This window comes from Salvelinus alpinus, chromosome 6 (assembly GCF_045679555.1).
Source record: "Salvelinus alpinus chromosome 6, SLU_Salpinus.1, whole genome shotgun sequence".
Classification (NCBI taxonomy): Eukaryota; Metazoa; Chordata; class Actinopteri; order Salmoniformes; family Salmonidae; genus Salvelinus; species Salvelinus alpinus.
In genome coordinates this window covers 57,633,327-57,694,468 of record NC_092091.1, presented here as the reverse complement: position 1 = coordinate 57,694,468, position 61,142 = coordinate 57,633,327, and the positions used below count along the sequence as shown (strand labels likewise).

At 42.5% G+C, this 61,142-nt stretch overlaps 5 protein-coding genes across 5 annotated transcripts; all 5 read right to left on the bottom strand.

Moving 5' to 3' along the window:
- Positions 1–681: 681 nt before the first annotated feature.
- On the bottom strand, positions 682–12,754 carry LOC139579721 (probable cyclin-dependent serine/threonine-protein kinase DDB_G0292550). Its single transcript, XM_071408551.1, has 25 exons — positions 12,735–12,754; positions 12,413–12,574; positions 12,116–12,193; positions 11,663–11,782; positions 11,042–11,140; positions 10,604–10,771; positions 10,235–10,333; positions 9,209–9,376; positions 8,825–8,971; positions 8,204–8,491; positions 7,952–8,050; positions 7,520–7,618; positions 6,899–7,186; positions 6,647–6,745; positions 6,215–6,355; positions 5,390–5,677; positions 5,138–5,236; positions 4,706–4,804; positions 4,085–4,372; positions 3,833–3,931; positions 3,401–3,541; positions 2,645–2,743; positions 1,664–1,783; positions 1,433–1,516; positions 682–853 (listed from the first exon to the last, which is right to left on the bottom strand). The coding sequence occupies exons 1-25, from the start codon at positions 12,752–12,754 to the stop codon at positions 682–684; spliced, it is 3,564 nt and encodes a 1,187-aa protein (XP_071264652.1).
- Positions 12,755–13,173: 419 nt separating this feature from the next.
- Positions 13,174–17,874, bottom strand: LOC139579720 (asparagine-rich protein-like). The gene is made up of 7 exons (XM_071408550.1): positions 17,834–17,874; positions 17,324–17,674; positions 16,523–16,621; positions 15,896–16,432; positions 15,005–15,661; positions 13,754–14,104; positions 13,174–13,651 (listed from the first exon to the last, which is right to left on the bottom strand). Exons 1-7 carry the CDS (start codon positions 17,872–17,874, stop codon positions 13,174–13,176), a joined length of 2,514 nt encoding a protein of 837 aa, XP_071264651.1.
- Positions 17,875–19,746: 1,872 nt separating this feature from the next.
- LOC139579719 (putative uncharacterized protein DDB_G0282133) lies at positions 19,747–22,117 on the bottom strand. Its single transcript, XM_071408549.1, has 4 exons — positions 22,110–22,117; positions 21,578–22,057; positions 20,327–20,677; positions 19,747–20,224 (listed from the first exon to the last, which is right to left on the bottom strand). The coding sequence occupies exons 1-4, from the start codon at positions 22,115–22,117 to the stop codon at positions 19,747–19,749; spliced, it is 1,317 nt and encodes a 438-aa protein (XP_071264650.1).
- Positions 22,118–22,386: 269 nt separating this feature from the next.
- Positions 22,387–24,450, bottom strand: LOC139579718 (GATA zinc finger domain-containing protein 14-like). The gene is made up of 4 exons (XM_071408548.1): positions 24,410–24,450; positions 23,900–24,250; positions 23,099–23,197; positions 22,387–23,008 (listed from the first exon to the last, which is right to left on the bottom strand). The coding sequence occupies exons 1-4, from the start codon at positions 24,448–24,450 to the stop codon at positions 22,387–22,389; spliced, it is 1,113 nt and encodes a 370-aa protein (XP_071264649.1).
- An 834-nt stretch (positions 24,451–25,284) lies between these two features.
- Positions 25,285–29,307, bottom strand: LOC139579717 (GATA zinc finger domain-containing protein 14-like). Its single transcript, XM_071408546.1, has 3 exons — positions 29,174–29,307; positions 28,765–29,067; positions 25,285–26,257 (listed from the first exon to the last, which is right to left on the bottom strand). The coding sequence occupies exons 1-3, from the start codon at positions 29,305–29,307 to the stop codon at positions 25,285–25,287; spliced, it is 1,410 nt and encodes a 469-aa protein (XP_071264647.1).
- Positions 29,308–61,142: the final 31,835 nt, after the last annotated feature.

Sequence of the window (61,142 nt, the reverse complement as noted above, 5' to 3'; positions counted from 1 at the left end):
AGATTCATCCTTACCAGCTTCGATACTGCCAGGAATAACATTTAAGAAAACGGTGGACGTGTTGATCGATGTCTTGAGCGATTCCACTATATCTGTAACGTTAGGGACCACTGACTGATTTGTGAAGAACACGTTGGTTGTCACACCCACAGACCCAGACCTAAAAATCAAAGAAGTAGAATGTATGTGAAACGGGATAAAAGTTATTATTATTGGTTGTAGTAGTATTAGTATTATTAAATAATGGTAAACGTAAATAACACATTTGTTCTAGCTGCAAGTAAGTTGTAGAAATATGGACCAAAATGAAAACTTAACATACCAGAAACTGATGATGATGATTCTGAGGAAGGTTACAGGATATACATTTTTGTATCCTCGAGTCAACTGTAGAAAGATATCAGAGGGCATAATGAGTATTTTAAGGACAGAAAAATGCGTACTAGATACTAATAACTCAAGCAAGATATTTTTTGTAAATGTCCATTTCAATATTTCTATTAATGATCAACTTTTACCTCAGTTGTGACATTTAAAGCCAAAGTAATGTAATCCAAGGAACTTGAATTTTCGTAGGCTTCGATAAACGTACGGTACATCCGGAACTTTAGAATAAGTACACCTTCATTTGACGTTGGAGGGTTTGTGGATGCGGTGGTTGGGGAAACAGTTGTTGTTGTCTTAGCAGCTGTAGTTGACATTGGTGTAGCTGTGGTAGTTACAGCAGCTGTGGTTGTTGTGGCTGAAACATGGGTCGTTGTGTGGTGGGTGTTGGTGGTCTTTGCGGCAACTGTGGTTGTCGATGGTGAAGCTGTGTGTGTATTGGGAGCTGCTGTGGTTGATGTTGGCACTGCTGTGGTTGTTTTGGGAGCAGTTGTAGTTGTTCTAGGGGTGGCTGTTGTCATAGCAGCAGCTGGGGATGATGTTCGTGCAAATGTTGTGGTTGTGGGAGCACTTGCGGTTGTTGTGGGTGCACCTGTTATTGTAGTTGGAGCAGATGTGCTTGTGGTGGTTAGGACGTTGGTTGTTGTTGCTGCATCTTTTGTTGTTGTTGTGGGAGCAGCTGTGGTTGTTGTGGAAGAAGCTGTGGTTGTTGTTGGTGCAACTGTGGTTGTTGTTTCCTCAGCTGTCCTTGTTGAAGCCTCCACAGTAGATGTTATTGGAGTTGTTGTGGTTGGTGCAGATGTGGTTGTAGTGGGAGCAGCTGTATTTGTTGTGGGTGAGGTTTTGGGTCTTGTTGCTGTATCTATGGTTGTTGTTGTTGTATCAGCAGCTGTGGTTGTTGTGTGCGAAGTTTTGGTTGTTGTTGCTGTAGCTGCAGCTGTTGTTGTTGCATCAGCAGCTGTGGTTGATGTAGGAGCAGCTGTGGTTGTTGTGGAAGATGATGTGGTTGTTGCTGGTGCAATTGTGGATTTTGTGTCCTCAGCTGTACTTGTTGAAGCGTCTGCTGTAGATGTTATTGGAGTTGCTATGGTTGTGCTTGGTGCAGATGTGATTGTAGTTGGAGCAGATGTGGCTGTGGTGGGCAGGACATTGGTTATTGTTGCTGCATCTTTTGTTGTTGTAGCAACACCAGATGTTGCTGTGGGAGCAGCTGTGGTTGTTGTGGAAGAAGCTGTGGTTGTAGTTGGTGCAACTGTGGTTGTTGTTTCCTCAGCTGTACTTGTTGAATCCTCCACTGTAGATGTTATTGAAGTTGATGTGGTTGGGGTTGGTGCAGATGTGGTTGTTGTGGGAGCAGCTGTGTTTGTAGTGGGAGCAGCTGTGTTTGTAGTTGGAGCAGCTGTGGTTGTTGTGGGCGAGGTTTTGGGTGTTGTTGCTGTAGCTGTTGTTGTTGTTTCAGCAGCTGTGGTTGTTGTTGGTGCAGATGTGGTTGTGGAATAAATTTCAGTTGATGGATCTGCTGTTGTTGTGGGAGCACTTGCGGTTGTTGTGGGTGAATCTGTTATTGTAGTTAGAGCAGATGTGCTTGTGGTGGTTAGGACGTTGGTGTTTGTTGCTGCATCTTTTGTTGTTGTAGGAACACCAGTTGTTGTTGTGGTAGCAGCTGTGGTTGTTGTGGAAGAAGCTGACATTGTTGTTGGTGCAACTGTGTTTGTTGTTTCCTCAGCTGTACTTGTTGAAGCCTCCGCAATAGATGTTATTGGAGTTGCTGTGGTTGTGGTTGGTGCAGATGTGGTTGTAGTGGGAGCAGCTGTATTTAATGTGGGTGAGGTTTTGGGTCTTGTTGCTGTAGCTGTTGTTGTTGTTGTATCAGCAGCTGTGGTTGATGTGGGCGAGGATTTGGGTGCTGTTGCTGTAGCTGTTGTCTTTGTATCAGCAACTGTGGTTGTTGTGGGAGCAGCTGTGGTTGTTGTGGAAGAAGCTGTGGTTGTTGTTGGTGCAACTGTGGTTGTTGCTTCCTCAGCTGTACTTGTTGAAGCCTCCGCAGTAGATGTTATTGGAGTTGCTGTGGTTGTGGTTGGTGCAAATGTGGTTGTAGTGGGAGCAGCTGTATTTGTTGTGGGCGAGGTTTTGGGTCTTGTTGCTGTAGCAGTTGTTGTTGTATCAGCAGCTGTGGTTGTTGTGGGAGCAACTGTGGTTGTTGTGGAAGAAGCTTTGGTTGTTGTTGGTGCAACTGTGGTTGTTGTTTCCTCAGCTGTACTTGTTGAAGTCTCCGCTGTAGATGTTATTGGAGTTGCTGTGGTTGTGGTTGGTGCAGATGTGGTTGTTGTGGGAGCAGCTGTGTTTGTCGTGGGAGCAGCTGTGGTTGTTGTGAGCGAGGTTTTGGGTGTTATTGCTGTAGCTGTTGTTGTTGTTTCAACAGATGTGGTTGTTGTGGGTGCAGATGTGGTTGTGGAATAAACTTCAGTTGATGGATCTGCGGTTGTTGTGGGAGCACTTGCGGTTGTTGTGGGTGAATCTGTTATTGAAGTTGGAGCAGATGTGCTTGTGGTGGTTAGGACGTTGGTTGTTGTTGCTGCATATTTTGTTGTTGTTGCAACACCAGTTGTTGTTGTGGGAGAAGCTGTGGTTGTTGTGGGTGAATCTGTTATTGAAGTTGGAGCAGATGTGCTTGTGGTGGTTAGGACGTTGGTTGTTGTTGCTGCATCTTTTGTTGTTGTTGCAACACCAGTTGTTGTTGTGGGAGAAGCTGTGGTTGTTGTGGAAGAAGCTGTGGTTGTTGTTGGTGCAACTGTGGTTGTTGTTTCCTCAGCTGTACTTGTTGAAGTCTCCGCTGTAGATGTTATTGGAGTTGTTGTGGTTGGTGCAGATGTGGTGTTAGTGGGAGCAGCTGTATTTGTTGTGGGCGAGGTTTTGGGTGCTGTTGCTGTTGTTGTTGTATCAGCAGCTGTGGTTGTTGTGGGAGCAGCTGTGGTTGTTGTTGGTGCAACTGTGGTTGTTGTTTCCTCAGCTGTACTTGTTGAAGTCTCCAATGTAGATGTTATTGGAGTTGCTGTGGTTGTGGTTGGTGCAGATGTGGTTGTTGTGGGAGCAGCTGTGTTTGTAGTGGGAGCAGCTGTGGTTGTTGTGGGCGAGGTTTTGGGTGTTGTTGCTGTAGCTGTTGTTGTTGTTTCAGCAGATGTGGTTGTTGTGGGTGCAGATGTGGTTGTGGAATAAACTTCAGTTGATGGATCTGCTGTTGTTGTGGGAGCACTTGCGTTTGTTGTGGGTGAATCTGTTATTGAAGTTGGAGCAGATGTGCTTGTTGTGGTTAGGACGTTGGTTGTTGTTGCTGCATCTTTTGTTGTTGTAGCAACACCAGTTGTTGTTGTGGGAGAAGCTGTGGTTGTTGTGGAAGAAGCTGTGGTTGTTGTTGGTGCAACTGTGGTTGTTGTTTCCTCAGCTGTACTTGTTGAAGTCTCCGCTGTAGATGTTATTGGAGTTGCTGTGGTTGTGGTTGGTGCAGATGTGGTTGTAGTGGGAGCAGCTGTTTTTGTAGTGGGAGCAGCTGTGGTTGTTGTGGGCGAGGTTTTGGGTGTTGTTGCTGTAGCTGTTGTTGTTGTATCAGCAGCTGTGGTTGTTGTGGGAGCAGCTGTGGTTGTTGTGGAAGAAGCTGTGGTTGTTGTTGGTGCAACTGTGGTTGTTGTTTCCTCAGCTGTACTTGTTGAAGTCTCCGCGGTAGATGTTATTGGAGTTGCTGTGGTTGTGGTTGGTGCAGATGTGGTTGTTGTGGGAGCAGCTGTATTTGTAGTGGGAGCAGCTGTGTTTGTTGTGGGAGCAGCTGTGGTTGTTGTGGAAGAAGCTGTGGTTGTTGTTGGTGCAACTGTGGTTGTTGTTTCCGCAGCTGTACTTGTTGAAGTCTCCGCTGTAGATGTTATTGGAGTTGCTGTGGTTGTGGTTGGTGCAGATGTGGTTGTTGTGGGAGCAGCTGTGTTTGTAGTGGGAGCAGCTGTGGTTGTTGTGGGCGAGGTTTTGGGTGTTGTTGCTGTAGCTGTTGTTGTTGTTTCAGCAGCTGTGGTTGTTGTTGGTGCAGATGTGGTTGTGGAATAAACTTCAGTTGATGGATCTGCTGTTGTTGTGGGAGCACTTGCGGTTGTTGTGGGTGAATCTGTTATTGAAGTTGGAGCCGATGTGCTTGTGGTGGTTAGGACGTTGGTTGTTGTTGCTGCATCGTTTGTTGTTATAGCAACACCAGTTGTTGTTGTGGGAGAAGCTAAGGTTGTTGTGGAAGAAGCTGTGGTTGTTGTTGGTGCAACTGTGGTTGTTGTTTCCTCAGCTGTACTTGTTGAAGTCTCTGCTGTAGATGTTATTGGAGTTGCTGTGGTTGTGGTTGGTGCAGATGTGGTTGTTGTGGGAGCAGCTGTGTTTGTAGTGGGAGCAGCTGTGGTTGTTGTGGGCGAGGTTTTGGGTGTTGTTGCTGTAGCTATTGTTGTTTTTTCAGCAGCTGTGGTTGTTGTGGGTGCAGATGTGGTTGTGGAATAAACTTCAGTTGATGGATCTGCTGTTGTTGTGGGAGCACTTGCGTTTGTTGTGGGTGAATCTGTTATTGAAGTTGGAGCAGATGTGCTTGTTGTGGTTAGGACGTTGGTTGTTGTTGCTGCATCTTTTGTTGTTGTAGCAACACCAGTTGTTGTTGTGGGAGAAGCTGTGGTTGTTGTGGAAGAAGCTGTGGTTGTTGTTGGTGCAACTGTGGTTGTTGTTTCCTCAGCTGTACTTGTTGAAGTCTCCGCTGTAGATGTTATTGGAGTTGCTGTGGTTGTGGTTGGTGCAGATGTGGTTGTAGTGGGAGCAGCTGTTTTTGTAGTGGGAGCAGCTGTGGTTGTTGTGGGCGAGGTTTTGGGTGTTGTTGCTGTAGCTGTTGTTGTTGTATCAGCAGCTGTGGTTGTTGTGGGAGCAGCTGTGGTTGTTGTGGAAGAAGCTGTGGTTGTTGTTGGTGCAACTGTGGTTGTTGTTTCCTCAGCTGTACTTGTTGAAGTCTCCGCGGTAGATGTTATTGGAGTTGCTGTGGTTGTGGTTGGTGCAGATGTGGTTGTTGTGGGAGCAGCTGTATTTGTAGTGGGAGCAGCTGTGTTTGTTGTGGGAGCAGCTGTGGTTGTTGTGGAAGAAGCTGTGGTTGTTGTTGGTGCAACTGTGGTTGTTGTTTCCGCAGCTGTACTTGTTGAAGTCTCCGCTGTAGATGTTATTGGAGTTGCTGTGGTTGTGGTTGGTGCAGATGTGGTTGTTGTGGGAGCAGCTGTGTTTGTAGTGGGAGCAGCTGTGGTTGTTGTGGGCGAGGTTTTGGGTGTTGTTGCTGTAGCTGTTGTTGTTGTTTCAGCAGCTGTGGTTGTTGTTGGTGCAGATGTGGTTGTGGAATAAACTTCAGTTGATGGATCTGCTGTTGTTGTGGGAGCACTTGCGGTTGTTGTGGGTGAATCTGTTATTGAAGTTGGAGCAGATGTGCTTGTGGTGGTTAGGACGTTGGTTGTTGTTGCTGCATCGTTTGTTGTTATAGCAACACCAGTTGTTGTTGTGGGAGAAGCTAAGGTTGTTGTGGAAGAAGCTGTGGTTGTTGTTGGTGCAACTGTGGTTGTTGTTTCCTCAGCTGTACTTGTTGAAGTCTCTGCTGTAGATGTTATTGGAGTTGCTGTGGTTGTGGTTGGTGCAGATGTGGTGTTAGTGGGAGCAGCTGTATTTGTTGTGGGCGAGGTTTTGGGTGCTGTTGCTGTTGTTGTTGTATCAGCAGCTGTGGTTGTTGTGGGAGCAGCTGTGGTTGTTGTTGGTGCAACTGTGGTTGTTGTTTCCTCAGCTGTACTTGTTGAAGTCTCCAATGTAGATGTTATTGGAGTTGCTGTGGTTGTGGTTGGTGCAGATGTGGTTGTTGTGGGAGCAGCTGTGTTTGTAGTGGGAGCAGCTGTGGTTGTTGTGGGCGAGGTTTTGGGTGTTGTTGCTGTAGCTGTTGTTGTTGTTTCAGCAGATGTGGTTGTTGTGGGTGCAGATGTGGTTGTGGAATAAACTTCAGTTGATGGATCTGCTGTTGTTGTGGGAGCACTTGCGTTTGTTGTGGGTGAATCTGTTATTGAAGTTGGAGCAGATGTGCTTGTTGTGGTTAGGACGTTGGTTGTTGTTGCTGCATCTTTTGTTGTTGTAGCAACACCAGTTGTTGTTGTGGGAGAAGCTGTGGTTGTTGTGGAAGAAGCTGTGGTTGTTGTTGGTGCAACTGTGGTTGTTGTTTCCTCAGCTGTACTTGTTGAAGTCTCCGCTGTAGATGTTATTGGAGTTGCTGTGGTTGTGGTTGGTGCAGATGTGGTTGTAGTGGGAGCAGCTGTTTTTGTAGTGGGAGCAGCTGTGGTTGTTGTGGGCGAGGTTTTGGGTGTTGTTGCTGTAGCTGTTGTTGTTGTATCAGCAGCTGTGGTTGTTGTGGGAGCAGCTGTGGTTGTTGTGGAAGAAGCTGTGGTTGTTGTTGGTGCAACTGTGGTTGTTGTTTCCTCAGCTGTACTTGTTGAAGTCTCCGCGGTAGATGTTATTGGAGTTGCTGTGGTTGTGGTTGGTGCAGATGTGGTTGTTGTGGGAGCAGCTGTATTTGTAGTGGGAGCAGCTGTGTTTGTTGTGGGAGCAGCTGTGGTTGTTGTGGAAGAAGCTGTGGTTGTTGTTGGTGCAACTGTGGTTGTTGTTTCCGCAGCTGTACTTGTTGAAGTCTCCGCTGTAGATGTTATTGGAGTTGCTGTGGTTGTGGTTGGTGCAGATGTGGTTGTTGTGGGAGCAGCTGTGTTTGTAGTGGGAGCAGCTGTGGTTGTTGTGGGCGAGGTTTTGGGTGTTGTTGCTGTAGCTGTTGTTGTTGTTTCAGCAGCTGTGGTTGTTGTTGGTGCAGATGTGGTTGTGGAATAAACTTCAGTTGATGGATCTGCTGTTGTTGTGGGAGCACTTGCGGTTGTTGTGGGTGAATCTGTTATTGAAGTTGGAGCCGATGTGCTTCTGGTGGTTAGGACGTTGGTTGTTGTTGCTGCATCGTTTGTTGTTATAGCAACACCAGTTGTTGTTGTGGGAGAAGCTAAGGTTGTTGTGGAAGAAGCTGTGGTTGTTGTTGGTGCAACTGTGGTTGTTGTTTCCTCAGCTGTACTTGTTGAAGTCTCTGCTGTAGATGTTATTGGAGTTGCTGTGGTTGTGGTTGGTGCAGATGTGGTTGTTGTGGGAGCAGCTGTGTTTGTAGTGGGAGCAGCTGTGGTTGTTGTGGGCGAGGTTTTGGGTGTTGTTGCTGTAGCTATTGTTGTTTTTTCAGCAGCTGTGGTTGTTGTGGGTGCAGATGTGGTTGTGGAATAAACTTCAGTTGATGGATCTGCTGTTGTTGTGGGAGCACTTGCGTTTGTTGTGGGTGAATCTGTTATTGAAGTTGGAGCAGATGTGCTTGTTGTGGTTAGGACGTTGGTTGTTGTTGCTGCATCTTTTGTTGTTGTAGCAACACCAGTTGTTGTTGTGGGAGAAGCTGTGGTTGTTGTGGAAGAAGCTGTGGTTGTTGTTGGTGCAACTGTGGTTGTTGTTTCCTCAGCTGTACTTGTTGAAGTCTCCGCTGTAGATGTTATTGGAGTTGCTGTGGTTGTGGTTGGTGCAGATGTGGTTGTAGTGGGAGCAGCTGTTTTTGTAGTGGGAGCAGCTGTGGTTGTTGTGGGCGAGGTTTTGGGTGTTGTTGCTGTAGCTGTTGTTGTTGTATCAGCAGCTGTGGTTGTTGTGGGAGCAGCTGTGGTTGTTGTGGAAGAAGCTGTGGTTGTTGTTGGTGCAACTGTGGTTGTTGTTTCCTCAGCTGTACTTGTTGAAGTCTCCGCGGTAGATGTTATTGGAGTTGCTGTGGTTGTGGTTGGTGCAGATGTGGTTGTTGTGGGAGCAGCTGTATTTGTAGTGGGAGCAGCTGTGTTTGTTGTGGGAGCAGCTGTGGTTGTTGTGGAAGAAGCTGTGGTTGTTGTTGGTGCAACTGTGGTTGTTGTTTCCGCAGCTGTACTTGTTGAAGTCTCCGCTGTAGATGTTATTGGAGTTGCTGTGGTTGTGGTTGGTGCAGATGTGGTTGTTGTGGGAGCAGCTGTGTTTGTAGTGGGAGCAGCTGTGGTTGTTGTGGGCGAGGTTTTGGGTGTTGTTGCTGTAGCTGTTGTTGTTGTTTCAGCAGCTGTGGTTGTTGTTGGTGCAGATGTGGTTGTGGAATAAACTTCAGTTGATGGATCTGCTGTTGTTGTGGGAGCACTTGCGGTTGTTGTGGGTGAATCTGTTATTGAAGTTGGAGCAGATGTGCTTGTGGTGGTTAGGACGTTGGTTGTTGTTGCTGCATCGTTTGTTGTTATAGCAACACCAGTTGTTGTTGTGGGAGAAGCTAAGGTTGTTGTGGAAGAAGCTGTGGTTGTTGTTGGTGCAACTGTGGTTGTTGTTTCCTCAGCTGTACTTGTTGAAGTCTCTGCTGTAGATGTTATTGGAGTTGCTGTGGTTGTGGTTGGTGCAGATGTGGTTGTTGTGGGAGCAGCTGTGTTTGTAGTGGGAGCAGCTGTGGTTGTTGTGGGCGAGGTTTTGGGTGCTGTTGCTGTAGCTGTAGCTGTTGCCGTTGTATCAGCAGCTGTGGTTGTTGAGGGAGCAGCTGTGGTTGTTGTGGACGCAGCTGTGGTTGTTGTGGAAGCAGCTGTGGTTGTTGTGGAAGAGGTTTTGGGTGTTGTTGCTGTAGCTGTTGTTGTTGTATCAGCAGCTGTGGTTGTTGTGGGAGCAGCTGTGGTTGTTGTGGAAGAAGCTGTGGTTGTTGTTGGTGCAACTGTGGTTGTTGTTTCCTCAGCTGTACTTGTTGAAGTCTCCGCGGTAGATGTTATTGGAGTTGCTGTGGTTGTGGTTGGTGCAGATGTGGTTGTTGTGGGAGCAGCTGTGTTTGTAGTGGGAGCAGCTGTGTTTGTAGTGGGAGCAGCTGTGGTTGTTGTGGGCGAGGTTTTGGGTGCTGTTGCTGTAGCTGTAGCTGTTGTCGTTGTATCAGCAGCTGTGGTTGTTGTTGGCGAGGTTTTGGGTGTTGTTGCTGTAGCTGTGGTTGTTGTGGAAGCAGCTGTGGTTGTTGTGGAAGATGATGTGGTTGTTGCTGTTGCAATTGTGGATTTTGTGTCCTCAGCTGTACTTGTTGAAGCGTCTGCTGTAGATGTTATTGGAGTTGCTATGGTTGTGCTTGGTGCAGATGTGATTGTAGTTGGAGCAGCTGTGGTTGTTGTGGGCGAGGTTTTGGGTGTTGTTGCTTTAGCTGTTGTTGTTGTTTCAGCAGCTGTGGTTGTTGTTGGTGCAGATGTGGTTGTGGAATAAACTTCAGTTGATGGATCTGCTGTTGTTGTGGGAGCACTTGCGGTTGTTGTGGGTGAATCTATTATTGTAGTTGGAGCAAATGTGCTTGTGGTGGTTAGGACGTTGGTTGTTGCTGCATCTTTTGTTGATGTAGCAACACCAGTTGTTGTTTTGGGAGCAGCTGTGGTTGTTGTGGAAGAAGCTGTGGTTGTAGTTGGTGCAACTGTGGTTGTTGTTTCCTCAGCTGTACTTGTTGAAGCCTCAGCTGTAGATGTTATTGGAGTTGCTGTGGTTGTGGTTGGTGCAGATGTGGTTGTTGTGGGAGCAGCTGTATTTGTTGTGGGTGAGGTTTTGGGTCTTGTTGCTGTGGCTGTTGTTGTTGTTGTATCAGCAGCTGTGGTTGATGTGGGCGAGGTTTTGGGTGCTGTTGCTGCAGCTGTTGTTGTTGTATCAGCAGCTGTGGTTGTTTTGGGAGCAGCTGTGGTTGTTGTGGAAGAAGCTGTGGGTATTGTTGGTGCAACTGTGGTTGTTGTTTCCTCAGCTGTACTTGTTGATGTCTCCGCTGTAGATGTTATTGGAGTTGCTGTGGTTGTGGTCAGTGTAGATGTGGTTGTTGTGGGAGCAGCTGTGTTTGTAGTGGGAGCAGCTGTAGTTGTTGTGGGTGCAGATGTGGTTGTGGAATAAACTTCAGTTGATGGATCTGCTGTTGTTGTGGGAGCATTTGCGGTTGATGTGGGTGAATCTGTTATTGTAGTTGGAGCAGATATGCTTGTGGTGGTTAGGACGTTGGTTGTTGTTGTTGCATCTTTTGTTGTTGTAGCAACACCAGTTGTTGTTGTGGGAGCAGCTGTGGTTGTTGTGGAAGAAGCTCTGGTTGTTGTTGGTGCAACTGTGGTTGTTGTTTCCTCAGCTGTACTTGTTGAAGTCTCCGCGGTAGATGTTATTGGAGTTGCTGTGGTTGTGGTTGGTGCAGATGTGGTTGTTGTGGGAGCAGCTGTGTTTGTAGTGGGAGCAGCTGTGGTTGTTGTGGGTGAGGTTTTGGGTGTTGTTGCTGTAGCTGTAGCTGTTGTTGTTGTATAAGCAGCTGTGGTTGTTGTGGGTGCAGATGTGGTTGTGGAATAAACTTCAGTTGATGGATCTGCTGTTGTTGTGGGAGCACTTGCGGTTGTTGTCGGTGAATCTGTTATTGAAGTTGGAGAAGATGTGCTTGTGGTGGTTAGGTCGTTGGTTGTTGTTGCTGCATCTTTTGTTGTTGTAGCAACACCAGTTGTTGTTGTGGGAGCAGCTGTGGTTGTTGTGGAAGAAGCTGTGGTTGTTGTTGGTGCAACTGTGGTTGTTGTTTCCTCAGCTGTACTTGTTGAAGTCTCCGCTGTAGATGTTATTGGAGTTGCTGTGGTTGTGGTTGGTGCAGATGTGGTTTTTGTGGGAGCAGCTGTGTTTGTAGTTGGAGCAGCTGTGGTTGTTGTGGGCAAGGTTTTGGGTGTTGTTGCTGTAGCTGTTGTTGTTGTTTCAGCAGCTGTGGTTGTTGTGGGTGCAGATGTGGTTGTGGAATAAACTTCAGTTGATGGATCTGCTGTTGTTGTGGGAGCACTTGCGGTTGTTGTGGGTGAATCTGTTATTGTAGTTGGAGCAGATGTGCTTGTGGTGGTTAGGATGTTGGTTGTTGTTGCTGCATCTTTTGTCGTTGTAGCAACACCAGTTGTTGTTGTGGGAGCAGCTGTGGTTGTTGTGGAATAAGCTGTGGTTGTTGTTGGTGCAACTGTGGTTGTTGTTTCCTCAGCTGTCCTTGTTGAAGTCTCCACTGTAGATGTTATTGGAGTTGCTGTGGTTGGGGTTGGTGCAGATGTGGTTGTTCTGGGAGCAGCTGTGTTTGTAGTGGGAGCAGATGTGGTTGTTGTGGGAGCAGCTGTGGTTGTTGTGGAAGAACCTGTGGTGGTTGTTGGTGCAACTGTGGTTGTTGTTTCCTCAGCTGTACTTGTTGAAGTCTCCGCTGTAGATGTTATTGGAGTTGCTGTGGTTGTGGTTGCTGCAGATGTGGTTGTTGTGGGAGCAGCTGTGTTTGTAGTGGGAGCAGCTGTGTTTGTAGTTGGAGCAGCTGTGGTTGTTGTGGGCGAGGTTTTGGGTGTTGTTGCTGTAGCTGTTGTTGTTGTTTCAGCAGCTGTGGTTGTTGTGGGTGCAGATGTGGTTGTGGAATAAACTTCAGTTGATGGATCTGCTGTTGTTGTGGGAGCACTTGCGGTTGTTGTGGGTGAATCTGTTTTTGAAGTTGGAGCAGATGTGCTTGTGGTGGTTAGGACGTTGGTTGTTGTTGCTGGATCTTTTGTTGTTGTAGCAACACCAGTTGTTGTTGTGGGAGCAGCTGTGGTTGTTGTGGAAGAAGCTGTGGTTGTTGTTGGTGCAACTTTGTTTGTTGTTTCCTCAGCTGTACTTGTTGAAGTCTCCGCTGTAGATGTTATTGGAGTTGCTGTGGTTGTGGTTGGTGCAGATGTGGTTGTAGTGGGAGCAGCTGTATTTGTTTTGGGTGAGGTTTTGGGTCTTGTTGCTGTAGCTGTTGTTGTTGTTGTATCAGCAGCTGTGGTTGATGTGGGCGAGGTTTTGGGTGCTGTTGCTGTAGCTGTTGTTGTTGTATCAGCAGCTGTGGTTGTTGTGGGAGCAGCTGTGGTTGTTGTGGAAGAAGCTGTGGTTATTGTTGGTGCAACTGTGGTTGTTGTTTCATCAGCTGTACTTGTTGAAGTCTCCGCTGTAGATGTTATTGGAGTTGCTGTGGTTGTGGTTAGTGTAGATGTGGTTGTTGTGGGAGCAGCTGTGTTTGTAGTGGGAGCAGCTGTAGTTGTTGTGGGTGCAGCTGTGGTTGTTGTGGGCGAGGTTTTGGGTGTTGTTGCTGTAGCTGTTGTTGTTGTTTCAGCAGATGTGGTTGTTGTGGGTGCAGATGTGGTTGTGAAATAAACTTCAGTTGATGGATCTGCTGTTGTTGTGGGAGCATTTGCGGTTGTTGTGGGTGAATCTGTTATTGTAGTTGGAGCAGATGTGCTTGTGGTGGTTAGGACGTTGGTTGTTGTTGTTGCATCTTTTGTTGTTGTAGCAACACCAGTTGTTGTTGTGGGAGCAGCTGTGGTTGTTGTGGACGAAGCTGTGGTTGTTGTTGGTGAAACTGTGGTTGTTGTTTCCTCAGCTGTACTTGTTGAAGTCTCCGCTGTAGATGTTATTGGAGTTGCTGTGGTTGTGGTTGGTGTAGATGTGGTTGTTGTGGGCACAGCTGTGTTTGTAGTGGGAGCAGCTGTGGTTGTGGGTGAGGTTTTGGGTGTTGTTGCTGTAGCTGTTGTTGTTGTTTCAGCAGCTGTGGTTGTTGTGGGTGCATCTGTGGTGGTTGTAGCTACAGCTGTACTTGTCGTAGCTGCTGCTGTAGATGTCATTAATTTTGATGTGGTTGTTTTGGGGAAAGCTGTGCTTGTAGTAATTGAAGCTATTATGGTTGTGGGAGCTGCTCTAGTCGTGGGAGCAGATGTGGTTTTTGTGGGTGAATCTGTGATTGTTGTTGGATATGCTGTGGTTGTTGTGGGAAGGGCTTCGGATGTTGTAGCAGGAGCTGGGGTTGTTGTGGGCAGGGGTTCGGTTGTTGTTCGAAGGGCTTTGGTTGTTGTAGCAGGTGCTCTGGTTGTTGTTGGAGCAGCTGTGGTTGTGGGAGCAATTGTAGTTGTTATGGGTGAATCTGTGATTGTAGTTGGAGCAGATGTAGTTGTGGTGGGCAGGACGTTGGTTGTGGTTGCTGCAGCTTTTGTTGTTGTAGCAACAGCAGTTGTTGTTGTGGGAGCAGCTGTGGTTGTTGTTGACGAAGCTGTGGTTGTTGTTGGTGCAGCTATGTTTGTAGTGGGAGCAGCTGTTGTGGGAGCAGCTGTGATTGTAGTTGGAGCAGATGTGGTTGTGGTGGGCAGGACGTTGGTTGTGGTTGCTGCAGCTTTTGTTGCTGTAGCAACACCAGATGTTGTTGTGCGAGCAGCTGTGGTTGTTGTGGAAGATGCTGTGGTTGTTATTGGTGCAACTGTGGTTGTTGTTTCCTCAGCTGTACTTGTTGAAGCCTCCGCTGTAGATGTTTTTGGAGTTGCTTTGGTTGTGGTTGGTGCAGATGTGGTTGTTGTGGGAGCATCTGGGGTTGTTATGGGGACAACTGTGGTTGTTGGAGCTGTGGCTATGGTTTTCCGATCTACGGCTGTGGTTGTCATGGATGCAGATGTGGTTGATTCGATTGCAGCTGTGATTGTTGTAGCCACAGTTGTACTTTTCAGAGCCACAGCTGTAGATGTCATTGGTGTGGCTGTGGTTGTTGTTGGAACATCTGTTGTTGTTTCGGGAGCAGCTGTGGTTATTGTTGGCATGGCTGTGGTTCTTGTAGCAGCAGCTGTGGTTGTTGTAGGGGATGCTGTGGTAATTGTGGGAGCAGCTGTCATTGTGTTGGTAGTCGTAGTAGCAGTCGTGTTATTCTGGAGTTCTGTATAAAATAATATTTGATTACGACCATTAAAATGCTCTACAAAATCAGAAAAACGTGCTGAACAAAATTTGTTTGGCAACCCAATACCAAAGTCCGGGGACAACTCGGAAAACTACTCTACCCCCCATAATGTGTTTGAATTGTATTACGTGTTGTGTTTAGATGAATCCTTACCAGCTTTGATACTGTCAATAATAACATCTAAGAAGACTGTGAACGTGCCGATGGAAATCTTGAGGGAGAGCTCTACGTGTGTAACGTTAGGGACCAAAGACTGGCTAGTGAAGATCAAGATAGCTGTCACACCCACAGAACCAGACCTAAATATCAAAGAACAGAATTGATGTGAAATGCAATAAAAGTTATTACTGTTGTTAGTAGTAGTATTAATAATATTAGTGTTGTTAAAGAATTTTTTACATGTGACTAATAAACTTTGTCTACCTGCAAATAAGTACGTTGTAGAAATGTGGACCAAATAGAAAACTGAACATACCAGAAACTGATGATGTTGCATCTGAGGAAGATATCAGGATATATTCTTTTGAATCCTTGATTCAACTGTAGAAAAATATCAGTGCACACAATAAGCATTAAACGGACAAGAAAAATAGTAAATATAACTCACAAACAAGTTTTGTTATAAATGTCCATTTAAATATTCGTGCTTATGTCAATTATCAACATTTACCTCAGTTGTCAGATTTGAAGCCAAATTCAGGTACTCATTGGACTGTGGACTTTTGTAGGCTTCCAAAAATGTACTATTCAGCCGGAAATGCAGAATAAGTACACCTTCATTTGCTGTTGGAGGGTCAGTAGAATCACTGGTTGGGGCAACAGTAGTTGTTGGAGCAACAGGTGTTGTTGTTGTAGCAGAAGCTGTAGTTATCGTTGGTACAGCTGTGGTTATCATTGTTGAAGCTGTGGTTGTTGTGTAAAAAGCTGTGATTGTTGTGGCGGCAGCTGTGGTTGTTGTGGGGGTAGCTATGGTTGTTGTGGGAACAGCTGTCGATGTTGTGGGGCTGGCTGTGGTTGTCGGAGCTGCGGCTGTGGTTGTCGTTGTGGACGTGGTTGTTGCGGGAGCATCTGTGGTTTTGGGGATGTCTTTGGTTGTTGTAGCTGCAGCTGTTGTTGTCGTAGCAGCTACGGTTGTTGTGGGGGAAGCTGTGGTTGTTGTGGCGGCAGCTGTGGTTGTGGGGGTAGCTATAGTTGTTGTACGAATAGCTGTGGATGTTGTGGGGACGGCTGTTGTCGTAGCAGAATATGTGGCTGATGTGGGGGAAGCTGTGGATGTTGTGGGGCTGGCTGTGGTTGTCGGAGGTGTGGCTGTGGTTGTTGTTGTGGACGTTGTTGTTGCAGGAGCATCTGTGGTTGTGGGGATGTCTTTGGTTGTTGTAGATGCAGCTGTTGTTGTCGTAGCAGCTACGGTTGTTTTGGGGGAAGCTGTGGTTGTTGTGGTAACAGCTGTTGTTGTTAGGACTGCTGTTGTTGTTGTAGCCACAGTTTTAGTTGTCGTAGCAGAAGCAGCTGTGGTTGTTGTTGGAGCAGCTGTGGTTTTTGTGGGAACGACTGTGGTTGTTGGTTGTTGGCATGGTTTTGGGTGTAGTTGCCCCTGCTGTTGTTGATGTTTCAGCTTATGTGGATCTGGGTGCAGCTGTGGTTTGTGAGGGTGAAGCTCTTCTTCTTGTGTCTGCAGTGTGGTTGTTGTGGGAGCACCTGTAGTCGCTGTTGGTGCTGTTGTGGTTGTTTTTGGAGAAACGGTTGTTTTTGTAGCCACAGCTGTAGATGTTGTAGCAGCAGCAACTGTGGTTGTTGTGGAAGTTGTGAGTACAGCATTGGCTGTTGTGGGAGAAGCTGTTGTTGTTCTGGGAGCTGATGTAGTTATCAACATTTTTGTGATGGTTGTGGGTGCATCTGTGGTTGTTGTATCCGCAGCTGTTGTTGAAGTTGCAGCAACTGTGGTTGTTGTGGGAGAAGCTGTGGTTGTTGTTGGTGCAACTATGTTTGTAGTGGGAGCAGCTGTAGTTGTTGTGGAAGAAGTGGTGGTTGTTGTTGGTGCAGCTATGTTTGTAGTGGGAGCAGCTGTAGTTGTTGTGGAAGAAGTGGTGGTTGTTGTTGGTGCAGCTGTGTTTGTAGTGGAAGCAGCTGTAGTTGTTGTGGGAGAAGATGTGATTGTAGTTGGAGCAGATGTGCTTGTGGTGGTTAGGACGTTGGTTGTTGTTGCTGCATCTTTTGTTGTTGTAGGAACACCAGCTGTGGTTGTTGTGGGAGCAGCTGTGGTTGTTGTGGAAGAAGCTGTGGTTGTTGTTAGTGCAACTGTGGTTGTTGTTTCCTCATCTGTACTTGTTGAAGCCTCCGCTGTAGATGTTATTGGAGTTGCTGTGGTTGTGGTTGGTGCAGATGTGGTTGTAGTGGGAGCAGCTGTGTTTGTAGTGGGAGCAGCTGTGGTTGTGGGCGAGGTTTTGGGTGTTGTTGCTGTAGCTGTTGTTGTTGTTTCAGCAGCTGTGGTTGTTGTGGGTGCATCTGTGGTGGTTGTAGCTACAGCTGTACTTGTCGTAGCTGCTGCTGTAGATGTCATTAATTTTGATGTGGTTGTTTTGGGGAAAGCTGTGCTTGAAGTAATTGAAGCTATTATGGTTGTGGGAGCTGCTCTAGTCGTGGGAGCACATGTGGTTTTTGTGGGTGAATCTGTGATTGTTGTTGGATATGCTGTGGTTGTTGTAGGAAGGGCTTCGGATGTTGTAGCAGGAGCTGGGGTTGTTGTGGGCAGGGGTTCGGTTGTTGTTCGAAGGGCTTTTGTTGTTGTAGCAGGTGCTCTGGTTGTTGTTGGATCAGCTGTGGTTGTGGGAGCAATTGTAGTTGTTGTGGGTGAATATGGGATTGTAGTTGGAGCAGATGTAGTTGTGGTGGGCAAGACGTTGGTTGTTGTTGCTGCAGCTTTTGGTGTTGTAGCAACAGCAGTTGTTGTTGTGGGAGCAGCTGTGGTTGTTGTTGGTGCAGCTATGTTTGTAGTGGGAGCAGCTGTTGTGGGAGCAGCTGTGATTGTAGTTGGAGCAGATGTGGTTGTGCGAGCAGCTGTGGTTGTTGTTGAAGAAGCTGTGGTTGTTATTGGTGCAACTGTGGTTGTTGTTTCCTCAGCTGTACTTGTTGAAGCCTCCGCTGTAGATGTTTTTGGAGTTGCTGTGGTTGTGGTTGGTGCAGATGTGGTTGTTGTGGGAGCATCTGGAGTTGTTATGGGGACAACTGTGGTTGTTGGAGCTGTGGCTATGGTTTTCCGATCTATGGCTGTGGTTGTCATGGATGCAGATGTGGTTGATTCGATTGCAGCTGTGATTGTTGTAGCCACAGTTGTACTTTTCAGAGCCACAGCTGTAGATGTCATTGGTGTGGCTGTGGTTGTTGTTGGAACATCTGTTGTTGTTTCGGGAGCAGCTGTGGTTATTGTTGGCATGGCTGTGGTTCTTGTAGCAGCAGCTGTGGTTGTTGTAGGGGATGCTGTGGTAATTGTGGGAGCAGCTGTCATTGTGTTGGTAGTCGTAGTAGCAGTCGTGTTATTCTGGAGTTCTGTATAAAAAAATATTTGATTACGACCATTAAAATGCTCTACAAAATCAGAAAAACGTGCTGAACTAAATTTGTTTGGCAACCCAATACCAAAGTCCGGGGACAACTCGGACAACTACTCCAACCCCCATAATGTGTTTGAATTGTATTACGTGTTGTGTTTAGATGAATCCTTACCAGCTTTGATACTGTCAATAATAACATCTAAGAAGACTGTGAACGTGCCGATGGAAATCTTGAGGGAGACCTCTACATGTTTAACGTTAGGGACCAAAGACTGGCTTGTGAAGATCAAGATAGCTGTCACACCAACAGAACCAGACCTAAATATCAAAGAACAGAATTTATGTGAAATTCAATAAAAGTTATTACTGTTGTTAGTAGTAGTATTAATAATATTAGTGTTGTTAAAGAATTTTTTACATGTGACTAATAAACTTTGTCTATCTGCAAATAAGTACGTTGTAGAAATGTGGACCAAATAGAAAACTGAACATACCAGACACTGATGATGTTGCATCTGAGGAAGATATCAGGATATATTCTTTTGAATCCTTGATTCAACTGTAGAAAAATATCAGTGCACACAATAAGCATTAAACGGACAACAAAAATAGTAAATATAACTCACAAACAAGTTTTGTTATAAATGTCCATTTAAATATTCGTGCTTATGTCAATTATCAACATTTACCTCAGTTGTCAGATTTGAAGCCAAATTCAGGTACTCATTGGACTGTGGACTTTTATAGGCTTCCAAAAATGTACTATTCAGCCGGAAATGCAGAATAAGTACACCTTCATTTGCTGTTGGAGGGTCAGTGGAATCACTGGTTGGGGCAACAGTAGTTGTTGGAGCAACAGGTGTTGTTGTTGTAGCAGAAGCTGTAGTTATCGTTGGTACAGCTGTGGTTATCATTGTTGAAGCTGTGGTTGTTGTGTAAAAAGCTGTGATTGTTGTGGCGTCAGCTGTGGTTGTTGTGGGTGTAGCTATGGTTGTTGTGGGAACAGCTGTGGATGTTGTGGGGCTGGCTGTGGTTGTCGGAGCTGTGGCTGTGGTTGTCGTTGTGGATGTGGTTGTTGCGGGAGCATCTGTGGTTTTGGGGATGTCTTTGGTTGTTGTAGCTGCAGCTGTTGTTGTCGTAGCAGCTACGGTTGTTGTGGGGGAAGCTGTGGTTTTTGTGTAAAAAGCTGTGGTTGTTGTGGCGGCAGCTGTGGTTGTTGTGGGGGTAGTTACGGTTGTTGTGCGAACAGCTGTGGATGTTGTGGGGACGGCTGTTGTTGTCGTAGCAGCATCTGTGGTTGATGTGGGGGAAGCTGTGGATGTTGTGGGGCTGGCTGTGGTTGTCAGAGCTGCGGCTGTGGTTGTCGTTGTGGACGTGGTTGTTGCGGGAGCATCTGTGGTTGTGGGTATGGCTTTGGTTGTTGTAGCTGCAGCTGTTGTTGTCGTAGCAGCTACCTTTGTTGTGGGGGAAGCTGTGGGTGTTGTGGCGGCAGCTGTGTTTGTAGTGGAAGCAGCTGTAGTTGTTGTGGGAGAAGATGTGATTGTAGTTGGAGCAGATGTGCTTGTGGTGGTTAGGACGTTGGTTGTTGTTGCTGCATCTTTTGTTGTTGTAGGAACACCAGCTGTGGTTGTTGTGGGAGCAGCTGTGGTTGTTGTGGAAGAAGCTGTGGTTGTTGTTAGTGCAACTGTGGTTGTTGTTTCCTCATCTGTACTTGTTGAAGCCTCCGCTGTAGATGTTATTGGAGTTGCTGTGGTTGTGGTTGGTGCAGATGTGGTTGTAGTGGGAGCAGCTGTGGTTGTGGGCGAGGTTTTGGGTGTTGTTGCTGTAGCTGTTGTTGTTGTTTCAGCAGCTGTGGTTGTTGTGGGTGCATCTGTGGTGGTTGTAGCTACAGCTGTACTTGTCGTAGCTGCTGCTGTAGATGTCATTAATTTTGATGTGGTTGTTTTGGGGAAAGCTGTGCTTGTAGTAATTGAAGCTATTATGGTTGTGGGAGCTGCTCTAGTCGTGGGAGCAGATGTGGTTTTTGTGGGTGAATCTGTGATTGTTGTTGGATATGCTGTGGTTGTTGTGGGAAGGGCTTCGGATGTTGTAGCAGGAGCTGGGGTTGTTGTGGGCAGGGGTTCGGTTGTTGTTCGAAGGGCTTTGGTTGTTGTAGCAGGTGCTCTGGTTGTTGTTGGAGCAGCTGTGGTTGTGGGAGCAATTGTAGTTGTTATGGGTGAATCTGTGATTGTAGTTGGAGCAGATGTAGTTGTGGTGGGCAGGACGTTGGTTGTGGTTGCTGCAGCTTTTGTTGTTGTAGCAACAGCAGTTGTTGTTGTGGGAGCAGCTGTGGTTGTTGTTGACGAAGCTGTGGTTGTTGTTGGTGCAGCTATGTTTGTAGTGGGAGCAGCTGTTGTGGGAGCAGCTGTGATTGTAGTTGGAGCAGATGTGGTTGTGGTGGGCAGGACGTTGGTTGTGGTTGCTGCAGCTTTTGTTGCTGTAGCAACACCAGATGTTGTTGTGCGAGCAGCTGTGGTTGTTGTGGAAGATGCTGTGGTTGTTATTGGTGCAACTGTGGTTGTTGTTTCCTCAGCTGTACTTGTTGAAGCCTCCGCTGTAGATGTTTTTGGAGTTGCTTTGGTTGTGGTTGGTGCAGATGTGGTTGTTGTGGGAGCATCTGGGGTTGTTATGGGGACAACTGTGGTTGTTGGAGCTGTGGCTATGGTTTTCCGATCTACGGCTGTGGTTGTCATGGATGCAGATGTGGTTGATTCGATTGCAGCTGTGATTGTTGTAGCCACAGTTGTACTTTTCAGAGCCACAGCTGTAGATGTCATTGGTGTGGCTGTGGTTGTTGTTGGAACATCTGTTGTTGTTTCGGGAGCAGCTGTGGTTATTGTTGGCATGGCTGTGGTTCTTGTAGCAGCAGCTGTGGTTGTTGTAGGGGATGCTGTGGTAATTGTGGGAGCAGCTGTCATTGTGTTGGTAGTCGTAGTAGCAGTCGTGTTATTCTGGAGTTCTGTATAAAATAATATTTGATTACGACCATTAAAATGCTCTACAAAATCAGAAAAACGTGCTGAACAAAATTTGTTTGGCAACCCAATACCAAAGTCCGGGGACAACTCGGAAAACTACTCTACCCCCCATAATGTGTTTGAATTGTATTACGTGTTGTGTTTAGATGAATCCTTACCAGCTTTGATACTGTCAATAATAACATCTAAGAAGACTGTGAACGTGCCGATGGAAATCTTGAGGGAGAGCTCTACGTGTGTAACGTTAGGGACCAAAGACTGGCTAGTGAAGATCAAGATAGCTGTCACACCCACAGAACCAGACCTAAATATCAAAGAACAGAATTGATGTGAAATGCAATAAAAGTTATTACTGTTGTTAGTAGTAGTATTAATAATATTAGTGTTGTTAAAGAATTTTTTACATGTGACTAATAAACTTTGTCTACCTGCAAATAAGTACGTTGTAGAAATGTGGACCAAATAGAAAACTGAACATACCAGAAACTGATGATGTTGCATCTGAGGAAGATATCAGGATATATTCTTTTGAATCCTTGATTCAACTGTAGAAAAATATCAGTGCACACAATAAGCATTAAACGGACAAGAAAAATAGTAAATATAACTCACAAACAAGTTTTGTTATAAATGTCCATTTAAATATTCGTGCTTATGTCAATTATCAACATTTACCTCAGTTGTCAGATTTGAAGCCAAATTCAGGTACTCATTGGACTGTGGACTTTTGTAGGCTTCCAAAAATGTACTATTCAGCCGGAAATGCAGAATAAGTACACCTTCATTTGCTGTTGGAGGGTCAGTAGAATCACTGGTTGGGGCAACAGTAGTTGTTGGAGCAACAGGTGTTGTTGTTGTAGCAGAAGCTGTAGTTATCGTTGGTACAGCTGTGGTTATCATTGTTGAAGCTGTGGTTGTTGTGTAAAAAGCTGTGATTGTTGTGGCGGCAGCTGTGGTTGTTGTGGGGGTAGCTATGGTTGTTGTGGGAACAGCTGTCGATGTTGTGGGGCTGGCTGTGGTTGTCGGAGCTGCGGCTGTGGTTGTCGTTGTGGACGTGGTTGTTGCGGGAGCATCTGTGGTTTTGGGGATGTCTTTGGTTGTTGTAGCTGCAGCTGTTGTTGTCGTAGCAGCTACGGTTGTTGTGGGGGAAGCTGTGGTTGTTGTGGCGGCAGCTGTGGTTGTGGGGGTAGCTATAGTTGTTGTACGAATAGCTGTGGATGTTGTGGGGACGGCTGTTGTCGTAGCAGAATATGTGGCTGATGTGGGGGAAGCTGTGGATGTTGTGGGGCTGGCTGTGGTTGTCGGAGGTGTGGCTGTGGTTGTTGTTGTGGACGTTGTTGTTGCAGGAGCATCTGTGGTTGTGGGGATGTCTTTGGTTGTTGTAGATGCAGCTGTTGTTGTCGTAGCAGCTACGGTTGTTTTGGGGGAAGCTGTGGTTGTTGTGGTAACAGCTGTTGTTGTTAGGACTGCTGTTGTTGTTGTAGCCACAGTTTTAGTTGTCGTAGCAGAAGCAGCTGTGGTTGTTGTTGGAGCAGCTGTGGTTTTTGTGGGAACGACTGTGGTTGTTGGTTGTTGGCATGGTTTTGGGTGTAGTTGCCCCTGCTGTTGTTGATGTTTCAGCTTATGTGGATCTGGGTGCAGCTGTGGTTTGTGAGGGTGAAGCTCTTCTTCTTGTGTCTGCAGTGTGGTTGTTGTGGGAGCACCTGTAGTCGCTGTTGGTGCTGTTGTGGTTGTTTTTGGAGAAACGGTTGTTTTTGTAGCCACAGCTGTAGATGTTGTAGCAGCAGCAACTGTGGTTGTTGTGGAAGTTGTGAGTACAGCATTGGCTGTTGTGGGAGAAGCTGTTGTTGTTCTGGGAGCTGATGTAGTTGTTATCAACATTTTTGTGATGGTTGTGGGTGCATCTGTGGTTGTTGTATCCGCAGCTGTTGTTGAAGTTGCAGCAACTGTGGTTGTTGTGGGAGAAGCTGTGGTTGTTGTTGGTGCAACTATGTTTGTAGTGGGAGCAGCTGTAGTTGTTGTGGAAGAAGTGGTGGTTGTTGTTGGTGCAGCTATGTTTGTAGTGGGAGCAGCTGTAGTTGTTGTGGAAGAAGTGGTGGTTGTTGTTGGTGCAGCTGTGTTTGTAGTGGAAGCAGCTGTAGTTGTTGTGGGAGAAGATGTGATTGTAGTTGGAGCAGATGTGCTTGTGGTGGTTAGGACGTTGGTTGTTGTTGCTGCATCTTTTGTTGTTGTAGGAACACCAGCTGTGGTTGTTGTGGGAGCAGCTGTGGTTGTTGTGGAAGAAGCTGTGGTTGTTGTTAGTGCAACTGTGGTTGTTGTTTCCTCATCTGTACTTGTTGAAGCCTCCGCTGTAGATGTTATTGGAGTTGCTGTGGTTGTGGTTGGTGCAGATGTGGTTGTAGTGGGAGCAGCTGTGTTTGTAGTGGGAGCAGCTGTGGTTGTGGGCGAGGTTTTGGGTGTTGTTGCTGTAGCTGTTGTTGTTGTTTCAGCAGCTGTGGTTGTTGTGGGTGCATCTGTGGTGGTTGTAGCTACAGCTGTACTTGTCGTAGCTGCTGCTGTAGATGTCATTAATTTTGATGTGGTTGTTTTGGGGAAAGCTGTGCTTGAAGTAATTGAAGCTATTATGGTTGTGGGAGCTGCTCTAGTCGTGGGAGCACATGTGGTTTTTGTGGGTGAATCTGTGATTGTTGTTGGATATGCTGTGGTTGTTGTAGGAAGGGCTTCGGATGTTGTAGCAGGAGCTGGGGTTGTTGTGGGCAGGGGTTCGGTTGTTGTTCGAAGGGCTTTTGTTGTTGTAGCAGGTGCTCTGGTTGTTGTTGGATCAGCTGTGGTTGTGGGAGCAATTGTAGTTGTTGTGGGTGAATATGGGATTGTAGTTGGAGCAGATGTAGTTGTGGTGGGCAAGACGTTGGTTGTTGTTGCTGCAGCTTTTGGTGTTGTAGCAACAGCAGTTGTTGTTGTGGGAGCAGCTGTGGTTGTTTTTGGTGCAGCTATGTTTGTAGTGGGAGCAGCTGTTGTGGGAGCAGCTGTGATTGTAGTTGGAGCAGATGTGGTTGTGCGAGCAGCTGTGGTTGTTGTTGAAGAAGCTGTGGTTGTTATTGGTGCAACTGTGGTTGTTGTTTCCTCAGCTGTACTTGTTGAAGCCTCCGCTGTAGATGTTTTTGGAGTTGCTGTGGTTGTGGTTGGTGCAGATGTGGTTGTTGTGGGAGCATCTGGAGTTGTTATGGGGACAACTGTGGTTGTTGGAGCTGTGGCTATGGTTTTCCGATCTACGGCTGTGGTTGTCATGGATGCAGATGTGGTTGATTCGATTGCAGCTGTGATTGTTGTAGCCACAGTTGTACTTTTCAGAGCCACAGCTGTAGATGTCATTGGTGTGGCTGTGGTTGTTGTTGGAACATCTGTTGTTGTTTCGGGAGCAGCTGTGGTTATTGTTGGCATGGCTGTGGTTCTTGTAGCAGCAGCTGTGGTTGTTGTAGGGGATGCTGTGGTAATTGTGGGAGCAGCTGTCATTGTGTTGGTAGTCGTAGTAGCAGTCGTGTTATTCTGGAGTTCTGTATAAAAAAATATTTGATTACGACCATTAAAATGCTCTACAAAATCAGAAAAACGTGCTGAACTAAATTTGTTTGGCAACCCAATACCAAAGTCCGGGGACAACTCGGACAACTACTCCAACCCCCATAATGTGTTTGAATTGTATTACGTGTTGTGTTTAGATGAATCCTTACCAGCTTTGATACTGTCAATAATAACATCTAAGAAGACTGTGAACGTGCCGATGGAAATCTTGAGGGAGACCTCTACATGTTTAACGTTAGGGACCAAAGACTGGCTTGTGAAGATCAAGATAGCTGTCACACCAACAGAACCAGACCTAAATATCAAAGAACAGAATTTATGTGAAATTCAATAAAAGTTATTACTGTTGTTAGTAGTAGTATTAATAATATTAGTGTTGTTAAAGAATTTTTTACATGTGACTAATAAACTTTGTCTATCTGCAAATAAGTACGTTGTAGAAATGTGGACCAAATAGAAAACTGAACATACCAGACACTGATGATGTTGCATCTGAGGAAGATATCAGGATATATTCTTTTGAATCCTTGATTCAACTGTAGAAAAATATCAGTGCACACAATAAGCATTAAACGGACAACAAAAATAGTAAATATAACTCACAAACAAGTTTTGTTATAAATGTCCATTTAAATATTCGTGCTTATGTCAATTATCAACATTTACCTCAGTTGTCAGATTTGAAGCCAAATTCAGGTACTCATTGGACTGTGGACTTTTATAGGCTTCCAAAAATGTACTATTCAGCCGGAAATGCAGAATAAGTACACCTTCATTTGCTGTTGGAGGGTCAGTGGAATCACTGGTTGGGGCAACAGTAGTTGTTGGAGCAACAGGTGTTGTTGTTGTAGCAGAAGCTGTAGTTATCGTTGGTACAGCTGTGGTTATCATTGTTGAAGCTGTGGTTGTTGTGTAAAAAGCTGTGATTGTTGTGGCGTCAGCTGTGGTTGTTGTGGGTGTAGCTATGGTTGTTGTGGGAACAGCTGTGGATGTTGTGGGGCTGGCTGTGGTTGTCGGAGCTGTGGCTGTGGTTGTCGTTGTGGATGTGGTTGTTGCGGGAGCATCTGTGGTTTTGGGGATGTCTTTGGTTGTTGTAGCTGCAGCTGTTGTTGTCGTAGCAGCTACGGTTGTTGTGGGGGAAGCTGTGGTTTTTGTGTAAAAAGCTGTGGTTGTTGTGGCGGCAGCTGTGGTTGTTGTGGGGGTAGTTACGGTTGTTGTGCGAACAGCTGTGGATGTTGTGGGGACGGCTGTTGTTGTCGTAGCAGCATCTGTGGTTGATGTGGGGGAAGCTGTGGATGTTGTGGGGCTGGCTGTGGTTGTCAGAGCTGCGGCTGTGGTTGTCGTTGTGGACGTGGTTGTTGCGGGAGCATCTGTGGTTGTGGGTATGGCTTTGGTTGTTGTAGCTGCAGCTGTTGTTGTCGTAGCAGCTACCTTTGTTGTGGGGGAAGCTGTGGGTGTTGTGGCGGCAGCTGTGGTTGTGGGGGTAGCTATAGTTCTTGTATGAACAGCTGTGGATGTTGTGGGGATGGCTGTTGTCGTAGCAGAATCTGTTGTTGATGTGGGGGAAGCTGTGGATGTTGTGGGGCTGGCTGTGGTTGTCGGAGCTGTGACTGTGGTTGTTGTTGTGGACGTGGTTGTTGCGGGTGCATCTGTGGTTGTGGGTATGTCTTTGGTTGTTGTAGCTGCAGCTATTGTTGTCGTAGCAGCTACGGTTGTTTTGGGGGAAGCTGTGGGTGTTGTCGGGGTAGCTATAGTTGTTGTACGAACAGCTGTGGATGTTGTGGGGACGGCTGTTTTCGTAGCAGAATCTGTGATTGATGTGGGGGAAACTTTGGATGCTGTGGGGCTGGCTGTGGTTGTCGGAGCTGCGGCTGTGGTTGTCGTTGTGGACGTGGTTGTTGCGGGAGCATCTGTGGTTGTGGGGATGTCTTTGGTTGTTGTAGCTGTAGCAGCTACGGTTGTTGTGGGGGAAGCTGTGGTTGTTGTGGTAACAGCTGTTGTTGTTGTTGTTGTAGCCACAGTTTTAGTTGTCGTAGCAGAAGCAGCTGTGGTTGTTGTTGGAGCAGCTGTGGTTTTTGTGGGGACGACTGTGGTTGTTGGTTGTTGGCATGGTTTCGGGTGTTGTTGCTCCTGCTGTTGTTGATGTTTCAGCTTATGTGGATCTGGGTGCAGCTGTGGTTTTTGAGGGTGCAGCTCTTCTTGTGCCTGCAGTGTGGTTGTTGTGGGAGCACCTGTAGTCGCTGTTGGTGCTGCTGTGGTTGTTGTTGGAGAAACGGTTGTTTTTCTAGCCACAGCTGTAGATGTCGTAGCAACAGCAACTGTGGTTGTTGTGGGAGAAGCTGTGGTAGTTGTAAGTACAGCTGTGGCTGTTGTGGGAGAAGCTGTTGTGGGTCTGGGAGCTGCGGTAGTTGTCAACATTTTTTGGATTGTTGTGGGTGCATCTGTGGTAGTTGTATCCGCAGCTGTTGTTGTAGTAGCAGCAACTGTGGTTGTTGTGGGCAAAGCTTTGGTTGTTGTTGGAGCAGCTGTGGTTGTTGAAGAGGAAGCTGTTGTGGTTGTTGGAATTGCTTTAGTAGTTGTTCGAAAATATGTGGTTGTTTTGGGTGCATCTGTGGTTGTTGTGGGAGCAGCTGTGGTTGTTGGAGCTGTTGCTGTGGTTATCGTAGCTACGGCTGTGGTTGTCGTTGATGTCGATGTGGTTGTTTTGTTTGCAGCTGTGATTGTTGTAGCCACAGCTGTACTTTTCGTAACCACAGCTGTAGATGGCATTGGTGTGGCTGTGGTTGTTGTTTGATCATCTGTTGTTGTTGTGGGAGCACCTGTAGTCGCTGTTGGTGCTGCTGTGGTTGTTGTTGGAGAAACGGTTGTTTTTGTATCAACAGCTGTAGATGTCGGAGCAGCAGCAACTGTGGTTGTTGTGGGAGAAGCTGTGGTAGTTGTGAGTACAGCTGTGGCTGTTGTGGGAGAAGCTGTTGTGGTTCTGGGAGCTGATGTAGTTGTTGTCAACATTTTTGTGATTGTTGTGGGTGCATCTGTGGTTGTTGTATCCGCAGCTGTTGTTGTAGTAGCAGCAACTGTGGTTGTTGTGGGGAAAGCTGTGTTTGTTGAAGAGGATACTATTGTGGTTTTTGGAATTGCTGAAGTTGTTGTTGGAAAATATGTGGTTGTTGTGGGTTCATCTGTGGTTGTTGTGGGTTCATCTGTGGTTGTTGTGGGTTCATCTGTGGTTGTTGTGGGGACAACTGTGATTGTTGTGGGGACAACTGTGGTTGTTGTGGGGCTAACTGTGGTTGTTGTGGGGCCAACTTTGGTTGTTGGTTCTGTGGCTGTGGTTGTCGTTGTCGTTGATGCCGATGTGGTTGTTTCGATTGCAGCTGTGATTGTTGTAGCCACTGCTGTACTTTTCGTAGCCACAGCTGTAGATGTCATTGGTGTGGCTGTGGTTGTTGTTGGATCATTTGTTGTTTGGGGAGCAGCTGTGGTTGTTGTTGTAATGGCTGTGGTTGTTGTGTGGGAAGATGTGGTAATTGTGGGAGCAGCTGTCATTGTGTTGGTAGTCGTAGCAGCAGTCGTGTTATTCTGGAGATCTGTATAAAAAAATATTTGATTACAACCATTAAAATGCTCTGCAATATCTGAAAAATGTGCTGAACTAAATTTGCTTGGTAACCGAACACCACAGTCCCAGACAACTTGGACAACTGCTCTACACCCCATAATGTGTTTGAATTGTATTATGTTTGGTGTTTAGATGATTCCTTACCAGCTTTGATACTGCCAATAATAACATCTAAGAAGACTGTGAACGTGTCGATGGACATCTTGAGGGAGACCTCTACATGTGTAACGTTAGGGACCACAGACTGGCTTGTGAAGATCAAGTTGGTTGTCACACCCACAGAACCAGACCTAAATATCAAAGAACAGAATTGATGTGAAATGCAATAAAAGTTATTACTGTTGTTAGTAGTAGTATTAGTACTATTAGTATTGTTGAAGAATTGTTTACATGTGACTAATACAAATGGTCTCCCTGCAAAATAAGTAAGTTGTAGAAATGTGGACCAAAAAGAAACTGAACATACCAAAAACTGATGATGATGCATCTGAGGAAGATATCAGGATATATTCTTTTGAATCCTTGATTCAACTGTAGAAAAATATCAGTGCACACAATAAGCATTAAACGGACAAGAAAAATAGTAAATATAACTCACAAACAAGTTTTGTTATAAATGTCCATTTAAATATTCGTGCTTATGTCAATTATAAACATTTACCTCAGTTGTCAGATTTGAAGCCAAATTCAGGTACTCATTGGACTGTGGACTTTTGTAGGCTTCCAAAAATGTACTATTCAGCCGGAAATGCAGAATAAGTACACCTTCATTTGCTGTTGGAGGGTCAGTGGAATCACTGGTTGGGGCAGCAGTAGTTGTTGGAGCAACAGGTGTTGTTGTTGTAGCAGAAGCTGTAGTTATCGTTGGTACAGCTGTGGTTATCATTGTTGAAGCTGTGGTTGTTGTGTAAAAAGCTGTGGTTGTTGTGGCGGCAGCTGTGGTTGTTGTGGGGGTAGCTATGGTTGTTGTGCGAACAGCTGTGGATGTTGTGGGGCCGGCTGTTATTGTCGTAGCAGCATCTGTGGTTGATGTGGGGCTGGCTGTGGTTGTCGGAGCTGCGGCTGTGGTTGTCGTTGTTGACGTGGTTGTTGCGGGAGCGCCTGTGGTTGTGGGGTTGGCTTTGGTTGTTGTAATCACATTTTTAGTTGTCGTATCAGCCTCAGCTGTTCTTGTTGTTTGAGCAGCTATGGATTTTCTGGGGACAACTGTGGTTGTTTGTTGTTGGCAGGGTTTCGGGTGTTGTTGCCCCTGCTGTTGTTGATGTTGTTGCAGATGATGTTGCTGTTCGTGCAGCTGTGGTTGTTGTGGGTGCCGTTGTGGTTTTTGTAGCCACAACTCATTTTGTTGTGTCTGCTGCATGGTTGTTGTGGGAACAGCTGTGGTTGTTTTTGGAGCATCTGAGGTTGTTATGGACTCAGGTGTGGTTGATTGTGCTGACTCAGTTGCCACGATTGCTGTTGCCGTAAGTACTGTTGATGGAATGTAAATTATTATTGGTATTTATTTTGTTGTTTCACGTTTCATCATGTCAAGCACATTTAAGGGGACATTTGAAGTGTCATTCCTATATCTGAGAGACACACGAATGATCAGTAAGCAAATAATTTTTTTACACATTTAACCCCTATTTTTGGCACTAAACTACTTCCTTACATATTTTCATAATTTGCATTAACTGCTATCGGTCTGCCTTCAGGCAAGTCTTGTGAGGCTTGTTGGCATCCTAGAGCAAAGCAACTGACGTACGTGTTCATGAGAGACTCACCTTTACATCGAGGGGTCAATAGTTTGTAGGCCTGTCACGTTCTGACCCTAGTTCTTGTGTTATTTCTTTGTTTTAGTTGGTCAGGACGTGAGTTGGGTGGGTTATCTATGTTTTGTGTTTCTATGTTGGGTTTCTCTTTTGGCCTGATATGGTTCTCAATCAGAGGCAGGTGTTAGTCATTGTCTCTGATTGGAAACCATATTTAGGTAGCCTGTTTTTTGTTGTGTTTTGTGGGTGGTTGTCTTCCGTGTCTGTATGTTCCACACAGAACTGTTTCGGTTTTCGTTCGTTACTTTATTATTTTGTATTTCAGTGTTCAGTTTTTGTTCTATTAAAACTCATCATGAACACCTACCACGATGCGCATTGGTTCTCCGATCCTTGTTACTCTTCATCCTCAGAGGAGGAAGAGGAAAGTTGTTACAAGGCCAAACCATTCGGACACTACAGAGTATTTTTGTTTTTGAATGTATCATTGTCTTTAGCTCTGCCACTTTTCACCGCAGGTGCGGAATGCGGTCGATTGAGACGCAGCCCATCCAAAAATACATCTCTACCTTAAACAGACTGATTTGTACAGGGATTTATTTTATTATGCGAGTTACATTTCTGGAAATTGACCCAAGAGGGTTTTAATATGTATCTGAGCTATTGCCATTCAAGCAGGTAGAAATACAGCTGGTATGACGAGTTTTTAATAATATCTGCCTGCTGTGTTTCTTACATTTGGCATTACATAAACATGTGTTGTGTGGTTATTGGACTGTGTTATGCAGTAATGATTGGTCAAATTTGATTTTGCTAAACATTTTCCAATTTCAGGATCAGGAACTGAAAAATGATGTATTCCATTTTGAAGAGGTGGTAACCTACTCCAGAGGCCTTTCAGAGGCATTTGGGGCTCAGACCCATGGGTAAACGAAGGTCCGGGCAAAATTGTGCAGTTCGCGGACGATTCATTATTTTTGAATGAATCTTTCTACTGATTCAAGAGTCAGGATTTTTTTCCCCAAGTGACTCCTTCCTTGTATATATTTGTTTGACCTGCTGGCACAATGAATCCTACACCAGGATTAATTTCCGCTCTTCCGGCTCACCGGCTGCTGAGATTTGCTCCGACTACCAACTGTCTATCATATCTTCATGCAGGAAAATACATACTGCTGCAGGCAGCATAGAGAAGACAAATACATGTTCAGAACTGATAATTGAAAGTATGCTGCAGGAATGAGTGCAAGTAATTTATTATTTCATGTTATCGATGGACATTGCTTTGGAGAACTAAAACACACCAAAAAAACTAACTCAAACTCGAGAGTGAATAATTTGGGGAGTTGCTGCAGTTTGCGAACGGTATTGTGTTAGGCAGAACAACCACAGCTGCTCCTATAAGCAGACTGGTTGGCTTCTAATCCACAAATTGGCATATGCTCAGACCATACTGTACCAAATCACAACATGTTTATTCCAAGCAATTATGTTTATGCCTATCCGTCAAAAATGAGTCTCAGTCACAAATGACAGCACCAATAAGCCCCCTATGAAGAAAGACAAGGGGAAAATCTCTCCTCGCCTCCTTATCTAAAACCTATTTGATGAGAAGGTCAGCAGAGGTCCCTCCCCTGGGACCTTCTCATCCAATGTCATTGGAGATGGAGGTGAGAAGAGAGGATGCAAGGAATCAAGGAAATGCAATTGAGACTCTCCCAGGTTTAAACATTTGGATGCGTTCGGGTCTTGTGTCCCAGGCAATATCTTGGCTCTGCCCGCAAAGGGTATAGAAAAGGGAATCTCTATCAATCCACTTGTTTTAGTTCTGTGTTAAATGGCATAAATATAATATTGTAATATAACCATGTTCTCTATATATAACCGATTTGATGTGTGATGTGCTGAACCAGAAAGTCACATTTCTTAATAAATAACTTTTACCACTTGTTTAACGGTATGTAGCCAAGGTGGTGAAATTATGATTCAATGCAATAATTGCATGCACGCGTGTCCCCCCATGCCACAGGCAAGTTTGGTTGGTCCGTATCTAGTGTGGGTGGGAACATTATCACTGTTTCTGCTTGCTTCTTCTCCACTGCAATGTATTCCTGGATTCTTGGACTGGAAATATTTCGCGCACACGTTAGCTGGTTAGACAGCCACGCATGTATTGTTGAAACGCTCTGCTAATTATTGGCTAGTAGTAGCCGATAACAACGAGGCAAACATAATTAGCATGTCTATTTTATTTGAGATTAATTAACTAAGAAGAGGACTTCTGTCAACTGTCTTGCATGCCATGTATAGCTAGCTAGATATAGCTAGCTTGAGGCAAGGCAGAAGCAGAGGCACTTTTCGTCATAAATCACAAATACTGTTGAGAAAATGACATCACTACTTTGTGTGCTACTAAAAAACCTGAGACAGCTAGATGTCATCGATAACCGATCGGGTTTGAATAAGTTAAACATGTGTTTTACGGTTGTGACGGACTTCACACCAAAGTGAGCGAGTGACTCAAGCGCGAGCTGTTGAGTATTTTTAACATGCCAGTATTCGAGCAACCTAAAGCCAGAAGGTAGCTAGCTAACTATTTCCAAGTACAGGCATTCATTTGACCAAACATATAAGGAATCTAGCAAGCCAGCTGGATATCTAGCCTGCAATACTATCCAGTTCCAACCTGCCTGGCTGCCCACCCAACCAGCTAGCAATGTGAAACTAGCTAGCTACATCTTTCTAGTACAGAAGTGACATTCTTGAAGTCAACGTTGTATATTAGTAGTGCTGTAGCAAAGGATGAATTATCCAGCCAGTTAAGACTGCATGAATATGTTTTAAACCTAAAACTGTAGCATCATAATGTTAATAAAAAAAATATGGTACGGTTTTCCCAGCATTCTGAAGCAATCTATACCTTTTGTGAGCATTGCTAAGGGTAACAATGGACCAAATGTCATTGATGATACAAGCTTGTCTTCCTCCATGGTGAACAAGAGCCTTGTGGAATAATGATTAATTTGAGTTTTTGTTCATGGTTTTCCTGCTTGCTCTGGGCATTACTGAATCAAATGAATGAAATTAGTAGAAAGATGTGTTCTTTTGACTGAAAGAGTAAAAAAAAACAGAGTCAGTGAAAAGAAACTAACTTCCAATCAATACTTTTACAACCATATTTCATCTAACTCTATGTAGTTTTACATGCTTTGAGACATTAGCAGAATTGTTTTAATTCCACAAAAATGACCGAAATGACAGGCTATGCAAATACTGACATCCAAAGGTAAATAAAAACGGCCTTGTCTTCAATGCAACCAATACTAAAATAAAGAGATGTACAACGTGTATGTCTCCCTACCTTTAGGCTCCTTTCCCTTTTTGCCCATGTGATCCAGAATAAAGTCTGGCACAGAACCACAGTGTCACACACTGCCTTTGCTTATTTTGATTCTGCTTCCCAAAACTGACACACAACATTTTATAAACTTGAGTGGGCAGGCAGTCAAAGAAGCTGAACCAGCTAGGCTAACTTGGAGAACAAACACTACACTTTAACACATCCTTGAAATGGTTTGTTTTACATCTTACCTTAGAAATTGGTCCTTTCAAAGTATACATGGTATAATTCCATGAGAGGCGATGCATTCTATTTCACTACTATCATGTACACTGATGATTAGTCAGCTGGCTACAGTGGTTTACGTTTCAGTGGACGCATGTGCAACAATGATGGGGCTTGAGCCAGGAGCCATTGCCATTTAGCATTAACCATGCTACTTGCTATTCATCCCAGTTCATGTGCACCCTCTGCTGTTTGAGTCTTTGGTAATGCAATCATTTGATGTGTGCTCCCAGTGGCACACAATATATATATTTTTTTGTGCCACTGATTATCAGATCATCTTTGGCATGACTAGGGTTGGAAAATGATGTCACTTCCCAAAAATGTCCAAGTTTTCCTGAATTCTTGGTCGGAGAATTCCACATTTCCTGGTTATTCCCTCCTAATTCCGGGAATCTTCCAACCGGGATATCTATCAAACCTTGGAATTTGGTTTCATATTACCAGAATTTTCAACCCTAGGTTTGACTATGTGGAGCGGACACATTTTAGCTCAGTTTTTTATCTCTGTGCTGAAGCCGCAGTAGCCAGGTCTTGGACTCATCAACCCTAAATCAACCCATCCATTGTCAACTAACTCCTACGCCCATTTTTTAAAGATTAAATGCAGCTGTTTTTATCTCACTACCAAAATCATGTCTGGGTAACAATTAAGTATCTTACTGTGATTGTTTTAAATAAAATGGGCAAAAAGAGAAATAGCTTTTTAGCAAAGAGCAATTTCTCAAGCAACATTTTTGCCAGGACTGTCATGGAGTGGTTTGAGTGGGGTGGGAAAACTGAAAATTAGCTGTTTTTGGAGAGGTTTGGAAATATTGGTATTGTTCCATTATCTAATTTACCACATGGTGACATCACCATGGATTGCCAAACTACATCCCATCGGAACATTCTCAAATTTCAAGTGACTTTTCAAACCGCTCCTACACCAAAAAGGCGTTGTCGTAATTTTCACAGTTTCACAGTATTGTTCCAAACTCATAGTGTGGAAATATAAATAAAACACAGAAGAATCACGTTGTGGACTGCACTGAGATTTGAACAATTTCAAAATCTCCATATAATTGTTTTACACATTGTTTAAGACATATTCTCATATGAACCTCAGGGAACTCGGTAATCACACAGAAGTTTAATGCACCACTCTTGAAACTATGGAACTAAACCCCAAAGTTTTTCAGCATGTTCTGCTCTCATTTCTTACCTGTTAGACATAGCAGTGTAGTGCTCATCTTGATTTTGGCCATATTTCCACCACCTAAGAGAGAAGGACGATATCAGGTTTTCTACTGCACACATAACTGTTGGAACTATTTTGATATTCTGCCTCATACAATATATGTACATTTCGGCATGTAGATTTGTTTACACACTTACCCAATGAAGAAGACAATTTCAATAATAATTACTGTATAAATTAATATGCACAATGTACTCATTATGTAAAATATGTTGGTTTAAAATACTGCATGTTAAAAAGGCTATGTGGCTTGTATGCATTGAGGCCTAGAGATGCTAAACATGTTGATGTTAATTTAAGGTCAATTACCATGAGACCGGCAACATTTTGCATGACAATAACCATCTGACAAAAATGTCATGACCGCCACAGCCCTAGCTCTGCCTGGGGCCTCCAAATCACTAAGTCTGCCCCTATCACTTCTAATCTAAATAACTTCCTCGCCCTTCAAAGGACAATCAAAACATGTATCAAGATTCAAGGTGATGGAAGTTGTTGTTTCTTTCATATATAATTTGCTATCAGACATACAGTGCCTTCAGAAAGTGTTCACACATCTTGACCTTTTCCCAAAAGTATTGTGTTACAGCCTGAATTAAACTATTTGTCAAATTTTTATTTTGTTCACTGGCTTAGACACTGCCCCATAATGTAAAAGTGGAATTACGTTATTTTAGAAATGTTTACACATTGATAAAAATTGAAAAGCTGAAATGTCTTGAGTCAACAAGGGTTCAACCTCTTTGTTATGGCAAGCCTAAATAAGTTAAGGAGTAAACTTTTGCTTATCAAGTTGCATGGACTTACTCTGTGTGCAATAATAGGGTTTACATGTACCCCATACACACTTATATGTAGTCAAGCAGTGAATTTCAAACAGATGCAACCACAATGACCAGGAAGGTTTTTCAATGCCTCACATAATTAAAGTATTTATTTAACCAATTATGAATGTGTAATTCAATGCATTTCTATGGGCTAATTTGGCTATGGCCAAATTCAAATTTTTACCAAATACTTAAAAAATATATCTTTACACCGAGTCACTACAAAGATGCAGGCGCCCTTTCTAACTCAATTGCCGGAGAGGAAGGAAACTGCTCAAGGATTTCACCATGAGGCCAACTTTAAAACAGTTTTCATGGCTGTGATAGGCGAAAACTGAGGACTGATCAACAACATTGTAGTTCTCCACAATACTAACCTAAATGACTAGAGTGACTAAATGACTAAATTCACTTTTCAGCAGAACAATTACCAAAAACACAAGGCGAAATATACACTGGCGTTGCTTACTAAGACTACATTGAATGTTCCTGATTGGCCTAGTTACAGTTTTGACTTAAATCGGCTTGAAACTCTATGGTAAGACTTACGTAAATAGATAACTATTGTACATTCCATTTGTACAGATTTTCCCAGAAAGACTCACATCTGTAGTTGCTGCCAAATATGATTGTAATATGTATTGACTCAGGGGTGTGAATACTTATGTCAATGAGACATTTTTGTATTTCCTTGTTAGTAAATCAGCAAACATGTTTTAATTTTGTCCTTATGGGATATTGTGTGTAGATGGGTGTAACACAACGAAATGTGGAATAAGTTATGACTACTTTCTAGAGGCACTGTATAATGAAATAATCCTATTATGTCTCATGTCCTTTCTTGAACTGACTTGATAACCTTCTTGATTGAATTGGCAGATATAAATCAATGATGTTTGGGGCCACATGTCTACTTGGTGGCAAGATCATTTCATGTGATGTTATTGGATTGGTGAAATATCACTCACTGATTTTGAGAGGCATTTCAATATTTGAGTCTTCATTAATAGTGTGTAATTTCAAATGATGTTCTGTCAAATACCTATTTTGATGACATGTTGATATTAAGAATTGTTATTATTTCTCACTCATTTGTTTTTATGGATTTTAAATGTGGAACTGCTATTTTTGAAGTTCAGATATGAGTGTATAAAGTTTGCACATAAAATAAAGTAACGCTATAAAACCAAAATCATTTGAAAATACTTGGAACAGTGGTTATTTTTTTTAAAGTTGTGGCGTACTGCAGCACAGCTTGCGGGGTGCTGCAGAATTCCATGGCACATTAGTGTCAGCCATTGTTGCCAGAATGAGGCAATTTACCACAATCTGCCACCATCTACCACAAACAGTCGTGGCATAAGCTCAAAACTTTTAAAGGAAGAACAACTGTAGCATTCCAACACTAAATGCAGTATCTGCATGCCAGATTCCACTCACCTGAAGTTCTTGAAATAAATCAATTAAGTCCACTTGAAGTTGTACCCTGAAAGGGTCACAGGGTTATGGTCAACCAGGTATACAAGTTGAAAACGTCTTCTCTCTCTATCACCTCACAATCAGTAATGCCAGTGCGACAGGAGGATACAGGTATGCTCAATGTGAGTCTCAGACCGTATGTAAAGCCTTAATGTGGCAATTGCTGATCAGCAGGTTGTGTGGCGTCTTGTGTTGTTAGGCCCTCTTTATAGGTGACAACCTTCCTAAACATTCCTCAGCCCCGGCAAATCCATCTACCCTACCACACTGTGGAAAGACAACATCAATACCATCCGCCTATCTTTTGTTTTTGTTCATTGTCTGACTGCAAAAGAGGTATCAAAATTATTTTCCATACCGGTTATTCCACAAGTCACAGATAATTGCACATAGGACTGGCATTACAGATATGTATCTGTTATCCACAGATATCTTGGAGGAAGAAAAGGTAAGGGCGTGGATCAGAAAACCCCTGTTTATTAATTTAGCTACTTACCTTTTCTATTGTTGTTGCATTGTTCAGAGGTGAACCTGCAAGTGAGTATGTCCTTGCACTGTGTACTCCATGTTGTCGATCATGTGTACTGTGCCTTTGTAGTATTAAGACCCCCTTGACTTTTCCCACATTTTGTTAGGTTACAGCCTAATCTACACACAATACACCATAATGACAAAGCAAAAACAGGTTTGTATAAAGGTTTGCTAATTCAAAAAAAGAAAAAAGAAAATAACCTTCATTTACAAAAGTATTCAGTCCCTTGATTCAGTACTTTGTTGAAGCACATTTAGCAGCAACTACAACTTTGAGTCTTCTTGGGTATGACGCTTCAAGCTTGGCACACCTGTAATTGGGGAGTTTCTCCCATTCTTCTCTGCAGATCCTTGCAAGCTCTGTCAGGTTGGATGGGGAGTGTTGCTGCACAGCTATTTTCAGGTCTCTCCAGAGATGTAAGATCTGGTTCAAGTCCGGGCTCTGGCTTGGCCACTCAAAGACATTCAGAGACTTTTACCGAAGCCGGTCCTGCATTGTCTTGGCTGTGTGCTTAGGGCCATTGTCCTGTTGGAAGGTGAATCTTAACCCCAGTCTGAGGTCCTATGCGCTCTGGATCAGGTTTTCATCCAGGATCTTTCTGTACTTTGCTCCGTTCATCTTTTCCTCGATCCTGACTAGTCTCCCAGTCCCTGCCGCTGGAAAACACCACAACAGCATGATGCTGCCACCACCATGCTTCACTGTAGGGATGGTGCCAGGTTTCCTCCAGACGTGACACTTGGCATTCAAGCCAAAGAGTTGAATCTTGGTTTCATCAGACCAGAGAATCTTGTTTCTCATGGTCTAAGAGTCTTTAGTTGCCTTTTGGCAAATTCCAAGTGGGCTGTCATATGCTTTTTGCTGGGGAGTGGCTTCCATCTGGCCACTTTACCATAAAGACTTGATTGGTTGAGTGCTGCGTAGATGATTGTCCTTCTGGAAGGTTCTCCCAAATCTATAGAGGAACGATAGAGCTCTGTCAGAGTGACCATTGGGTTCTTGGTCACCTCCAAGACCAAGGCCTCTCCCCCCCGATTGCTCAGTTTGGCCGGGTGGCAGGCTCTAGGAAAATTCTTGGTAGTTCCAAACTTCTCCCACTTAAGAATGATTTGAACTTATGTAGGTGTGTGCCTTTCCAATTCATGTTCAATCAATTTGAATTTACCACAAGTTGTAGAAACATCTCAAGGATGATCAATGGAAACAGGATGCTCCAGAGCTCAATTTTGAGTCTCATAGCAAAGGGTCTTAATACTTATGTAAACAAGATATTTCTGTATTTTATTTTCACTAAATGTGAAAAAAGAATAAATGAACTGTTTTCACTTTTTCATTATGGGGTATTGCATACAGATTCCTGAGGATTCGTTTTTTTAAATCAATTTTAGGATAAGACTGTAACGTAACAAAATGTGGAAGAAGTCAAGGGGTCTGAATACTTTGCGAAGGCACTGTATATGACCAAGAAACAAACTTCAGCTTGAACTTAGAAGGGAGGTGGGGGGCAAGCAGATAGAGAGGGGAGAAGACCAGCTTTGTGGTTAGATTGTTGTGGAAGTAGTGCTGAGCGATTACTGTTTTTTAAGGTCAGTACAGTTTCAGTTAGATTATTTTTTAAATAATCACAGTTTTTAATTTTGGTTTTGATAATATATTTATCTTTTGTATATTCTTTGAATTATGTGGATTGAATGCTGTAACAACATAGTTTTATAGAACAAAACAATAAATAAAAGTTACATCATGGTAGTGACTGCCCATTACTGATTTATTCACATTACTTTACTTTAATAAAATATTTCAGTTGTGTATATTACATTTGTTTTATTTGACTTCATTATTTTATTCCAAGTCATCAACTCATGTCTATAGAGCTGCTGACTATGCTGTCTGACAAAAATCACTATTTTAGTAGTTCTTCAAAGTAAATAAGGCATACTTTTATGACTACTGAATACCAACTATCAATCACTTAGATTAGATCATTTATTTTCAGGTAGAGATACCTCACGAAGCAACTGTTGCCCTTCCCTTTCGATGTGCGTTCTCCCGTCTCTTCTCTCTCTCTCCCTCTCCATGTCTACCCCACACCAGAGAGGAAGAGGCGAAGTGAGAGGTTTGACTCAACAAAATCTGTCCATAAGCTTGTTGTCTGCATTCCCGCCTTTCGGACGACACCTCCCGTTTTTATGGTGGAGTCATGAGCATCTCGTCATTATACACAGATCTCTGCCCATTATGGCCATTGTAGCTTACCACGTTTTCTGCACTAAACTATGTAGAATATTGGTCTACTGGAAACTACAAATCCTTACAACATCGCACAGTTCTGGCTTGAGAAACTGCACATTGAGTTCACAGAAGAAGAAAAAAATTAGGTGGAATTCAAAAAGTTGAACCGACGTCGGTCAAGTCAGTGTTTAAAACCAACGTTTTGATTAATCGCTCAGCACTAAGGTGAACAAAACATTTAAAATACATAGCCCCTTAAGGTATGTGTCCTCAAATGTTATGTAATCTACAAATCTCACATTAGCTTGTAGGACTGACTAATTTAAAGGAATCAATCATATAACTTATTCCATTCTACAGGTGTTTTTTTTTTTTATCCATGTAGACTAGGGGCTATATAGCTTGTTCTGTGTCATTTTTGGAGTTGTGTTGTGCAGACACTTGTTCTTTACAGCTGCGTTGCCCTGGTCATGTCAGTATACAGTCATTTTAAACCAACTATTGACATGTTGCAACTCTACCTTGTTACATTGCTGAGGAACCAAAGAGGAGAACAGATGAGAACAGCAGGCCAGTGGAGCACTTAGAACAGCAGCAGCCAGGGGCAACTGGTAGGGAAGAGGATGATTAGGTGACCCAGACAGGCTCAGAACAAGTTAAGCTACCCAAGTATCCCCTTGACCGTTTTGGATTGCTAAACAAAAGAGACACACTGGAAAAGACTCAGAAACAGCAACAGAAGAATAGGTGATGGATAAAGACACGCCAGACAAGACACCGAAACAGAATAACAGGATATGATGGAGCGAGACACCAGAAGAACGGAACAGGCCACAAAAATAGACAAAGGAGACAGTAACAAACAAGACCATGAGACAGCAACAGACACGATACAGACAGCAACAGACAAGACACAGCAACAGACAAAGACACAGAAGAAGTCAGATGGAGAGAAAACAGGTAGGTTGAGCACATAGTAGACTTCACACCGCTCTATAGACTATAATGCATTTTATTTGCACAAATTATAACAGGTGAAATACAGACAGTGAAAAAGAAAAACATGGTTTACAAAGAATTTGCAGTTGAGCTGAAAAATCCTGTGAAATTACTTTTAAAACAGTTGTTTACTTTAACAACTAGAACAAGACGAGAGAGGAGGGTAGACAAAAGAGGTAACAGAAGAGGGCAGACAAGAGGGACAGCAACAGATGACACTGGGAAATCAATGGAGAGAGTCCGAGGAGGGGTGAGCACACAGTAGACTGTATCAGTTAAAGCTGCTCTATGGATTCTAATTACTGCACAGTGTGTGTGTGAGTTTGAGAGAGAGAGAGAGTGTGTGTGTGTTTGGGTACTGTGGGATTCTTTAAATAGTTTTGCTCATTGGGCAGGTCAGAGCTTGACGTTGTTGAGTGGTAAGGAGGTTTTTGGCAATACACTGTAGATGTATATGTTCTAGAGTAGAGAATGTTCCAGAGTAGAGAGACCCACCGTACCTTCTGTAATTGACTACTGGCTGTGTTGGCTGTGGCAGGTGGGAATTATCACAGCACAGTTGAAAAATATATGGCAAATATAAATCAAAACTGGATGGTCTTCAGCAATAGATTGGAGGGGTTGAGGGTAGCTGAAGGATGGGATTAAAAACAAACAAAATAAAACTACATTACATATGTACATACATATGTACACTATGTAAAATGTATGTAGTGTGTTTAAGATGGAAGTAGAAGCCTAAATGTTGTTGTCATTTAGTTTACTTCAATTAGAGGAGGGGTGGTAAGGTTAGGGAAAAATAATGAATGAAAATATATAACATTTTTAAATGTATAACCCAGACGAATTAACTGATAATTTAAATGAATGTTTTATTCTTATTGACTCTTGAAAAATACTAAGAACCATGTGACTGAGCTGCTGTTTTGTTGTTTTTCGAATTAAGAACTAGGAACTAGGCCTTTAAATCGCGGATTGATGGATAATTAATTTGATAATTTGATAGATATTGACAGGATGTTATGATGGATATCTATGCATGGCTCAGATACTGGGAATTTGTTTTTGAGGATATTGAGTTGGTGAGATTGAGATTGGAAATGGAAAATACATTTTGTAACCCCCTTGGACAGACTAACATGCTGATTGATGCATTGGTAGGTACCTGTTGTTATATGGAGAGATATATACCTGTGGTTACACAGATGAATTGAGAGGGTGCAGTCCGAGATCTAATGGTTTTTGAGTCAATAAATGCTTCTCTATTATGGCAGCAGAACGTGTCACCTTATCTACTCTCTCACCTGACTCATCAAGTGCGGTTATTCAGGACGGGTCTAAGGACTGAGCACTGGCACCTGTAGTTGTAGATTTTGGATGAGTGTTACAAAGGCAGGTACAATGCAATCTCAGTCTTAGGTTACAACTGTGAATCCTACAGTATAATTAATACAAGTTGGGTAATTATATATTATAAAACCACACAAATGCATTATATTATATAGGAAAATATATCACCCAACATATTATATAAACGGTGGTAAACAATTAGCTATTACATGATGTTCTGTGATATTCTGGTCATAAATGCAACCTCCTGTGAAGGTTTCTATCATCTTCGTAACTTTTACACATTTTTACACTAAGCTTTGATTACTGTGTACCACTATTGAATCTTCCCCCAAAGGCCCTAATGATACCACGGTCATAGAAGCCTTGTAAACAAATAACTTCCTTCTAATTTTTTGAGAGTGCATACCTTTCTGTCATGTCAACCATCCATTGAAATCAAATAATTTCATGTTTCCACTTGGCATTCGTCTTCATAACTACTCAGTCACGTAACCTATTATGGGGTAATCTAGCCCTGTTTCTAGACGACGATACAGCTGGTAAAATAAAGGAAACTTTAATAAACGAGGGATACAAAGTATGTAAATTGTGTTGAGATCTGGTGACTGAGATGGCAATGGCATATGGTTTACCTTGCTTCAATATTCATAAAACCATACAGTGACCACTTGACCTGACGATGGGGGCATTTTCATTCTGTAAGAGACCTCTCCCATCAGGATAGAACTGGTTCACCATAGGTTGAAGGTGATCACTCAGAATGGATGTGTAGTTATTGGCATTTACCTGGCCCTCTAAGGGGTTGAGTGGACCTAAACTATGCCAGGGAAATGCACCGCACCGCACACCATAACAGAGACACCTGAACCCTTCCCCTGCTTTCAATATACTTTGTATCCCTTATTTACTAAAGTTTTTATTTTATGTTGTCAGTTACCTGTATCTCTGTCTATAAACTAGGCTAGACTTCCCCATACTAGGCTATGTGAGTGAACGTTTATGAATACAAAAGCCAAATCTGTCTGATAAAGTCCACAAAGCAAATGTTGCATGTAACTGAAACGTGACCTACTGTAGACATCATGATGAAATTAAAGTTCATGTTAGTTGGCCAAAGGTTTGCTCAACTTCGCCTCACCCAAAACAATTCTGAAGCAGCAAGATTACAATAATGTTAAAATACAGCCACAATGCACTTCAACTATGACATGTTGAAGGCTAACTATAGGGAGAAGCCCCGTAATACTGATGTTAATGTCACGCTCGTCTTCCTCCTCGTCTGAGGAGGAGAAGTTTGAAGGATCGGAGGACCAATATGCAGCGTGGTAAGTGTTCATCTTGATATTTATTAACACAGAGAACACTTAACGAAACTATACAAAACAATAAACGAACAACGAACGTGAAGCTATATAAGAACTGTGCTGACACAAGCAACTAACATAGACAATCACCCACAACCCACAATGACAAAACAGGCTACCTAAATATGGTTCCCAATCAGAGACAACAACTAACATCTGCCTCTGATTGAGAACCATATCAGGCCAAACACAGAAACAGACAAACTAGACATACAACATAGAATGCCCACTCAGATCACACCCTGACCAAACAAAACATATAAACATACAAAGCAAACTATGGTCAGGGCGTGACAGTTAACTTGTGGTAACCCCACAAGGCACATGATGTTTCTGGACCACGGACAGTTACTGAGTCAGAGCAAAGAACAGCAGTGCTGCCTCCGCTATTTCAGTACCATCAGTTGGACACTGTGCCTACCATCTCAAAGAGCACATTGACACTCATCAAAATACGCAATATATTTTTCAAAGAAAGCATTGGTCCTCTTAAATGTTTTTTTAAAGGTTGCAACTCAAAAGTTACATGATAAGGATGAAAAGAATCATTCAGGACCAAACGCTGGGCTGGTCTCACCAAACCAGATTAACCCTGCTCATGGATAATTAATTGACTTTCAATCAAAACTAAAGATGATTCAGTTTCATTACATGTCTTCAAAAATCTGTGAACTACTGTATGGTTAAAGATTGGCTTATCATTATGAAATATTTTCTTTGTTACTTGTAAACTACTTCTAAATCAATATATCAGTGCAATTTGGTGGGAGTAGTCATTGAGCAGACCTTAAAATAAAGTTTTACTTCTATTAATTCAGGGAATTAAAGGTATATGTATTTTACTGAATTTACTATATTTTAGCAAACTTGACGTAAGACAATTTTGTTTGTGAAGCTAAAAGCATGATATTAAAAGGGTTGAAAATGAAACTGTTTTTGCCGCTGTAGCCACTGTCGTTGCTAATGTTTGGAACTCTGGTGAAGACACATTATTCAAGTCTGCTGTGAAGTTTTGCTGCAATTTGAACTCCAACTTAACCTCTGGTGGAGGAGGGGCAGGTGTTGTGGTAGTGGTTAGAGAATGTGGGTTGTTGACATATTGACTGGAGCCAAAGTTGCATTGACAGTTGATGTTGATGATGCATCATGCAAACATGAATAGTTGTACTGATGTTAGTTGGTGCCGTAGTTATGTTGTTACCCTGTGACAGGATTGTTGGGTTTGTACCTTGATTTTGAGTTGTCACGTTTGAAGGTAAAGAAGTAATGAAGTTGTCGGCTGGTTGTGGAGAAAGTGTTGCTTTTATTGTCGATGAAGCACTGGTATATGGTGTCATTGCAATGATATGTGTAGTTGGAGGTCTGTGCGGGACTGATTTCTTCATCCCACTACCGCCCACACCAGTAGCTTTTCATACCACACCCCGCCAGCACCGCTGGCTTTCTGTCCGACTCCCACCCGCTACCACAAGAACTGGTCCCAAACCCAACAGCAGCTCCGCAATATTTTTTGGGGCATACATGACGCTGCTCACTTAGCAGCCATGGTCCCAGCAATTGGCAGCCATGGTCCCAGGGGAACAACTTTCAATGGGGACAGCGGAGGACATGACCATACCCCCTTTCTGAAATTGCATTTGAAAGCAAAGCTTCACAGGAGAGATGAAGAGAGGCAACTGCTTGCTGGGAGATGGAAGCACAGCTTGGCAAATACTCATAGCTTCTCTAGGTTTTGTAGCTGATGAGGAGGAAGAAGATGACGGACAAGGAAAAAAGGAAGAAAGTAGGAACATATTATTCATAGATATGAAGTGGGGGATTGCATCTTTCGGGTGAAGGAGATGATAGTTTCGGGAAAAAGGAGGAAAGTTCCGACGTCTCCGCGAGGATGAAAAGCATGATTCTGGCCCAGTGGGAGAGATATTTGTGGAGAGAATGGCTCCTTGCATCTCAGCTGATCCATATGTGGTGTCAGATTGGGTGGGGAAGAGGTTGGGTACTATTGAGTAGGTGAGAGTAACTCGAAGTGGACTAGTGATGAGTTATTGCATTTCTTTAGTCAAAAGGGAGTGGGTGCTCCAGATCATGCGATTAGAGACAAGAAATGTGACTTGCTTTGCTCTCCGGAGTAGGGCGCCATTGAAAGGAGTGATAATGGGGGATGGCATTAAGTGTTGAGGAGGATCACTTGAAATTGAAAAATTCCCGGTGTCTGTGATGCCAGCCATTTGGTCCTACACATATCCAATGGAGAGCGTGGGAAAAGACATTGTCTGTCCTGCTGAGTTTTGATGTAGTCTTTGTTCAACAAGGTCAATTTAGGAAGTGTAAGTTATCCCATTAGAGCTTTTGTTCCAAAACTACTACAGTATTTTAAAGGTGTGAAGTTTATGGGCATGTTGCAGCAGTGTGTAGGAGGGAGATTCCTAGATTTGAGAAGTGTGCAGGTGGGCATGAGGTGAAGGAATGTGTAGTATCGATGGAGAAAGTTGTGTGTGTTAGCTGTGGGGGTGCCCATGGGGCTGGAGATTCGGGGTGTCCAGTGAGAGAAAGGCAGGCTGAGTTTGCCAGGGTTAGAGTTGTACAGAAAGTGTCTTATGCCGGAGAAGTGAAAAGAGTGGTAGAGGAAGATGGGTACAGGTTGAGGGATCCTGAGAGGATTGGCACTGAGTTCGGAGGTAGGCCTTGAAATACATCCACAGGTACATCTCCAATTGACTCAAATTATGTTAATTAGCCTATCAGAAGCTTCTAAAGCCATTACATAATTTTCTGACATTTTCCAAGCTGTTTAAAGGCACAGTCAACTTAGTGTATGTAAACTTCTGACCCACTGGAACTGTGATACAATGAATTATAAGTGAAATAATCTGGCTGTAAATAATTGTTGGAAAAATGACTTGTGTCATGCAGAAAGTAGATGTTCTAACCGACTTGCCAATAGTATAGTTTGTTAACAAGAAATTTGTGGAGCGGTTGAAAAATGTGTTTTAATGACTCCAACCCCTTGTGTATGTAAACTTCCGACTTCAACTGTATAGGCCTGTGTGTTTAGAGAGAATGCTTCGTGCTTTTAGATGTCAACTGTTGGTTGTGCAGCATCCCGTGTGACTGCGAAGGACAAGCCTTGAGTTACAATGTTTTCTACAGCTTCTGCAGGTACAATTTTAGACAGGTGCCAAAATAAAATCTTCAAAATTCCACTGTATCATACATTTATATCTGATCACAATATTATTTAATAGATTAACTCTTTTTTTGGCTCTCCATGTATGCAACAACTGATATGACCTTGTTTTTTGAGCATGCAGTATAGCTCAGTATGTGTGTTATATATTTCATACAATCATTTTTTGCTCATCTTTATCAAGGGTGCCAATAATTATGGACCTGACTGCATGTCATATATGTAACGGACGTATTTCAAATACGACCGATAATTGACATGTAACTGACACGTCCACTGATGTGATGTACAAGTCTAGAGAAAACCCCTTACATGAAACAGAACTATAGACCAGCATGCCAGCTTATAGGTTACAAAAAGGTAAAATGCCTAGTTGTCAGCATTTTGATGTTTTCTAATAATAACATGTTGGAAAGTACGTTGACCTAGCTGACAGTCAAACAGGAAACAGAAGCATCATTTCTTAAAACCCACATTCAACTGTTCAGTTTAAAGGTATAATACATCTTTAGAGTCAGACCTGAATGTTTTAAGAAGTCCTGAATAATTTACCAGCGATCTGGTATGTCTATCCGCATTCCTCTCAAGGTAAACTGGGCGGTAGGTACCTAGTTGTGGTTTCACTAATTGTTGGCTGACGGTGTCTCTGTTCTACATTTGTGTTTCTCACGAAAGCATCTAATTAATAATCTGCCAGATCCTGATTTTACTTCCTTAATCCTATCAGATCATTACACTTGGGGATTTAATACATCATGAAATTTCGTATAGTACCGCATGACAGTTGAAGAACAGTTAAACATGTCTTCCAATATGATGTGTCTACAAACATGATTTTCTTTGTTTGACTAGGAAATAAGGTCAACTAAATACATCATGTTTCTATCTGCAACTTTCTAAGCATTGCACCTAAAGGATTAGACCCTTGGGGCATTTTCAGATGAGGGCAAAGGTTACAAAACATTCAGAAAGATGTACAGGAGGCTCTGTATGTCTTTCCTGGGCATGCATTCTAAGTATGCAGTTGCAGATATTGGAACAGCCATTTCCTATCTACATCATATATGGTCTTCTCCTTGTATAAATGTTGTATTCATCTGAATAATCCCCTAAACTGTAATGTTTTCATCCTCAATATTAGATTGTATTGTTTGCTAAAGGACTACATACATTGTGAGCATTCAATCACATGAAGCAAACAAAGATTATATGCAAATTCCAAACTTTAGAAAACTAATGCTGGGAAAAACATCTTATAATATATACAGTTGAAGTCGGAAGTTTACATACACTTTAGCCAAATACATTTAATCTCAGTTTTCGACAATTCCTGACATTTTATCCTAGTAAAAATTCCCTGTTTTAAGTCAGTTGGGATCACCATTTTATTTTAAGAATTTGAAATGTCAGAATAATAGTAGAGAGAATTATTTATTTCAGCTTTTATTTCTTTCATCACATTCCCATTGGGTCAGAAATTTACATACACTCAATTAGCATTTGGTAGCATTGCCTTTAAATTGTTTAACTTGGGTCAAACGTTTCAGGTAGCCTTCCACAAGCTTCCCACAATAAGTTGGGTGAATTTTGGCCCATTCCTCCTGACAGAGTTTGTGTAACTGAGTCAAGTTCGTAGGCCTCTTTGCTCGCACACGCTTTTTCAGTTCCATCCACAAATGTTCTATAGGATTGAGATCAAGCATTGTGTTGGCCACTCCAATACCCTGACTTTGTTGTCCTTAAGCCATTTTGCCACAACTGTGGAAGTATGTTTGGGGTCATTGTCCATTTGGAAGATCAATTTGCAACCAAGCATTAACTTCCTGACTGATGTCTTGAGATGTTGCTTCAATATATCCACATAATTTGCCTTCCTCATGAGGCCATCTATTTTGTGAAGTGCACCAGTCCCTCTTGCAACAAAGCACCCTCACAACATGATGCTGCCACCCCCGTGCTTCACTGTTGGGATGGTGTTCTTTAGCTAGCAAGCCACCCCCTTTTCCTCCAAACATAACAATGGTCATTATGGCCAAACAGTTCTATTTTTGTTTCATCAGACCAGAGGACATTTCTCCAAAAAGTACCATCTTTGTCCCCATGTGCAGTTGCAAACCGTAGTCTGGCTTTTTTATGGCAGTTTTGGAGCAGTGGCTTCTTCCTTGCTGGGTGGCCTTTCAGGTTATGTCGATACAGGACTCATTTTACCGTGGATATAGATACCTTTGTACCTGTTTCCACCAGCATCTTCACAAGGTCCTTTGCTGTTGTTCTGGAATAGATTTGCACTTTTCGCACCAAAGTACATTCATCTCTAGGAGACAGAATGCGTCTCTTTCCTGAGCCGTGTGACGGCTGCGTGGTCCCATGGTGTTTATACTTGTGTATTATTGTTTTTACAGATGAACGTGGTACCTTCAGGCGTTTTGAAATTGCTCCCAAGGATGAACCAGACTTGTGGAGGTCTACAATTTTTTATCTGAGGTCTTTGCTGATTTCTTTTGATTTTCCCATGATGTCAAGCTAAGAGGCACTGAGTTCGGAGGTAGGCCTTGAAATACATCCACAGGTACATCTCCAATTGACTCCAATTATGTTAATTAGCCTATCAGAAGCTTCTAAAGCCGTTACATAATTTTCTGAAATTTTCCAAGCTGTTTAAAGGCACAGTCAACTTAGTGTATGTAAACTTCTGACCCACTGGAACTGTGATACGATGAATTATAAGTGAAATAATCTGGCTGTAAATAATTGTTGGAAAAATGACTTGTGTCATGCAGAAAGTAGATGTTCTAACCGACTTGCCAATAGTATAGTTTGTTAACAAGAAATTTGTGGAGCGGTTGAAAAATGTGTTTTAATGACTCCAACCCCTTGTGTATGTAAACTTCCGACTTCAACTGTATAGGCCTGTGTGTTTAGAGAGAATGCTTCGTGCTTTTAGATGTCAACTGTTGGTTGTGCAGCATCCTGTGTGACTGCGAAGGACAAGCCTTGAGTTACAATGTTTTCTACAGCTTCTGCAGGTACAATTTTAGACAGGTGCCAAAATAAAATCTTCAAAATTCCACTGTATCATACATTTATATCTGATCACAATATTATTTAATAGATGAACTCTTTTTTTGGCTCTCCATGTATGCAACAACTGATATGACCTTATTTTTTGAGCATGCAGTATAGCTCAGTATGTGTGTTATATATTTCATACAATCATTTTTTGCTCATCTTTATCAAGGGTGCCAATAATTATGGACCTGACTGCATGTCATATATGTAACGGACGTATTTCAAATACGACCGATAATTGACATGTAACTGACACGTCCACTGATGTGATGTACAAGTCTAGAGAAAACCCCTTACATGAAACAGAACTATAGACCAGCATGCCAGCTTATAGGTTACAAAAAGGTAAAATGCCTAGTTGTCAGCATTTTGATGTTTTCTAATAATAACATGTTGGAAAGTACGTTGACCTAGCTGACAGTCAAACAGGAAACAGAAGCATCATTTCTTAAAACCCACATTCAACTGTTCAGTTTAAAGGTATAATACATCTTTAGAGTCAGACCTGAATGTTTTAAGAAGTCCTGAATAATTTACCAGCGATCTGGTATGTCTATCCGCATTCCTCTCAAGGTAAACTGGGCGGTAGGTACCTAGTTGTGGTTTCACTAATTGTTGGCTGACGGTGTCTCTGTTCTACATTTGTGTTTCTCACGAAAGCATCTAATTAATAATCTGCCAGATCCTGATTTTACTTCCTTAATCCTATCAGATCATTACACTTGGGGATTTAATACATCATGAAATTTCGTATAGTACCGCATGACAGTTGAAGAACAGTTAAACATGTCTTCCAATATGATGTGTCTACAAACATGATTTTCTTTGTTTGACTAGGAAATAAGGTCAACTAAATACATCATGTTTCTATCTGCAACTTTCTAAGCATTGCACCTAAAGGATTAGACCCTTGGGGCATTTTCAGATGAGGGCAAAGGTTACAAAACATTCAGAAAGATGTACAGGAGGCTCTGTATGTCTTTCCTGGGCATGCATTCTAAGTATGCAGTTGCAGATATTGGAACAGCCATTTCCTATCTACATCATATATGGTCTTCTCCTTGTATAAATGTTGTATTCATCTGAATAATCCCCTAAACTGTAATGTTTTCATCCTCAATATTAGATTGTATTGTTTGCTAAAGGACTACATACATTGTGAGCATTCAATCACATGAAGCAAACAAAGATTATATGCAAATTCCAAACTTTAGAAAACTAATGCTGGGAAAAACATCTTATAATATATACAGTTGAAGTCGGAAGTTTACATACACTTTAGCCAAATACATTTAATCTCAGTTTTCGACAATTCCTGACATTTTATCCTAGTAAAAATTCCCTGTTTTAAGTCAGTTGGGATCACCATTTTATTTTAAGAATTTGAAATGTCAGAATAATAGTAGAGAGAATTATTTATTTCAGCTTTTATTTCTTTCATCACATTCCCATTGGGTCAGAAATTTACATACACTCAATTAGCATTTGGTAGCATTGCCTTTAAATTGTTTAGCTTGGGTCAAACGTTTCAGGTAGCCTTCCACAAGCTTCCCACAATAAGTTGGGTGAATTTTGGCCCATTCCTCCTGACAGAGTTTGTGTAACTGAGTCAAGTTCGTAGGCCTCTTTGCTCGCACACGCTTTTTCAGTTCCATCCACAAATGTTCTATAGGATTGAGATCAAGCATTGTGTTGGCCACTCCAATACCCTGACTTTGTTGTCCTTAAGCCATTTTGCCACAACTGTGGAAGTATGTTTGGGGTCATTGTCCATTTGGAAGATCAATTTGCAACCAAGCATTAACTTTCTGACTGATGTCTTGAGATGTTGCTTCAATATATCCACATAATTTGCCTTCCTCATGAGGCCATCTATTTTGTGAAGTGCACCAGTCCCTCTTGCGACAAAGCACCCTCACAACATGATGCTGCCACCCCCGTGCTTCACTGTTGGGATGGTGTTCTTTAGCTAGCAAGCCACCCCCTTTTCCTCCAAACATAACAATGGTCATTATGGCCAAACAGTTCTATTTTTGTTTCATCAGACCAGAGGACATTTCTCCAAAAAGTACCATCTTTGTCCCCATGTGCAGTTGCAAACCGTAGTCTGGCTTTTTTATGGCAGTTTTGGAGCAGTGGCTTCTTCCTTGCTGGGTGGCCTTTCAGGTTATGTCGATACAGGACTCATTTTACCGTGGATATAGATACCTTTGTACCTGTTTCCACCAGCATCTTCACAAGGTCCTTTGCTGTTGTTCTGGAATAGATTTGCACTTTTCGCACCAAAGTACATTCATCTCTAGGAGACAGAATGCGTCTCTTTCCTGAGCCGTGTGACGGCTGCGTGGTCCCATGGTGTTTATACTTGTGTATTATTGTTTTTACAGATGAACGTGGTACCTTCAGGCGTTTTGAAATTGCTCCCAAGGATGAACCAGACTTGTGGAGGTCTACAATTTTTTATCTGAGGTCTTTGCTGATTTCTTTTGATTTTCCCATGATGTCAAGCTAAGAGGCACTGAGTTCGGAGGTAGGCCTTGAAATACATCCACAGGTACATCTCCAATTGACTCCAATTATGTTAATTAGCCTATCAGAAGCTTCTAAAGCCGTTACATAATTTTCTGAAATTTTCCAAGCTGTTTAAAGGCACAGTCAACTTAGTGTATGTAAACTTCTGACCCACTGGAACTGTGATACGATGAATTATAAGTGAAATAATCTGGCTGTAAATAATTGTTGGAAAAATGACTTGTGTCATGCAGAAAGTAGATGTTCTAACCGACTTGCCAATAGTATAGTTTGTTAACAAGAAATTTGTGGAGCGGTTGAAAAATGTGTTTTAATGACTCCAACCCCTTGTGTATGTAAACTTCCGACTTCAACTGTATAGGCCTGTGTGTTTAGAGAGAATGCTTCGTGCTTTTAGATGTCAACTGTTGGTTGTGCAGCATCCTGTGTGACTGCGAAGGACAAGCCTTGAGTTACAATGTTTTCTACAGCTTCTGCAGGTACAATTTTAGACAGGTGCCAAAATAAAATCTTCAAAATTCCACTGTATCATACATTTATATCTGATCACAATATTATTTAATAGATGAACTCTTTTTTTGGCTCTCCATGTATGCAACAACTGATATGACCTTATTTTTTGAGCATGCAGTATAGCTCAGTATGTGTGTTATATATTTCATACAATCATTTTTTGCTCATCTTTATCAAGGGTGCCAATAATTATGGACCTGACTGCATGTCATATATGTAACGGACGTATTTCAAATACGACCGATAATTGACATGTAACTGACACGTCCACTGATGTGATGTACAAGTCTAGAGAAAACCCCTTACATGAAACAGAACTATAGACCAGCATGCCAGCTTATAGGTTACAAAAAGGTAAAATGCCTAGTTGTCAGCATTTTGATGTTTTCTAATAATAACATGTTGGAAAGTACGTTGACCTAGCTGACAGTCAAACAGGAAACAGAAGCATCATTTCTTAAAACCCACATTCAACTGTTCAGTTTAAAGGTATAATACATCTTTAGAGTCAGACCTGAATGTTTTAAGAAGTCCTGAATAATTTACCAGCGATCTGGTATGTCTATCCGCATTCCTCTCAAGGTAAACTGGGCGGTAGGTACCTAGTTGTGGTTTCACTAATTGTTGGCTGACGGTGTCTCTGTTCTACATTTGTGTTTCTCACGAAAGCATCTAATTAATAATCTGCCAGATCCTGATTTTACTTCCTTAATCCTATCAGATCATTACACTTGGGGATTTAATACATCATGAAATTTCGTATAGTACCGCATGACAGTTGAAGAACAGTTAAACATGTCTTCCAATATGATGTGTCTACAAACATGATTTTCTTTGTTTGACTAGGAAATAAGGTCAACTAAATACATCATGTTTCTATCTGCAACTTTCTAAGCATTGCACCTAAAGGATTAGACCCTTGGGGCATTTTCAGATGAGGACAAAGGTTACAAAACATTCAGAAAGATGTACAGGAGGCTCTGTATGTCTTTCCTGGGCATGCATTCTAAGTATGCAGTTGCAGATATTGGAACAGCCATTTCCTATCTACATCATATATGGTCTTCTCCTTGTATAAATGTTGTATTCATCTGAATAATCCCCTAAACTGTAATGTTTTCATCCTCAATATTAGATTGTATTGTTTGCTAAAGGACTACATACATTGTGAGCATTCAATCACATGAAGCAAACAAAGATTATATGCAAATTCCAAACTTTAGAAAACTAATGCTGGGAAAAACATCTTATAATATATACAGTTGAAGTCGGAAGTTTACATACACTTTAGCCAAATACATTTAATCTCAGTTTTCGACAATTCCTGACATTTTATCCTAGTAAAAATTCCCTGTTTTAAGTCAGTTGGGATCACCATTTTATTTTAAGAATTTGAAATGTCAGAATAATAGTAGAGAGAATTATTTATTTCAGCTTTTATTTCTTTCATCACATTCCCATTGGGTCAGAAATTTACATACACTCAATTAGCATTTGGTAGCATTGCCTTTAAATTGTTTAACTTGGGTCAAACGTTTCAGGTAGCCTTCCACAAGCTTCCCACAATAAGTTGGGTGAATTTTGGCCCATTCCTCCTGACAGAGTTTGTGTAACTGAGTCAAGTTCGTAGGCCTCTTTGCTCGCACACGCTTTTTCAGTTCCATCCACAAATGTTCTATAGGATTGAGATCAAGCATTGTGTTGGCCACTCCAATACCCTGACTTTGTTGTCCTTAAGCCATTTTGCCACAACTGTGGAAGTATGTTTGGGGTCATTGTCCATTTGGAAGATCAATTTGCAACCAAGCATTAACTTCCTGACTGATGTCTTGAGATGTTGCTTCAATATATCCACATAATTTGCCTTCCTCATGAGGCCATCTATTTTGTGAAGTGCACCAGTCCCTCTTGCAACAAAGCACCCTCACAACATGATGCTGCCACCCCCGTGCTTCACTGTTGGGATGGTGTTCTTTAGCTAGCAAGCCACCCCCTTTTCCTCCAAACATAACAATGGTCATTATGGCCAAACAGTTCTATTTTTGTTTCATCAGACCAGAGGACATTTCTCCAAAAAGTACCATCTTTGTCCCCATGTGCAGTTGCAAACCGTAGTCTGGCTTTTTTATGGCAGTTTTGGAGCAGTGGCTTCTTCCTTGCTGGGTGGCCTTTCAGGTTATGTCGATACAGGACTCATTTTACCGTGGATATAGATACCTTTGTACCTGTTTCCACCAGCATCTTCACAAGGTCCTTTGCTGTTGTTCTGGAATAGATTTGCACTTTTCGCACCAAAGTACATTCATCTCTAGGAGACAGAATGCGTCTCTTTCCTGAGCCGTGTGACGGCTGCGTGGTCCCATGGTGTTTATACTTGTGTATTATTGTTTTTACAGATGAACGTGGTACCTTCAGGCGTTTTGAAATTGCTCCCAAGGATGAACCAGACTTGTGGAGGTCTACAATTTTTTATCTGAGGTCTTTGCTGATTTCTTTTGATTTTCCCATGATGTCAAGCTAAGAGGCACTGAGTTCGGAGGTAGGCCTTGAAATACATCCACAGGTACATCTCCAATTGACTCCAATTATGTTAATTAGCCTATCAGAAGCTTCTAAAGCCGTTACATAATTTTCTGAAATTTTCCAAGCTGTTTAAAGGCACAGTCAACTTAGTGTATGTAAACTTCTGACCCACTGGAACTGTGATACGATGAATTATAAGTGAAATAATCTGGCTGTAAATAATTGTTGGAAAAATGACTTGTGTCATGCAGAAAGTAGATGTTCTAACCGACTTGCCAATAGTATAGTTTGTTAACAAGAAATTTGTGGAGCGGTTGAAAAATGTGTTTTAATGACTCCAACCCCTTGTGTATGTAAACTTCCGACTTCAACTGTATAGGCCTGTGTGTTTAGAGAGAATGCTTCGTGCTTTTAGATGTCAACTGTTGGTTGTGCAGCATCCTGTGTGACTGCGAAGGACAAGCCTTGAGTTACAATGTTTTCTACAGCTTCTGCAGGTACAATTTTAGACAGGTGCCAAAATAAAATCTTCAAAATTCCACTGTATCATACATTTATATCTGATCACAATATTATTTAATAGATGAACTCTTTTTTTGGCTCTCCATGTATGCAACAACTGATATGACCTTATTTTTTGAGCATGCAGTATAGCTCAGTATGTGTGTTATATATTTCATACAATCATTTTTTGCTCATCTTTATCAAGGGTGCCAATAATTATGGACCTGACTGCATGTCATATATGTAACGGACGTATTTCAAATACGACCGATAATTGACATGTAACTGACACGTCCACTGATGTGATGTACAAGTCTAGAGAAAACCCCTTACATGAAACAGAACTATAGACCAGCATGCCAGCTTATAGGTTACAAAAAGGTAACTGAGATTTATTCCTGATTATTATTTGACCATGCTTGTCATTTATGGAAATTTTGAAAATCTTGGCTCTCTCTAATTTTCTCCTTCTCTCTTTCTTTCTCTCGGAGGACCTGGGCCCTAGGACCATGCGTCGGGACTGCCGCCCGTGGTGACTCCTTGCTGTCCCCAGTCCGCCTGGCCTTGCTGCTATTCCAGTTTCAGCTGTTCTGCCTGCGGTTATGGAACCGCCACCTGTCCCAGACCTGTTGTTTTTCAACTCTTGATGATCGGCTATGAAAAGCCAACTGAAAATTATTCATGATTATTATTTGACCATGCTTGTCACTTATGAACATTTTTGAACATCTTGGCATAGTTCTGTTATAATCTCCACCCGGCACAGCCAGAAGAGGACTGGCCACCCCTCATAGCCTGGTTCCTCTCTAGGTTTCTTCCTAGGTTTTGGCCTTTCTACGGAGTTTTTCCTAGCCACCGTGCTTCTACACCTGCATTACTAGCTGTTTGGGGTTTTAGGCTGGGTGTCTGTACAGCACTTCGAGATATTAGCTGATGTACGAAGGGCTATATAAAATAAAATTGATTGATTGATTGAAAAAGGTAAAATGCCTAGTTGTCAGCATTTTGATGTTTTCTAATAATAACATGTTGGAAAGTACGTTGACCTAGCTGACAGTCAAACAGGAAACAGAAGCATCATTTCTTAAAACCCACATTCAACTGTTCAGTTTAAAGGTATAATACATCTTTAGAGTCAGACCTGAATGTTTTAAGAAGTCCTGAATAATTTACCAGCGATCTGGTATGTCTATCCGCATTCCTCTCAAGGTAAACTGGGCGGTAGGTACCTAGTTGTGGTTTCACTAATTGTTGGCTGACGGTGTCTCTGTTCTACATTTGTGTTTCTCACGAAAGCATCTAATTAATAATCTGCCAGATCCTGATTTTACTTCCTTAATCCTATCAGATCATTACACTTGGGGATTTAATACATCATGAAATTTCGTATAGTACCGCATGACAGTTGAAGAACAGTTAAACATGTCTTCCAATATGATGTGTCTACAAACATGATTTTCTTTGTTTGACTAGGAAATAAGGTCAACTAAATACATCATGTTTCTATCTGCAACTTTCTAAGCATTGCACCTAAAGGATTAGACCCTTGGGGCATTTTCAGATGAGGACAAAGGTTACAAAACATTCAGAAAGATGTACAGGAGGCTCTGTATGTCTTTCCTGGGCATGCATTCTAAGTATGCAGTTGCAGATATTGGAACAGCCATTTCCTATCTACATCATATATGGTCTTCTCCTTGTATAAATGTTGTATTCATCTGAATAATCCCCTAAACTGTAATGTTTTCATCCTCAATATTAGATTGTATTGTTTGCTAAAGGACTACATACATTGTGAGCATTCAATCACATGAAGCAAACAAAGATTATATGCAAATTCCAAACTTTAGAAAACTAATGCTGGGAAAAACATCTTATAATATATACAGTTGAAGTCGGAAGTTTACATACACTTTAGCCAAATACATTTAATCTCAGTTTTCGACAATTCCTGACATTTTATCCTAGTAAAAATTCCCTGTTTTAAGTCAGTTGGGATCACCATTTTATTTTAAGAATTTGAAATGTCAGAATAATAGTAGAGAGAATTATTTATTTCAGCTTTTATTTCTTTCATCACATTCCCATTGGGTCAGAAATTTACATACACTCAATTAGCATTTGGTAGCATTGCCTTTAAATTGTTTAACTTGGGTCAAACGTTTCAGGTAGCCTTCCACAAGCTTCCCACAATAAGTTGGGTGAATTTTGGCCCATTCCTCCTGACAGAGTTTGTGTAACTGAGTCAAGTTCGTAGGCCTCTTTGCTCGCACACGCTTTTTCAGTTCCATCCACAAATGTTCTATAGGATTGAGATCAAGCATTGTGTTGGCCACTCCAATACCCTGACTTTGTTGTCCTTAAGCCATTTTGCCACAACTGTGGAAGTATGTTTGGGGTCATTGTCCATTTGGAAGATCAATTTGCAACCAAGCATTAACTTCCTGACTGATGTCTTGAGATGTTGCTTCAATATATCCACATAATTTGCCTTCCTCATGAGGCCATCTATTTTGTGAAGTGCACCAGTCCCTCTTGCAACAAAGCACCCTCACAACATGATGCTGCCACCCCCGTGCTTCACTGTTGGGATGGTGTTCTTTAGCTAGCAAGCCACCCCCTTTTCCTCCAAACATAACAATGGTCATTATGGCCAAACAGTTCTATTTTTGTTTCATCAGACCAGAGGACATTTCTCCAAAAAGTACCATCTTTGTCCCCATGTGCAGTTGCAAACCGTAGTCTGGCTTTTTTATGGCAGTTTTGGAGCAGTGGCTTCTTCCTTGCTGGGTGGCCTTTCAGGTTATGTCGATACAGGACTCATTTTACCGTGGATATAGATACCTTTGTACCTGTTTCCACCAGCATCTTCACAAGGTCCTTTGCTGTTGTTCTGGAATAGATTTGCACTTTTCGCACCAAAGTACATTCATCTCTAGGAGACAGAATGCGTCTCTTTCCTGAGCCGTGTGACGGCTGCGTGGTCCCATGGTGTTTATACTTGTGTATTATTGTTTTTACAGATGAACGTGGTACCTTCAGGCGTTTTGAAATTGCTCCCAAGGATGAACCAGACTTGTGGAGGTCTACAATTTTTTATCTGAGGTCTTTGCTGATTTCTTTTGATTTTCCCATGATGTCAAGCTAAGAGGCACTGAGTTCGGAGGTAGGCCTTGAAATACATCCACAGGTACATCTCCAATTGACTCCAATTATGTTAATTAGCCTATCAGAAGCTTCTAAAGCCATTACATAATTTTCTGAAATTTTCCAAGCTGTTTAAAGGCACAGTCAACTTAGTGTATGTAAACTTCTGACCCACTGGAACTGTGATACAATGAATAATAAGTGAAATAATCTGGCTGTAAATAATTGTTGGAAAAATGACTTGTGTCATGCAGAAAGTAGATGTTCTAACCGACTTGCCAATAGTATAGTTTGTTAACAAGAAATTTGTGGAGCGGTTGAAAAATGTGTTTTAATGACTCCAACCCCTTGTGTATGTAAACTTCCGACTTCAACTGTATAGGCCTGTGTGTTTAGAGAGAATGCTTCGTGCTTTTAGATGTCAACTGTTGGTTGTGCAGCATCCTGTGTGACTGCGAAGGACAAGCCTTGAGTTACAATGTTTTCTACAGCTTCTGCAGGTACAATTTTAGACAGGTGCCAAAATAAAATCTTCAAAATTCCACTGTATCATACATTTATATCTGATCACAATATTATTTAATAGATGAACTCTTTTTTTGGCTCTCCATGTATGCAACAACTGATATGACCTTATTTTTTGAGCATGCAGTATAGCTCAGTATGTGTGTTATATATTTCATACAATCATTTTTTGCTCATCTTTATCAAGGGTGCCAATAATTATGGACCTGACTGCATGTCATATATGTAACGGACGTATTTCAAATACGACCGATAATTGACATGTAACTGACACGTCCACTGATGTGATGTACAAGTCTAGAGAAAACCCCTTACATGAAACAGAACTATAGACCAGCATGCCAGCTTATAGGTTACAAAAAGGTAACTGAGATTTATTCCTGATTATTATTTGACCATGCTTGTCATTTATGGAAATTTTGAAAATCTTGGCTCTCTCTAATTTTCTCCTTCTCTCTTTCTTTCTCTCGGAGGACCTGGGCCCTAGGACCATGCGTCGGGACTGCCGCCCGTGGTGACTCCTTGCTGTCCCCAGTCCGCCTGGCCTTGCTGCTATTCCAGTTTCAGCTGTTCTGCCTGCGGTTATGGAACCGCCACCTGTCCCAGACCTGTTGTTTTACAACTCTTGATGATCGGCTATGAAAAGCCAACTGAAAATTATTCATGATTATTATTTGACCATGCTTGTCACTTATGAAAATTTTTGAACATCTTGGCATAGTTCTGTTATAATCTCCACCCGGCACAGCCAGAAGAGGACTGGCCACCCCTCATAGCCTGGTTCCTCTCTAGGTTTCTTCCTAGGTTTTGGCCTTTCTAGGGAGTTTTTCCTAGCCACCGTGCTTCTACACCTGCATTACTAGCTGTTTGGGGTTTTAGGCTGGGTGTCTGTACAGCACTTCGAGATATTAGCTGATGTACGAAGGGCTATATAAAATAAAATTGATTGATTGATTGAAAAAGGTAAAATGCCTAGTTGTCAGCATTTTGATGTTTTCTAATAATAACATGTTGGAAAGTACGTTGACCTAGCTGACAGTCAAACAGGAAACAGAAGCATAATTTCTTAAAACCCACATTCAACTGTTCAGTTTAAAGGTATAATACATCTTTAGAGTCAGACCTGAATGTTTTAAGAAGTCCTGAATAATTTACCAGCGATCTGGTATGTCTATCCGCATTCCTCTCAAGGTAAACTGGGCGGTAGGTACCTAGTTGTGGTTTCACTAATTGTTGGCTGACGGTGTCTCTGTTCTACATTTGTGTTTCTCACGAAAGCATCTAATTAATAATCTGCCAGATCCTGATTTTACTTCCTTAATCCTATCAGATCATTACACTTGGGGATTTAATACATCATGAAATTTCGTATAGTACCGCATGACAGTTGAAGAACAGTTAAACATGTCTTCCAATATGATGTGTCTACAAACATGATTTTCTTTGTTTGACTAGGAAATAAGGTCAACTAAATACATCATGTTTCTATCTGCAACTTTCTAAGCATTGCACCTAAAGGATTAGACCCTTGGGGCATTTTCAGATGAGGACAAAGGTTACAAAACATTCAGAAAGATGTACAGGAGGCTCTGTATGTCTTTCCTGGGCATGCATTCTAAGTATGCAGTTGCAGATATTGGAACAGCCATTTCCTATCTACATCATATATGGTCTTCTCCTTGTATAAATGTTGTATTCATCTGAATAATCCCCTAAACTGTAATGTTTTCATCCTCAATATTAGATTGTATTGTTTGCTAAAGGACTACAT

Excerpts from the sequence above, each read along its gene's own strand:
- LOC139579721 (XM_071408551.1), bottom strand. The coding sequence starts at position 12,754 with ATGCAACAACAACAACCAAC. Across the intron at positions 8,492-8,824 it reads TACAGCAGAGACTTCAACAA|CTGCTCCCACTACAAACACA; the intron begins GTACAGCTGAGG and ends CAACAACCACAG. Across the intron at positions 2,744-3,400 it reads TACATTGGAGACTTCAACAA|CTGCTCCCACGACAAACACA; the intron begins GTACAGCTGAGG and ends CAACAACCACAG.
- LOC139579720 (XM_071408550.1), bottom strand. The coding sequence starts at position 17,874 with ATGGGGGTTGGAGTAGTTGTCCGAGTTGTCCCCGGACTTTG. Across the intron at positions 17,675-17,833 it reads CGAGTTGTCCCCGGACTTTG|CATCCCCTACAACAACCACA; the intron begins GTATTGGGTTGC and ends CAATTACCACAG. Across the intron at positions 13,652-13,753 it reads TACAGCGGAGGCTTCAACAA|CAACAAAAGCTGCAGCAACC; the intron begins GTACAGCTGAGG and ends GTGTTGCTACAG.
- LOC139579719 (XM_071408549.1), bottom strand. Across the intron at positions 20,678-21,577 it reads AACTACTGTTGCCCCAACCA|CATCCCCTACAACAACCACA; the intron begins GTGATTCTACTG and ends CAATTACCACAG. Across the intron at positions 20,225-20,326 it reads TACAGCGGAGGCTTCAACAA|CAACAAAAGCTGCAGCAACC; the intron begins GTACAGCTGAGG and ends GTGTTGCTACAG.
- LOC139579718 (XM_071408548.1), bottom strand. The coding sequence starts at position 24,450 with ATGGGGGTTGGAGTAGTTGTCCGAGTTGTCCCCGGACTTTG. Across the intron at positions 23,198-23,899 it reads TACAGCGGAGGCTTCAACAA|CTGCTCCCACTACAAACACA; the intron begins GTACAGCTGAGG and ends CCACAACCACAG. Across the intron at positions 23,009-23,098 it reads TACAGCGGAGGCTTCAACAA|CTGGTGTTCCTACAACAACA; the intron begins GTACAGATGAGG and ends CAACAACCACAG.
- LOC139579717 (XM_071408546.1), bottom strand. The coding sequence starts at position 29,307 with ATGAGTTGTGGCTACAAAAACCACAACGGCACCCACAACAACCACAGC. Across the intron at positions 29,068-29,173 it reads GCCAACAACAAACAACCACA|GCGCTCCCGCAACAACCACG; the intron begins GTTGTCCCCAGA and ends CCACAACCACAG. Across the intron at positions 26,258-28,764 it reads AACTACTGCTGCCCCAACCA|ATGCTCCCGCAACAACCACG; the intron begins GTGATTCCACTG and ends CCACAACCACAG.